The sequence below is a fragment of the Castanea sativa genome, chromosome 5, assembly GCF_040712315.1.
Source record: "Castanea sativa cultivar Marrone di Chiusa Pesio chromosome 5, ASM4071231v1".
Lineage (NCBI taxonomy): Eukaryota > Viridiplantae > Streptophyta > Magnoliopsida > Fagales > Fagaceae > Castanea > Castanea sativa.
This window is the reverse complement of record NC_134017.1, coordinates 57,184,383-57,246,042: the sequence shown is the minus strand read 5'-3', so window position 1 is coordinate 57,246,042 and position 61,660 is coordinate 57,184,383. Positions and strand designations below refer to the sequence as shown.

Sequence of the window (61,660 nt, the reverse complement as noted above, 5' to 3'; positions counted from 1 at the left end):
CAGGGTTTTCCTCGAGGAAGAGGAGGTAGAAATCACAATCAAAGAGGTAGAGGTGCTCGTGGAAATGGAAATAATTCTGGAGGAGTGAATTCCAATTACAGTGGAGGTAGTTATCCTAATTTTGGTTCTGAATTTCAGAATTTCAATCCTCAGTTTCAAAATTTCAATTAAGCTAAGTCTTCCAATAATCAAGGTCAAGGTCAATCGAGTAGACCAATTTGTTAGATCTGTGGCAAAGGTGGACACTTGGCACTTGACTGCTACCATCGTATGGATTTTGCATATCAAGGAAGGCATGCTTTTACTAAGCTTGCTTCCATGGTGGCTAATGCTGCTCAGGTTCAGGCCTCCAATTCTTGGCTCACTGACACAGGTTACTCAGACCATGTTACTCCTAACCTGTCACGGCTTTCTCTTCACCAACAACCAATTCAAGGCAATGAAATTGTTAAGTAGGCAATGGTCAAGAACTGCCAGTCACTCACATTGGTAATGGTGAGTTTTTAACCTTAACTCATAACTTTAGGCTTAATAATATACTAAGAGTTTCTAACCTTGCTTCTAATATTTTGTTTGTTCATAAGCTTTGTCTCCAAAATAATGCATTTTGTTATTTTGATACAAATAAGTTCTTAATTAAGGATCTGCCCTCGAGAAAGATCCTCTGCGCAGGGTTGAGTAAAGATGAGGTGTATCCCATTCCATCACTTTCTAAACTATCTTCATCTCCATCCTTGAGTCATTTCAAGAGTTCTGCCTTTATGTCTATCAAACCACAACAACTCCTCCTTTGGCATCACAGACTTGGGCATCCAAGTTCTAGGCTTTTATTTTCAGCTCTTAAGCGTGTATTTCCTTCACTTTCTTTGTCAATGACTGATGAGGTTTGTTCCTCTTGTGAATCTTGTAGAAGTGCTAAGATGCACAAACATCATTTGAATAAAACTCCAATTATATCCACTTCTGTTCTTGAAATTGTGCATAGTGATGTTTAGGGCCCCTCTCCCATTACTTCTTTACTTAGTTTTAATTACTATGTGCTTTTTGTTGATGACTACATTCGTTTCACTTGGATGTTTCTTCTTAAGCATAAATCTGAAGTTTTATCTGTCTTTAAACACTTTAAGTCTCTAGTTGAAACTCAACACAACTCTAAACTTAAGATTCTAAGAACTGATAATAGATCTGAGTATACTAATGCTGAGTTTCAATCTTTCTGTTCTGCTAATGGTGTTCTTCACCAAACTACATGTCCACATACCCCTGAACAAAATGGTGTTTCTGAAAGGAAACACAGACATGTTGTTGAAACAAGCCTAGCCTTCTTTATCAAGCTCATCTTCCTTATAATTACTGGTCCTATGCCTTTTCTGCTGCCACTTACCTTGTTAATAGGCTTCCCTTTTCTATTCTTGATTTTCATTCTCCTTGGGAAACACTTTACTCTATACCTCCTCCTTTACAAGCTCTTAAGGCTTTTGGGTGTGTCTGCTATCCTTATCTTAGGCCATATAACAAAAATAAGTTGCAGTCTAGGTCCAAACCTTGTGGCTTTCTTGGTTATCCTCCTTTGTCTAAAAGGTATATTTGTTTAGATCCTACCACTAATATGATCTATATTACTTGTTATGCCTTGTTTAATGAATCCCTTTTTTCCTTTTGCTTATGATTCTACTCTTTCCAATCCTTAAATTCCTTTTTCCTCAACCTTGTCTGATTGGTTTACTCAGTCTGTTTCTCCTTCTGCCGCTTCATCATCTATTGCTGCTAATGCTCCTAACTCTTTTTTTCCTCTCCTGATTTAACCTCTTCCATAATTCCTTCCTTTCCTCTTCTTGTCCTATACCTGTTGTTCCTCCTCCCACTGAAACTCCTTTCTCTGTTGCTACCACATCACCTACTCCTTTGTCTGTCACTGCTAATCCTGAGGTTCCTTCTTCTTCTTCTTCTGTAGTCTCTAAGTCCAATGTTCTTATTCCTAATTCTGGTAATACTCATCCTATGATTACAAGGTCTAAGCATGGTATCTATAAGCCAAGAGTTATGTTGGTTCAATGTGATTATTCTATGATAGAACCTCCTTCTTTTGCCATTGCTTTTAAGCATCCTCAATGGGTGGCTGCAATGGATGCTGAGTTTCAATCTTTGCAAAAGCAACATACTTGCTCTTTGGTCCCTCTTCCTCATCATAAGAATATTGTCACTTGTAAGTGGGTTTATAAACTGAAAAGACATAGTGATGGCTCAATTGCAAGGTACAAGGCTAGGTTGGTGGCTAGGGGGTACCTTCAACAATTTGGTTTAGATTATGATGAAACTTTCAGTCTAGTAGTTAAACCTAATACTATGAGGCTTCTTCTTGCTTTAGTTGTTAACAAGGGTTGGGAGTTGAGGCAATTGGATGTTAATAATGTTTTTCTACATGGTATACTCAAGGAAGAGGTCTATATGGCACAACCTCAAGGCTATGTTGATCTTGCCTTTCCAAAGCATGTTTGCCTTCTTCATAAAGCTCTTTATGGTCTCAAACAGGCCCCTAGAGCTTGGTTTGAGAGGTTTACTTCACAATTGCTTCATCTTGGGTTTACTACTTCTGCAACTAATGGTAACCTTTTCATTTTAAGGCATGGATCATTTCTGGTTTATCTATTGCTTTATGTGGATGACATTATTATCACAGGCAATAGTACCTCTTTTGTCTCTTCTATTATTCAGTTTTTGGGCAAAGATTTTGATCTTAAAGATCTTGGCTTGCTTCATTATTTTCTTGGTCTTCAAACTGATTACACTTCCACCGGTCTCTTTGTGCATCAAACCAAATATGCTTCCAATTTGCTTCACAGGTTTGCTATGACTGATTGCAAGCCTTATAAGACTCCTTGTTCTCCTACTCACTATCTTCTTCCCAGTGCTAGCCCTCTTCTACCCTATCTTAAATCCTATAGAAGTTTGGTTGGTGTCTTGCAATACCTCACCTTCACCAAACTTGATCTCTCCTTTGTTGTTCAAGAAGTATGTCAATACATGAGCTGTCCTACTCATAACCATCTTCAGGTAGTCAAGAGGATCCTTAGATATCTCCAGGGCACTCTCCATTTTGGGCTTGCCTTTACTCCAAGTCCCACTTCCCTATCTGCCTATAGTGATGCAAATTAGGTTGGGGACCATATGGATAGGCGCTCCATCACTAGCATTGTGGTCTTCTTTGGGAATTGTCCTGTCACATGGTCTGCTAAGAAATAGGCAATTATTCTTTTTCATCCACTGAGGCTGAGTATCGTGCCTTGGCTTATTGGCTTAGAATGCTCCTTTGTAGTTTTGGTCTTTTCTTCCTCAGCCTCCTCTTCTTTGGTGTGATAATGTCAATGCCTTAGCCATTGCTTCCAATCCTGTGTTTCATGCTAGAACTAAGCACATTGAGGTTGATTACCATTTTATTCATAAGAAAGTGCTTAGGCGTGATCCTTTAATTAAGTTCATCTCTACTCATGATCAACTTGCTGATTTGTTTACCAAGGGTCTTCCTTCTCCCCGATTTCATTGGCTTACTTCCAAACTCATGTGGAAGTTCCCATTTCGTTTGAGGTGGGATGAAAGCAGTGGGAGTAACTCAAGTAACTCAAAACATTCAAATGAAGAGGATGGGAGCATTGTTCCAATGGTCACTCCCAAAACGATGTCGTTAGTACGCGTGGTTAAACATAAAACGTGTCTCAAGTCAAATGTAGTCATTTGTCTCTAATCTATACGGTGTCGTTTCTATATCATATGTTTAGTGATAGTTAGTTATCCCATGAGTGTGTTTCAGTTATAGCACATGTGTGCAATGTTAGTTATAATTGCCTCTTTATTTCCCGCTCTATCTCTCTCCCTCTTCACTGTTACCTATAAATTATGTATTAGAGATTGATTATTGTATTGATTGTATTGAATTCTTTTTAGCAATAATATCAGAGTTTGTTTAGGTTTGTTTCTCTCTGTTTTCTCTCTCTACTTTCTTGCTTTCTTGGTGAGATCAGCTGTAGCTGCGTTTTTTGTAAATGCGGCTATAGCCCGCGTTTTTTGTAGTGACACTATGAAGGATGAAGATCAAATGAATCGCTATATTGTCATTAGGCATGACACTAATGTAAAATTAAACTTGTATTAAGCACAATAAGAACTATTGAATCTGTATAAAAATATAGATATAGATGCCATAAAAGAAACTGATGCTAGTTTTAATTTAATTAGTGAAACATTTTCTATGTTTTTAATTTAATTATTGAAATTTTTTCTATAATTTAGACATGTTTTAATTATTCTCCACTTTACTATATAATGTTTGAACTTAGATAATTTCTTGTGTGAGAAACCGTAGAAAATAAATTTCTAATGTGTGGGAAACCGTAATGCGTAGAAACCAATCATTTAAAATACATGTATATATACTATCACCTCATTATAAACGGCTATAAATTAACAACATACATATGTATTACCATTATCCATTACATGACACCTTTTATAATAAAGAGGATGATAAACATCTAAGTTGCACCTATTGTGGAAGCATGCTTGTGGCCACCGTAACAGCTAAATTCTATTAGTTCTTTCACAATATAAACAACTAGTCGCTAACTCGTGCTATAACCTGTGCTATACATGAGAACCTACTTATTTGTGAATTAGATTAAAATAATTTTATAAAATCTTAAATTGATTAAGAAACTACACCATTACATGATTTACTCTTATATGACTTCAATTTGTGTTACAATTTGATGAAGAAGTCATTGTTTGAACGTATAATGGCTTACAAAAAATTTGTCAGACAATTTCAAATACCGCAAAAAATAACTTAAAAATTCAAATATTAAAACTTTTGAAAAACTAAAAGATATTAAAGAATCAAATGATTCATGGCTTAGAAATTATTGAAAAATATATATATATATATATATATATGACTAAAAAATAGAAAAATATAAGAAAAAGTTTGGGTTATATTCAAAAGAATAATCCATAGTTATAAGTTTGCACTCTATCATAAAATATTACGTTAGTGAAGTAAAGAAATAATAATAATAATAATATCAACGTTTGAGTTTGAGTTTAAGTTAGACTTGTTAGAGAGATAGAGTTTCACTCCTTGTTAATTTTGGACTAAATAAAAATAATTTTTTAAAAATATTGTGCTAACGTAAAAAATTGTGAGAGTTTCAAAGTTTTTGATTTTATATATATAGATTATGATGCTTTTACACATATAGCTCAACTAGTACTTTATAATGTTTTCAACATATCCATTCAAGATTCATATAACACTAATAAGTCACCATGATAAATATCTAAGTGGCGCCAAGTGTAGAAGCATTGTCAACGTTCACAAACTCTTGAGCTGGAACCTCTTCCAGCACCTTCAACTGCTCAACCATTCTCCTGTCCCTATATGCCTTTGCCTTTGCACTGTCATAGGATAAATGTAATCCGAAAAATAAATAGTAAACCATGAGAATTCCAGTCCATATGCCTTAGGTACGATGCTTTATCTATAGACTCAAGTAGAAAAAAATTAATAGCAATGGATACTGAAGGGAGCCATGGAACCAATAGTACACCCCAAAGTCTTGAATTTCTTGCATGTGGAACAAAAAGCCAAAAGCTCCAAATGAAGACCCTAGTATAAGAACAAGATACACTATGAGCTTAATACGATTCACTTGTGTTTTCACCCCACTAACATAGTAGCGCCTCACAATAAGCGCAACAGCTACAAGCATGAAAATGAACAGCGTAGACACTGAGTGAAGGTTTGCAAGAATGGTAAGCGGTGTGAAAATGGCAATGATTGCGGTTGCTACAAGCATGATAGCCCTGGCATCAATGGGTGTTTTAGTCCTTTCATGGACATTAGCTAAACAATGAGGCATCATGTGTGTACGTGCAATATGTGTAAGATACCGAGCTTGACCAACAGCTCCAACAAGCAAAACTGAAGTCATGCCTTTTAATGCTCCAAGTGCAACTATATACTTAGCCCAACTCATACCTACGGCTTGAAATGCTACCGAGTAAGGAGCATCTTTATCAACATTAGCGTACGGTTGCATAAGGAATAGTGTCATAGCCAGTAAAAAATAAGCCAATGTGGTTATAACCATTGAGCCAACAAGTCCAATTGGAATGTCTCTAGCTGGATTTTTAGTTTCCTCAGCCATAGTTGAAACGGCATCAAATCCAACATAGGTGAAGAATAGTACAGCTGAAGCTTGGAACATGCCTCGAGCTCCAAAAGGAGCAAATGGGGTGTAGTTTTTGGGGTTGGCTGTTGTAAGGCCGGCAATGATGATAAAGATGAAGACAATGAGATGAACAATTGAGGCGACATAATTGAAACGTGATGAGGCTTTGGTACTTATGACGGCGAGGATACAGATGATGAAAATGACAACAGCAATGGGGTCTGGTGATTGGTAGTCGCTTGGTAGAGAATGGACTACGACGCGGAATCATCAGGTTGGTGGTTGCAGAGAATGGCAAAATATGATGTCCATGAACGTGCAACAGCAGCTCCACCGATCACATATTCGATGATAAAGTCACACAATCCTTCACCTTGCTCTTATTGTATGCATATTCGGATGTTTTTATTAATTTGTTGATTTGCTTACTTATTAAGAGTGGATAAATGTACATTTTTTTTTAAGTTAAATAATTAGTTGTTCGTGAAGAATGGGATTTATTTATACCAATAAGTTAAATTGTACCTAAACAAATAAGTTAAATAGTAGGAAAGAACTATTCATAGGTGGTAAGTTAAAATCTTAAAACAATATATGGATACCCCTCCCCCAATTATTCATATTTCCAATGTAACCTTCTTAAATTGGATTAGTTTTTATATTTGTTATTATTTTGACCCTCTTATTCTTAAAGATCTATTTTCGCCTGAGTACAAAATTTAGCTTCATTCGAAAAAAAATTTAAATCTCATTGAGAGACGTCATGGACTATGGTACATATAATTTTACAATTGCTATTTTCGTGAATTTTAAAAACTTTATTATTTACCATTGATCCCGAAAATATTAACATAGATATAAGCATGAAATTTGATATGAATAGTGAAGAAGGCTAGCCCTAGACATTTTGGGGCCTTAAGCAAAAACTAAAATGAAGCCTTTTTTAAATTTATGTATTAATTAAATTAATATTTTTTATTATAATTTTTTTTTTTTTGTCTTTTGAGATGCAAATTGACTAATTAAATTTATGTATTTAAGTTCTTCTAACATCTCATTTCAATTGATAATATAGCTAATTCACTTAATCTTTTTTAGAAAAATGTCAATCTTAGATATGATTTATTAATTTTAATTTTGAAAAACTTATTTCTTTAGAAGCAACTGTAACATATATTATTAGTAAAATTCTATAAGCAATGCATGTATTTGGAAATGAATCTAACTTTTTTTATATAATTTAGTATGTAAATTGGAGTATATTCTTTTATTTGTAAAATTTCTTTTAAAACTTTTAACTCTAAAAATAAGTTTAAACCATCAATATCATAATAAATATCATGTTTGTTTTAAGACAGTATTTTTGCAAACTATCATCATTTAGTGATTTCAATTTCATGAAGTTAAATAGAAAAACCAAAAATATCTTTATATATTTGAAATTGTTCAAATCTATTCTCAATTGAACTAATTGTTTATCTACTGTATATAAGAAATAATCAATTCTAAAAGATTCTTTAGCAAATCATGTTGTCTCATTATGAACATTTTCATCAAATTGTTTCTTTCTATAAATTATACATTTCTCACGAAATATAGGTTCTATTTCCATTTGAGATGTAATTTTTTTAGATAAATTCGTAGCAGATATAAATCCATTTTTTCTATATCATTTAAAATAAGAAATGAGGCCTTTTAATTGATCGTACATTTTTACTAATAGAATTGACAGCAATACCAAATAATCAAACCCAATAGGAACTTAAAACTTTCAATTTTAATTTCTACTATTCCTTCTTTTTCAAACTTTTGGAGCTTCTCTTCTATTTGGGGACCTTAGGCAATGACCTAATTGACCTAGTGAAAAAGTCAGCACTAATAGAGAAGATGAAGTGATCGTAGTATACAGACCACTTGATCATACAATGGACATAATAACTAGATTCTTGATCAATTTTAATGGGGGGAAAAATTGTAGGATCAAAAAGCTTTTACCTGCTACAGGGATCTCCACTGCAAACTCAGTGTAACAGAAAACAGAAAGCAAGGCAGAAATAACAGAAATAACAGAAGATAACACAACAGCAGGACCAGCATGTGACTGGGTCTCAAGACCAGTGAGCACAAATATACCAGAACCAATAACAGCGCCCATGCCAAACCAAATAAGATCCCACCAAGTCAGTGTCTTCTTCATCTCATGCTGGCTCTCAGCCTTCACTTCCACCAGCTCCGTTTGGTCAAGTGATCGGCTCATAATCCGGCCCAACAACCGGTGTGGTATTTCCATTAGTGCTTGGAAATAGTTGCCCCAACTCTGGAATGAGTACTTGGGGTAGTCATGAAAACCATTTATTGACGCTTCAGTCCCAGCCATTCTAGTAATATGCACAAAAAATGAAAGTGGGTTAAATTTGAATGAAAATTTTGGATGCAGAATACGGTCCTAATACTGTTTTTATTATTGTCTTATAGTTTGAACAAGTTTCAAGTTAAAAGGAAAACAGTCATATTGGATTCTTATGCGAGTGAAGCAAATGACTGCATATTCTTGCTATTTTTATTGTAGGTTTTGCTTTCTAAGGCAACTAAAAAAATGCAAAAATGATAACAGTTGAACTCTTCTTTTCCTAAAAATGATCAAAAGTTCAAGAACCATAAGAATAAGAGAAAACTAAAACATATCAACCTGATTTGAAGAACCTCTATTTTCAAAGATTTTGGCAGCGAGCATGTTCAGAAGCTTTATAAATACACTGAAATTTCAAAGTGGGAGATAAATCCGAGAATCATAACTTTATAAAACGTTGATTCCTACTGCAAAACATAGACCTGTACTCGTTTTCTTATAGAAAAACATAACTGACCTCTGTCCCTTGTGCCACTAAGGCAGATACCTAACAGCTGGAAGAATTTCGTTGATAATAACAGCCTCACAAAGCAACTACTCTCGATAACTCAAAGAGAGCAAAAAAGAAATAACAAAAGACAATAGACAAAGGATATTCACACAATGACAATCAATTTAACCCCATCAAAGAATGACATTAATTATATATAGAAAAATGTTAAAGTTACCATCAATTTTAGTACAAAAGACTAGTATATTGAATCTGAATGGTATCATCTCCCACAACATAATAAATAAACTCGTTTAAAATCTCATACATATACACAGGTACAACACACACTTATAAATAAATTTTTATTTAATAAATAAGCATTGTTCATAATATTATGTAAAAAGTTGATAAATTTGAATTAATTATAGCTAGACAAACAAATGACATTGAAAAGTATAATCTTTCAAACTCTCTATTTCCCTAATTTTGAGATATATAATTGGATTTTTTATGGTTCATTTATATTGGACTTTTTTTATTTTGCACTTAATTAAGTTATTTGACACAAAAATTAAAAAGTTGAAATGGGATACATGACACCAAATTAGACTCTTATTTAGATTTTAATTGAATTTTCTCTCTTTTGACCACACACACATATGCACTAGCCTCTAAGCACGGGCACGCATGCATGCTTAAAGGCTCTTCTATTTTTTTTTTTTAAAGTTAAAAATTTGCATCTATTATGGTTTAGAAATATATTTCTTTTATCTTACGAACAAATAAAAAAAATAAACTTTAGAGAGAATCAGTAACCGGTAATTTCTTTTTTGAACGTGAAGGAAAAAAATCATAAATTTTAGAAGTTCTCTTTTTGAATTCAAAATAAAATTTGTTATTTGACATTTATAACCCTATTTCTAAATGAAGTTACTATTCATTAATAAGGGTATTTTTGAACCACATAAAAGTCCAGTTGAAAAAATGAAATCATCTTTTATATATATATATATATATATATATATATATATATATATATATATATATTTATTTATTTATTTATTTATTTATGATATATATTTATTTATTTATGGTTTTTTAAATAATTTTTATTTTGTATTTAAAACTTGCCACATCAATCTTGTAAAGGGAGTTAATTCTAAAGTACCTTACACAATCATAACCTACCATCAAGTTGTAAGGAAAAAAAAAAAAAAAAACCCAAGATTTTCAAGTTATAGTTCAATAGTAATAAAAATTTTCGTAGTGTATCATGTCTATAAAAATAAATAAATTCTTTTTAAAAAATAAATAAATAAATAAGAAGGCCTGAGGTAGTTTTGATTGCGGCCGGCTGTATGGAGTGTCCATTTCAGAGATGCGCGAAAGGCCATAGAACCGACGTAACGACAGGGAGTGAAAGCTGTTGGATCTAAATTAGTTATAGCTTTAGTATAATAATATACATGTGCGCGTGTTGTACGTGCGCATGCAAGTTTCAATCAATGGTTGTTGAGTAAAACTTTAAAACGAAAGAAAAATCTCTGAATGACTTATAAGCGTGTATGAGAGAGAGAGAGAGAGAGAGAGAGAGATGCTCCATCAAATTGGTTGCCGCGTAAAGAGAAATCTTAATTATTACTCGAATATATGTTGTAATTCAAAGAAAGATTGTCTCAAGTCTGTGAAATTTGATTCTAAACTTTTTACTAAAATTATAAAGTTCCCCCAAAAGAACCAGTCATTCCAAAATTTCTACATTAGTGAATGAAATAACAACATACCGCTTTTTGCAAGAGAGACAATAAAAAAGAATAAATGTAACATTTAAACTACAAAAATTAGAGAGGGGGGAACAAAAAAAATAATAGTAATAATATGAACAATGCAGTAATTACGGCCAGAATTGCAGTCCACTGACAACTATGTGAACAGAGTTACCACATCTCTACGGTATCCTCTAACCATCAAAAGCCTTTGAACATTCTCTACCAACAAATCCATGTACTCCATGTAGAAATATGCCGGGTGGTTCACTGGAGGCGGCGGTAGGCTCACAAGCACAACCGCAGCCATTCTTGAGTATCTTAGTATCGTTGAATTTAACTTCAGAGTTGTGTAAAGAAACTTCTCCACCTGCTGCTCATTCACAACAACTGGCTTTCCATCAGCCATTAGTGGGGTCCCATTTTTCTCAGCCGCTGCCTTCATCTCAGCTAAGTATGTAGCAACCCGCTGTTGCGCGCCAGTGAATGCCTCCATTGATTCATCCGCCTGAGATCCACCCTCGGCCTGTACATCCCACGATTTCATCGTTATAACAATCACCTCAGCTTGCATCCGAAGATCGTACAGAAACTTCTTCACATCAGCCTTGAGCGCCTCAGCATCAGTATCTTCCTCTGCAATGCAAAAGACTTGAATCTTACAACTCTCAAAGCTCTCTTTAGTGAGAAGGAGCTGAGAGAGAAGAAGCATGAGACCACCATCTCTCACAATCCAATACAGATCTATGGAACCATACTGTCTCTGATACTCATTAGGCCACTCATCAAGACCCTTAACAATAACAACAGCCTTGTTTGCAACAATACAGTCATTTATTATTCCAACAAAGGTAGCAGGGATTTCAGTTAAGTTTTCACGACGCCATATTTCAGGGTAACGCATCACCACAATGTTTGGCTTCAGATTACCAAGGCCCATGGTTTGGACAATGCCACGGAAGCCTTCAGACATACTAGGCGCCACAACTATCTCTGCCACACCTTCACAACGCTTGTAATCGAGGTAGGTAGCGAGCTGCTTGCAGGCAGTCTTAGCATCTTCAGCACATTCATGATAGTCTCCATCTAGTATGGAGAAAAAGATAGACATTCCTCGGCCCTTTTTCTTCATGCAGTTTGCAAAATCAGCAAGTTTTGGATGGCAAGGTACATTTTCTGGCAGTTTTCCCCATGGCCTGCAAAATACCAGGGGGATTGGATACCAATTCTTTGGGTGCACTTGGTTTGCTGCAAAAATAATGATAATTAAATTACAATATTGGAACAGACATATATGCATTCATGATACGTACATACACAGACCAAGGGATTGCAGGCCCCACCCAACTCTTAAAAAATTGGCACAGGGTACCTTTCACAGTTCAATGAGGATGGGAAATCACTAATGAAGAGTAATAAAAGGTCATGGTATAGACTTCTCAGAAGTATACACACCTCCCAGTGACCGGAGACTGCGGAGAGCTAATTGAAAATATGCACTCTTGAAACCATCACCCCAGTCCCCAGCCTTTCCTTTAAGACTCACATAATAATATATAAGGCTTGCAAGGGCTAGGGACACTATAGTGAAAGCCCAAGAGATTAAGAACATAATCACTGCATGCAAAACAAAAGAACCATGTAAGTATGACGGTCAGAGTATATCAAACCAGACTCGCTGCACACACATACATACACGGGCATGACCTGTGCACCCAAACACTAGATAATCAGAAAACAAAATTACAAATAAGATACATGACAATGAAGCATACCTATACAAAGTGATGCTCCAAGAAGAGAGAGGCTCCAGTGGTGAAATTTCCACCGAGGACGCCAGCTGGGAGCATCTAGAAGATCCAGAAGGAAGCAAGATAAGTTCACACCACAATAACACAGAAGGAAAAACATAGTTATAGTCGGTGTGATAAGATCCAGGTTCCCAATTACGACACACCCAATACAGATGAATGCAGTAAAGAGGGTAGCAATGTAAGGCTCATTCCCATCTGCAACCTTGAAGTAGTTAAGAATAGGCAGGATATCGTCATTGGCTATTGCTGCAAGAAGGCGTGGGGCACCTGTCAGGCTCTGAAGAGCAGCCCCTAATGTTGAAAGAATGATTCCAACGTAAACAATGGCCGGGAAGGGCCAAGCAATTGTAGCTGTAAGTAACCTGCATAAAAACTTGATTTCAGTTTTCAAAGTTCAAACAGTTAAAAGAAGTTTATTAATTAACTCAAATTCATGAAAACATTTTCTTTTTAACATACACATTAAAATGGAAGTCTTAAAACCTGAAAAAAAAAAAAAACGAAAATGCACTCTCAAAACTAACACAAGGCGTATGGTGTTTGTTTGTGGAAGTCCATTAGAAGGGGTTGGCTGAATTTTTCCAAGTTCCTTCGGTATGATGTGGGTGATGGTACTCGTGTGAAGTTTTGGGTTGATGTGTGGTGTGGGGATAGTCCTCTTAAGGAGGCGTTTCCAGATTTATACAATATTAGTAGGACAAGGGATGCTTCGGTCTCTGAGGTTATGTGCTATGCAAATGGGAGTATTTTTTGGAACCTACAATTTCGCCATTTTGTGAATGATCAAGAGTCACACTCTTTGGATTCGTGTATGGCTTTAATCTATTCCACAAAGGTGCGGGGTGTAGGTTCTGACAAGCTTTGTTGGAAGCTAGCTAGCAGCCGTGGTTTTGTGGTGAGTGGGTATTATCACTCCCTTTCCCCTCCCTCCACTGCCACTCCCTTCCCTTGGAAAATGATATGGCAATCGAAGGTTCCCCCCCGGGTTGCTTTTTTCTCTTGGACTGCTGCTCTAGGCAAGATTCTTACTATTGATAATCTTCGGAAAAGGCACTTTGTTGTCCTTGAGTGGTGTTATATGTGTAAAAGGTGTGGGGAATCTGTTGATCATCTCCTCCTTCACTGTCCTATAGCTTTTGAGATGTGGAGTATGGTTTTTTGCTTATTTGGTATTTGTTGGGTGATGCTGCAAAGGGTAGTGGATCTATTGGATTGTTGGGCTTGCAATTTCAGGCGTCATCACAATATAGTGATTTGGAGGATGGTGCCGCACTGTTTGATGTGGTGTATCTGGCGGGAACGGAATTCTAGAAGTTTTGAAGGTCGCGATCGGTCCATTCTTGAGATTAAGTCTTTTTTCTTTTTTACTCTTCTGGAATGGTGTTTAGTTTTACCATCTTTTTCTTGTCTTCCCCTTCCTGTTTTGCTTGATCATTGTAATTTGGTTTCTTGATGTTTTTGCCTCTCTAGTACATTTCTTATGTACGGGGCTGTGTTCTTCTCTAATATATTTTTATCGTTACTTATCAACAAAAAAAAACTAACACAATACAGTTACCAAAAGAAGTTTTTCTTTTCTCTACCAGTCCTCAAACCATGGACCTTTTACTTTGTGATCCCCACACAGCCAACAGGTCACATGGAAGGCTTGTAAAGATAATGATAGATAGGACCAAAGACAACTAATAGCTTGTTTGGATGGAGGGAGAGTAGAGGAAGAGAGAGTAAGTTAAATTTCCTTGTTTGGATGTCTTTTAAGGGAGGGGGAGGGATTTGGAGGGGTTCTAACTACTTATAACCCCTCATTTTTAATTCAACCAAATAGGAGAGATTTGGAGGGAGAGTAGAGCATAGAAATATTTGACTAAATGAATTACCAAATTTACCCTTACCATATTAACAAAATTACAAATTATAAAAAGCTAATTATTCCCCTCTCCTTTACTTAATTTTAAAAACATCCAAATAAGGTGGAGAATAATCATTCTCCTCTACTCTCCTCCCCTCTACTCCCCTCTATTCTCCTCTCCCTCCTCTACTCTCCTCCCCTCTACTCCCCTCTATTCTCCTCTCCCTCCAAACTTCCAAACATAGCATAAGCCAGCTGTTTAACCCCCAAATCAATAAACAACTGGGTGCTGCTGGGTGCTACAGACGACAGATTAGTGATAAGAAGACACCATCATAAACTATTCAGCAATCTTTGACTAGATGTAGTTATTTATGATTCATAAAATATTTCAGGTTGAAAGAATGTCAAAGAGAAGGATGTAACCCATGCGCGATATAGGAGCAATTCATTCAAGTATCTCATATTTTTAATCCTCTTGTAAACCCTAGGAATAATTTCTTGGTTGTGCAAACCAAAGAGAATGATGACCTAACTTAGATTGCACCAAGTGTGAAACCAAGTGGATTTATTAATTATCCATCCAGGTATTCTAAGAATAATGTATGTATTTGGATCTTTAATATATTCTTCATGACATTCTTTACAATATCTAACTCCTGCAGACAAAGATTATTCTACAAGGTTGCTAAGATTATTCTATAGAGATAATTATCCATATTCAAAAAATAAAAGTAAAATGTCAGCAAGTTAATGTCTTATATTCTTCATGGATATACCAGGTAATTAATTTTTCTATTTGAAGAATATTTTAAACCTTACAGCTTCTATCAACCCAAAAGGCTTCGCAAGTAAGTAGCATGGACATGGACATGACAACATGATAATTCTTGAAAAAGTAGGATATGACACGGTGCGGATATGCTAATTCATTATTATATCTTTATGTATATAGAAATGTTATGTCCAAAACATTCTCACAACAAATCATAGATAGTAAGTTATTATTAATTCTAATTTGAATCTACTACTTAAATTACTTTTATGTCCACCCATAGCAGCTAATAACAGCCTGTCCCTTAAGATTTATTGTGAAAATGTTAAGAAAATGTTGTGGATATAGCATTTCTCTTATGTATATTTTATTTATTTTTAGGCATATTTTATGTTTATATTAAAAATGTCTAGTGCAAAAAGCTCCTACTTTTGCGGAGTCTAGGAGAGGTTATAGTAGACACCTTATTCCCAAATTTATTTGAAAAGGCTAATTCCCAAACTCAAACCCACAGCTTGCTGCTTTTGATGGAAGACACTTTGACTTGTTGCTTTTAATGGAAGGCACTGGTCATCACACCAAGGCCCAACCTCTCATTTTTTTTATGTTAAAATTAAGTTTTCAAAATAAATAACTATTAAAATCTTTAAAAACATATCTAAAGTCAAAGGAATTTTTAAAATAGAACATCTATTTTTTCCTCCAGGGGACACGCATGTGTTCATGTTCAACACGTGTTTGACATGTACATGATGGGGATTTTGGAGCGTTTGTGCTTCTTAGGCAAGTAATGACGAAGAAAAACTAAAGAAACAACACATTACAGCAGGAAAGATAATAATAAAGAAATAAGAAATATAGCCAACTCTTCCAAAGCCTCCTGGCTAAAATTTCCAATATATGACCGAAAAGAGTTAAAATCTTCTGAGCAATCAATTATCCTATCACTTTCATCCGATTATCTTTGCTTCTTCCCTTGGATGTCAAACTCTAACATGGTAATATGGTAAGTGACCCTCTTGAAACTGCTCAATTTTTTACTCTCTTTTTTTACTTTTTCTGTGCTTTTCATCCATTAATTATTGACAAAAAATTGGATTTAAGCTTTTAAATGCCATGATCTGCCCTTTTGGATTGGTCCCTTTGTTAAATGAAAGAAGTTTATGGAACAGTCAACATGGTTGTCTACTGCACTTTGGTTTATACAAGATTTAACACTTCTTACAAATTACTTTGCACAGACCAGAGTAAGTAGAAACATGATCCTTGGGTGACGTAAAATAAATACAAGCCCTAGGTTATGAAAATCTGATTCTATGCAACAGTTGGTTACATAGTTCTCATGCACATTTGGAGTATGGAGGAATACATACTCCAAATAGCAAAAAAGATGATACTACCTTTGCAACATTTTAAAAAACATACCAATGCAGCAATTCAGAACTACAAATTTTTTTCCCTCACTTTTCTATCGTATCTTAGAGGTTCCTAATTTTGTTGTAATTTCTTTCTACTGATACAAATAAAGTTCATACACCTATACAAGATTGTACCCTTGACCTCACCCTCCACCCATTTTTTTATAGGGAGAGGAGATGTCAACTGGTCCAGGGTCCACTGGCTTCATTGCAGTTTATTTCAATTCTTAATCAGTCAACATATATAAACAGATGGCTTCACAAGGTATATGGCTCATGGATTTGCCTCGTAATTGAATGCAGCTAGGTGCTGAAAATAATTGGAATATATGCAATTTATTAAACTTTTGATATGAATATCATTAGAAATCTGATGTCAAAGGCAAGGGCGAGAGAGAAAGAAAAAAGATTTTTTATTTATTTTTATTGTTAACTAAAGTTACACAAGAAACCAAGAGATTTTTTACACAACCTAACCCTCCACCCATTCTTGTGGAGAAGGAAGTGTCATTTGAATTTGAGATAGCTCATTAGCAGAAAAGAAAAAGGAAATGTGTGCACAACAACTTAAAAGAAATATAAATACCTGTCTGCCAATAGTTTCTTTCTGGTGGCAAGGGCTCCAAACAAAAACACCGAAACTAGATACATTACAGTAGTTGTGAGAGTCGCAGACAACGTTCCAATGGGAATTGAACGCTGAGTATCTTTCAGTGAAGCTGATCGATTTGAACCTGCCATAATTCCTGTTACAGCAGGGAAAAAGAGGCCGACCAATGCACTGAAAAAAGTAAGAAAAGAAAACATGAGGTTAGAAACACCATGAAATAAAATGATTCCATTTAATTTTTAATAAATTTATAGCTATGCTTCAGAGAAAACCTGGATCACAAAAAGTTCACCCACTAAGGAAACAACTTTTGAGACAGTACAACTGAAATTTTACAGCATTCTACATTATACTATGATCCAAGGATCTAGATGCTCGGTTCTCAATAAACTCATTATCTTAAACAAGCATGCAAAGTGCAAACAATTCCAGACTCTTTTTTTTTTTTTTTCTTTTTTTGATAATTAAATACAAAAATTAGACATGGCTTCATTGAAACTCATGACCTCATCTTCCACTTCTCATCTTCTAGACCCTTTTAAAAGAAAGACTTTTTTGTTATTGTTGGTTTTTTTGGGAAGGGGAACCATTTAAAATATAAAGATAAAAATAAAAACCTGATTGTCATGCACACAATTGTTGCAAGTTAAGACAGGGCAGGAGATATATATATATATCGCCCATCTACCCGAATGCACATGGGGGGATGATGGGTTTCATAATTGGCAGCCCCCTTCGAGACTCGCAAGCAACGGGGCAAAGCTGGTTCTAGTGCTCAAGCATTAATTTGGGATATTTCAGATGATGGAAAACTTTCTTGGGACCTTTCTTAGTTAATGTAGGTTGAATTTAATCTTATTTTATTGCTCATTTGCCATTGGATCAGTATTAATTAAGTTTAACTAGAATAAGGGCATCTGTAAGGTCTAAATTTTCTGGTTGTCATTGGCTGTACCAAAGTCTTATTTGTGTTTTAAGTCCTTTTCTCATTTGGTTTAGAAGTTCTTAAGTACTTTTCCATAGTTATTAGTAGTCCTAGTCTTTTTAAAAATAGGATATTTACGAGTCCTAGTACTTTAAGGAAAGGATTTACTAATTTAGCAATAGCCTATATAAAGGTTTTTTTTTTTTAAGGTAAGAATAATAAATGTTGATTGGAGTGAGCCTAAATAAAGGGCTTTATTGTAGTCAATAACATTCATAGTGAGATTGCTTTTAATTCCAGTAGCTAATTTCAAACTTTGAGGGTGGGATTGCCTTCTTGTTCCTAAGTGTAACTGTTTAGAAAACCTAGGTGTGACTGCCTAGAATCTATCTCTTTATTCACTGTGTTAACACCAAACAGCCATCAAACTCCTTCAAAGTCCAGTCTTTTTATTGATTAACCGACAAGAACCCTTAAACATCAAACCCTATTCAAGAACCCTTCAAGATCTCATCAAGAATCCTAACTTAGTGTTGAATTCCTAAAATCCTACATCAGGGGAGGGGGGAGTCATTTCAAAACTCCCATGCCAGGCAATCCAAGAGTCTTGTTTGCCTACAAAATCAGGCTGCACCATCCCAAGAAAAGAATAACACAAGAAATATTTGTTTGAAGCATTATCAACAGGTCACTGGGATTCAAACATATTGCAAAAATGCCTAAGAAAGCATTCCACCTTAGGCATGTTTTCCCAAATATTTTCTAAGACATACCACCTCTTTTTCCACTCCTCTGTTATTACAAAGATCTATTGAAATTGTTAGAATTGTGTGGTTGAATGATTAAATTTACTATATCCCAATAGCTTAAACTTTTGAGAAAATCGGTAATTTAACAGAAATAAAATTCTACAAAAATTCAAGTCATGTAATTGGAACAAACAAATCACTTGGACTAATCTTCCTAGACTAACCTTAATCGCTCTACATAACTACGGGTATGTTTTGAGGTTGGATCAGAGGGGGATGGGGGGAGGGAGGAGAGCAAAGGAGATGGGATTATACTAAAAATCCCATGGAGGTACCATTCACATGCACTGTTCACAAATTGTGAAGATGTATTTCTTCTTACCTCTTTTCAACCCTAAATCAATTCTTTTTCTTTTACCTATCAAAACCCTAAAATCCCACACTTCTATTAAATAGCCATCAAATAACTCATCAAACTACCTTTAATTTATAAGTCCTAATACAATCCCATAACACTTTCTTCAACACAATCTATAACCCTTTCTTCTCAGCTCTTTTCAACTCTAAATCAAATATATTTTCTTTTACCTATCAAAACCCCAAAATCCCACACTCTACTAAATAGCCATCAAACCACCTATAATTCCAAAGTCCTAACACAATCCCATAATCTTTTCTTCAAAAATTCCTAACCCTAGATCCATAAATTCTCCTAACCCTAAAAACAGCAAAAGGACACATAGACAAATTCCCCAATTTATCCTATGTCATTAAGTAAAGGCACAATGCAGCACAAGTCTAGAGTTTTTCATAGCCAACACAAGGCAATTTCACATAAGCACACCTAAAGCGACCCCAGATTACCTACTTACTACAAATGTCGCTGCGCCAAAAAATAGTCATTCTATGTTAAGTTGAAATAATATCGACTGGATCAAGAGAATATGAAGTTAAAAGGCAAAGGATTTAATCAGAACAGAAGGAAAAAAAAAAAAAAAAAACCACTCTCTCTCTCTCTCTGTTCCTTCTTCTTCTCTGTCTGTTCCTTTTTTATTTTGTTTTAATTTCTTTTCCAAGTGTCTCTTTTTTTTGTTTGATAAGTAATAAAGTTGTGTATTCAATAACACTACCTCATGCAGAAAGTCATAAGACAGAGATAAAAAAAAATACAGAAAAAGAAGATAAAAAACAGAAAGAAAAGATACTAATTACAAAGAAGAGATGTATATTCCAAGTGTCACTTCCTCTCTCTTTTTTCAGATTCCTTCATTTCTTTTCAGATTCCTGTTGTTTTTGGCATATAGTAGTCTTTGCTTAGTTCTTTTATAAATTATAAAAATGCTGGACCTTTTTTTTTCTTGATAGATAACGCATCTGGATTTTTCATTTTTCTTATCCTAGTATACCTCTTATTCACTTCCTGACTAAAGTTTCTTAAACAGTCATTTCTTTTTATGAGATTAGCATGTAAGGTGGTGTCTGAAAATTTGAGAACGGATCCTGCTCTAAAATTTGTGCTTAAGCTCTAGGAAGACCCCTACAATCTGCATTTTGATGTGCATAGCACCTTTAATAACTATACATAGTTCCTAAGCAGCAATTGACTAAAAAAATAAACAAATAAATAAAATAAAAAACTGATTTGATATCTTACAACTAGTCGCGTTTTTAATAGAGTTAAATGTAAAACTAGGACCATCAAATGGAAACTCCTAATTCTCTTCTAATGATGGCAAATCACGATATATTTGGCTACAAACTTGGTTATAGCCTTAAGACTACAACTTCCTTCAAAAAAAAATTAACATTACTACATTGTTTGAAAATCTAATAGTTGGATTGCATTTTCTTTATGCTCTTAACACACATGTCAAATTTTGTGCTAATCAAATGTTATTTACTAAATGATCCATAAACTTATTTTTTATGCATAATTTTAGAATAAAAATTTTGCAATTTAAATGATTGATTGATGACGTAGCTATTGACTTTTTATCTTTTGAAAATTTTACAAGCATGAAGGAAATAAGAAGAAAATGTAATCCAATGGTAAATTTGTCAAAATTCACATCCAACAAAAAGATATTAAATGACATGTGGGTGTATAAACCCATCATTGCTTAGGGTTTTTCAAAAATGACTAAAAGTGTCATTAAATCATCAACTTATGTCTAGGGATACATAATCAAAAGGCCAAACAATGCACCAAACACTAAAGCTGAGACAATCCTAAAATAATGTAGTGGAAATAGTATTGGATCCCTAAGTGATATAATAGACAAACCAGGCATTTATCTGATAACATAGGCATGAGAAATTAGGGCCATAGCTTACTTAAAATTCCAGTAAACGCTTCCTTCGGGATCAGGAACTCCAGCTTCGTTAGTATTCTGATAACCTGGACTCCAGTTCTCTTTAAAAGTTTCCAAACTCAAGCCCGTTATTCCAACTGTTCCAAAGATTGCAAGAGAAGATAACTTTATTGATCCCTCCACCAAATAAATTCCAGAATGAGCAGAAAAAGGATAAAAGAATCAGCAGCACAAATATCTAATAAGAATTAAAGGTGAAAGCTACAAATGTAAAATGGCAACACACAAAATAAAGACAATCAAAGTTAACCTGACCTCATATCATAAGGAGACCATCTGCCTATTACATAATTGATATTTGAATCATTAGCCAAAAATGCAACACATAACAATGAATGTAAACGTGTGTATATGAATAAATGCAGGGCCGGCTCTAGAATATAAGACAAGTGAGGCAATTGCCTTAGGCCCCCAAGCATTAATCAATATTTTTTTAAACAAAATATAAAAGAGTACAGATGTAGTGCATCGCTTACAGGGAAAGCCCTAACTAACCCTTGCCCACTTTTCACTGCATCCAAGGTTCAATGCAGCACCTCACTAGTAGGGACACCCCAATGAGTATCTATAATGGATCCATACATAATAAAGAGACTAAGTGTGTGTTTGGATACCGCTTATTTTGCTAAGAACTGAAAACAATAAAATATATATATCTTCCGGTCACTGTTCACATGAACAGTGCACCAGGCGCTGGTCCAAAAAAAAAAAAAAGCTGAAAAACTCCAAAACGTGAAACGCAGATGTGAAACTCACTATACAAACGCACCCTAAGTTTTATGTTCAACAACAACTACCTACTGCAACCCTCCTTTTCTCAGACTTAGGATCGGCTGTGACCAAAATACATGACACTAAAGCACAAACAGAATCAGAGTTACTACAGTAAATCTACAAGCAACATTTTGACTTGCACCAAGGAGGAGGCATGATGACAGATTCTCTTTCAAATTGCATCCACTTTGCTAGGGGTTATCTTGAATACTTCTAGACATTGATTTGGGCGAGGAGTAACCAAATAAGGACATGCAACAAAATTCTCCCAAAGCTACTTCAATGTGTCTATTGATGCTCTCAACTACAAGAGACACAGCATTGCTATCATGTGCACAACAGTGTGATGTTAAATAATACACACACACATGCATAAATATATATATATATATATATATATATATATATATATAGAGAGAGAGAGAGAGAGAGAGAGAGAGAGAGCAAGTCCTAAAGTGAAAAACATAAAATATACACTCACCTGCAGGATTATCCTTCCTTGTCAAAAAGACCCCTATGAATATGCAGAATAGGGAGAATAGAACAGGTATAAGGAAAGCAGGTGCAACCCGATTGATCATTTTTACACCACCAAACACAATAAAGCATAGGACAATAGTCACAACAATCCCATATACTTGCAGGTCATGTGGACTCGGACTTTCTACCCGCTCAAATGTTGTCACATTAACATTTGTGATAGTCTCTGCATTAACAACAAGAAACCTATAAATATTACGAGATACAATTTTAATATCTTTGAACGGTACATTTTACTTATTTCTGCAATAAAAACAACTGCCAACAATTTAACTATAGATTGTGTGACCGGGATTAAGAATACAGAGTGCAACTGCGAACCTCAGACAAAGCAAACATAATGGATAGTCATATAGAATAACCATAAAAGCTTTTGTACATTCACACAGAAAAAAATGTGGTGAGTGCATTCTTTTATAATTAGTTTTTAAAGATGCTACATTTTTATATTGTTTTAGGGAATCAAGGTGAACACGTGCAAAAGAGAAGGAAGAATTACAAAATGCGCCTATTATGAAAGATCCTCCATGTCCTACAGCAAATGTCAATATTCTGTGACATTTCAAATAGCACAACCATTTACATGATAGGAAAATCTTTTCATCTGTCAAGGGTTTTTTTTTTTTTTCAAATGAGAAGATGACGCTGGATTCAAAACTATTGCTATATCATCAACACAACTTTTACTATTTTTATATAAGTAAAGACCTTAAAATAATGACGCCACATCAGCTATTTATTTATATTTTGAGACCGTTAGAAAAAAAGACAATAATATGCTGCTAACCTCGCAGCTCAAACCCCTTCTCTCCTAATCCCCCAAGCACTTTGAGCATGGAGAGGTGCCAATTGAGCTACAAGGCTCTTGGCATCAACACAACTTTTACTATATCTCTGCTATTAGTCCAATGAGCTCGAGCTCAATTGGCACCTCTTCCTCTTGCAAGTGCTAGGTGGAAAGTGAGGTCGTGCACTCAAGACCCATTGGGTCCTGTGTAAGTTACCAATTAAAAATAATAATACTGCTAATAATAAATAAATAATTTTTAAAAAAAAAAAAACGTATATCTCTGCAATTAAAGAAATGCTAGACCGCACACCAATTTACACCAAACTTGGCATCAGGCCAGAAGGTCAGAGTTGCAATGACAGTACCAATACCACACAGCTATTAGAAAACCAAAGTACAAACCATCAACTGTCAACAATTGGTAGGCTAGTGTTATATAAAAAAGGATGCAGTCAACTAGTAAAATCTCATGGTAACCTCTAAAAATCCCAGCAGCTGGCACAGCTTTCAGAAAGGTTTCTACAGCTCCCAACACATACCTAGAACCAGAAGCACATGAAAATGCAAAGTTAACATAAGTAATGTTTTCATATCATAAATCAAGCAAAATATAGAGAACACATTAATGGCATGCCTAAAGACTATCATTGTTAAGGACCTCAACCATATATTATGCCATTATCACATCTAAGTTCATAAAATACACTTACAGGGCTCCAGCAATTGCATTCCCAAGGAAAAAACATAGTCCAATGCTAACTCCAACCTCTGGACCAAGGGCACGACCAATGAGATAGTACGGTCCCCCACCCTAGAAGCAAAGTAAATTTCTTTTATAAGTAATAAAAGTTCTATGGAAAAAGAAAAGAGGGTAAAGCCCTAGTACATGGGAAGTAAACAAGAGCAACACAGATATAAACAAAAATTACGAAGATCTAAAAATTCCAAAAAAGAGGAACAAGCAAAACCCTCCAGGAATATTTTACTATTAGTTTCAACATGTTCTCTTTGGTGAAATCGACAGGAGAAAATTTTAATATGAATAGTCATTCCAGAGGTGAGATTTGCAATAAACAATATAATGCAGCAGAACACTTGAACAATAACATATAGAATTATAAACCCAAATATGTGCAAAAACCCTGTGAATATCTCATGTGTGTGTGTGTGTGTGTGTGTTGCATCAACACTGATCATCTAATCCACAGGTTTTAAATACTTTGTACTAATCTGCACTAATGTATCCCAGTACAAAATAAAACACATTAAAGAATAAATATGTGTTTTCCCTCATAAAAATGTCCCCAATGAATAATGATCTTAGTGCCAAATAGCATCCCCTCTCTCCATAAATAAGCAGTGAATGCTAGTTCAATCCCACATGAGTGTGAGTTATATTTAATGATCAGGGAGAGAGAGAGAGAGAGAGAGAGAGAAGTCCCTCAGTTCCCTCGCAAATTTACACCAAGAAATAATAACCTACCCAATTTCTTCCTGACTCACAAAAAATAACATATTAATAACCACCAGGTAAGATATACAAAAGTACTTGCGGATAATTTGTCAACACTGACATCCCAGAAATAACAACTGCTCCTCTCAAGCATGATCAATTAATAAATTTGGAATAGCTAGTGGTTTTTGCTTTTATTGACATTCATAATCATCACCCCAGAGGCAAAAAGAGGAAAGCAAATCTGGCAAAGTAGCAAGTAGATTGCAAATATTATCTACCTTCATCGCACCATTAGTTGCAATAGCACTCAATGATATTCCTGTCAGAAAAGTACACAAACCACAAAAAGACACCAGCAACAATGACTCGCCTATGCCAGCCATGCCAACAATCCTGCAATGCTCATAATTTGAAAAAAGAAATCACTGACAAAATAGTTGGTCAAACAAGAAAGGCAACACATTGAATTCAATCATGTACCAAAAAAAGAAAGATCGACAGTTTTATTTTTTGTAAGTAACAAACTTTTATTGAATTAGCAAAACTTCCAAGTATACAAGGGGTATACAAAGAAAGATCAACATCAACATCTCAAAGAACAAAACTCTAACAAATCTAAAAAGGAAACACAAGGGAAAGCTTGGAGAGCTCTAGCCCATTCCAGCAAAGAAGAAAAGAAAAAGGATTTACGCTCAATGAGAGACCACTCAACATCCTCAAAATTTCTAGCATTTCTCTCCCTCAAAATGCACCACATTAAGCAATGTAGCACAATCTTCCAAATTGCAACATTGCGGTGTCGACCAAAACTGCCTTTTCTTTCTATAATAGTAAACTTCATCATGGGTTTTTTTTTTTAATTATATTATAGGTGTGCCTCCTTCCTGTTATTTAGTCCATAAAATAGATGGGGAAATTTTGTTTTTCTTAACAAAAAAGTTTACGCCTTACAGTCAACTTGACAAAAACAAATGGCACTCATCTTTGTGGTCTACACAGATAAAGAGCCTCTAGAATTATTTATTTTCCCAGTCTACTTTGTTTTCTCTTCAAAATCTTGAAACTCCCAAATTCTGCATACTATGGGGCCCTCACCTATATCCTGAATTTAATAAGATTACATCCCTTAACAAGGATGTTAAATAGCTTCCACCCTTTCATCCACCTACTTTTCTAGGTTATCCCCCCCCCCCCCCCCCGCCCTTCATAAGCCTTTTTTATTCATACACTAGTCCATCCTTTTTCTATCTTTAATTATAATGAAGATCTTAAGCAGAGACTTCAAGTAGCTTGGTAAAAGATATAAGTATCTTATGTAATTCACGAGATTGATTGTATGGTCCACTATTGTATACAACCTGTATTCTTGGGTAACTCTATTATTTTATATCAATGAAATTTTACATTCCTTGCGCGCGCACGCGCACACACACACACACAAAAAAAAAAAAAGAAGAAGAAGAAGATATATCTTCCCTTTAAGAACTATAATTTATTAGTTTAAGCTCACATGCACCTAGAAAGTAAAAATCAATTATCAAGCAATGATATGTAAGGTTAAATTCTGATTATATATCAAACATGATCTACTTGAATACAAGATCACACAGTAGCCTACTGCATGAAGCATAGAATCACAAAATTCTCCTTACATCTTTCTTCATAAAAAGTCAAACCAATAAGGAAAAATGGCAGTTTTGCCACAATCCGTTGTTTTATATGTTAGAATTATTGTCAAATGATTAAATTTACAATTTCCTAACAGCTTAACGACTTGGGACAATTGGTAACTTAGCATAGTATCGAAGCATGAGGTCCTAAGTTCGATCCATGTCTCCACTCTATCTCCCATTTAAAATTGTTAAAAATCTCACATGTTGGGCCTCAATTATCAAGGGGGAGTTTGGGCCCAAACATTAGGGGATTGTTAGAATTATGATTAACTAATTACATTCACAATTTCAGTCCCACATTTTAACTGGCTAATTTCCAACTTTGGCTAAATGGAAAGAACCTAGCATGCCAATCATGATTGATTATGGTGGTGCTGGTGGCAGGCATTTGATTTGGGGGGGTGGCTGAAGAGTGGTCGTGGTTGAGTCTAATCTAGATTTCATGATTTTGCTTATGTTGATATAAGTATGTATGAACTTTTTCTATAAATATGCCCCCATCTAGTGTGTGTGTGTAGATAACTATGCACACACAGACACACACAACATGAGGACATACACAATGTGTCTCTTTTTTAACTATTTAGAAATAATTGAAAATTACTACAGTTACAAACATAAAAGATAAAAGAAGTTAAATGAATAAATTTGGTAAATTATTTAGTTGCAGGAGAGAAATTGAAACTGAAGAAAGGAGCACAGGGAAATTAAAGAAAAAAATGGCAGGGAACATGGGTTGGAAGTTGATTGACGGTGGTTTAGTTTTTTTTTTCTTTGATGAGTAATAAGATATTTACTGAGAGAACTGGACAAAAAATGGTATTCTTGATTTTTCTGACTAAATAAGCCTTAGATGTTTATCTCTGCTCTTCTACTAGTAATTTTTTTATGGTTAATTTGGAAATTCATAAGATGACACAAAAGGAGAGAATACCCTTTCTATTTGTGCGTGTATGTGCATGGACGCACACACAGTATGACCATCTGAATGTGTGTGTGAGTGTATGTATTTTATATAAATAAAGACGCTATGAAGATCTCTTTTCTTCTCAGTCAGATTCTATGCAGGTACTCTAAACCCTAAAGTGTTATTTATTGCTTCTTTAAAGCCGTTGCCCGTACTACTCTCTCTCTCTCTCTAAATATATACATATACACACACACACACGCGCGCGCGCGAGAAACTATGATAGAACAGTGCTTCATCAGAGTTGATGGGGTCTCATTCATTTTTGTGTATAATGGTGAAATTTTTGCAATTCAAACCATTCAATAGGTTCAGCATCTCTTAGACGCTAGATAACTGAGTGACAATTATAAATTCGACGTTACTAAAAGCTAAACAGGATTTGTTTTTCTCATATATGCAATATATTCACCTAAGTGCTCCAAAAGTGGGAAGCAGTATCACATTATCTTATTATAGAAGCACACCCACACAATATAAATGAACATATAGGTCACTTCATTGATCTAAACCAAATTTGACAACTATCTACTGTCATGCTTATAGATTTGGCACCACCTCCTGGTATTTCCAATAGAGACATCTAAGGTTCAAATACCTTCACCCCCAACTATCGAATTAACAAGAAACAAGATTTTTTTGAACGGTTTAGATCTATAAATAATATGATTATTATACGTAAAATAGGGTGAGACCCCATCAATTAATATATACATATGTAACCAATGAACTCTTCTCCAATGGCACCTCTTCCCCTTATAAGAGCAATATGGAGGTGGGGATGCATAACCCTCCAGTTGTGTGTTAATATGTGTGTATCGAGTGTTATGAAACTAACTAGTCTTAGCAGGAACTCCAGCAACATTGCTTACCATGAAAATCGGATGTAGTAGATAATTCCCAATATGTTTTGCAAGCATGGGACAAATACACCCATCAGAGTACCAAATTTGAGATCAGCAGGCTGCATATGATAGCACATCAAAAGACCAAATAAAAAGCATCAGAAATATAGTACAGCGAGTGCCCAAGGTCAATGAACCAGAGATAAAATTGATACAATAGTCAGTCACAAACAGTTTTCAAGCAAAGTAATAGGTTACATCTAGCATAGAAGGAAACAAGTCAAAAGAAACATATGAAGAGGCAAATACGCACCTGATTCACACCTCTAAATTCAATCTTTAAAAACAATTTGGCATAGTTTCCCTCAGTAAATAAGGCTCTACTGAACATAAAATCCAGGAAAGAAAGACCAGTTCTTAAGATTTTAACAAACAATATCACACTTTCTTCAGAGATTATAACAAACAATATCACACTTTCTTCAGAGATTATAACAAACAATATTACACTTTCTTCAATTAAAACCACAAATAAGAACCTAGATTCTTAAATCTCCATTTCGTTAACATACAAAGAAAGAATGTTTTCTGCATTGTTATTTCATCAATTCTTATGCTGTGATTTCAAATTATGATTTTCTATCAAAACAAAGCATACCACAACAAACAGCGCAGGGGGGGGAATTATGCAAGGAAACAGCATAAATGCTCAAGAAACTAGCATATACCTTTGGCCGCCCAAGAGTAATGGAGACATCGTCACCATCTCTAGGACTAGAAGGTGCAGGAACCTGCTCCCCTGTCATACTGGAATATATAAACTGAATTTTGAGAAAAAGAAGATGGATTAAATTCAAAAAAACAATAAGAAAAAAAAAAGCAAAGCAACCTACCTCTTGAGACCAAGAATGTTAACAAGAGAATCAAAACCGAACAATTCCAATTTGGATTCTCCCGAGGGACCATTGGCTTGTTCATGTACTGGCAAGGATCCTCCATTACTATCAGCACCCATATTAGCCTGTTTGCCTACTTTGATTTTTCTGAAACAAACAATATAAAATGTGCTCTCTTATCTGAAATGTAGATAAAAAATCATACTTCACTACTTAAAATGCTCATCCAGTGAAGAAAATGTGCAAAAACTCAATTAAGAACTTGATTACTCTAACATGCACTATGAACACACAAAAAAGTAAACAAAGTTTAGACTCATAAAAAGTTCAAAAAATCATCCAAACAAATATCATTTTGTTCTAAAAACTTCTTATTAATCCACTCCTAACACAATGCTTTCTTCTTCTTTTTTTAAATTAAGCACAACCCAACCAAATTCACGTCACGTAGCCTGATTTCTATGTATCCAAAAAATATCAAAGAGATTGTATATTATGCTCTTTGTGCTCTCTTATCTCAAAATGTAGATCAAAAATCTAACTTTCACTACTTGATAGGCTAGTCCAGTAAAGAAAATTTGCAAAAACTCAATTAAGAACATGATTACTCTAACACACACTATGAACAGTCAATTAAGTAATCAGAGTTTAGATTTATAAAAAGTTCAAAACTCATCCAAAAAAATAACACTTCTTTCTAAAAACTTCTTAATCCATTCCTAAACACGAAGCTTTCTTTCTTTTTTTTTATCTAAAGCAAAACCTAAACGCTCAACTGTGGCACAATTAGTTCAAATTCTTTCAGAAGCAAATGCTTTGAGATATTCCATTCTTGTAGCCGCCACCGCTTCAGATCCTGCTCCTCTGCAATTTTTGGCCCCATATGCTGGGTGTGCCACGGGGGAATATTTCCGCAATAATGGAATGCACACATTGATAATCTATGATGATCTTAGTAAACAGGCGGTGGCATATCAACAAATGCCATTATTGTTATGCCAACTTTCCCAGGCGATGTTTTCTATTTGCCAAATTCACATCACCAAGCCTGATTTGTATGTATACAAAATATGTCAAGGAGATCGGATATTAAGTTCTTTGTGCTCACTTATCTCAAAATTCAGACAAAAAATCTAACTTCACTACTCAATAGACTCGTTCAGTAAAGAACATGATCACTCTAAGACGCGCTAGGAACAGCCAAACGAATAATCACAGAGTTAAGATTTGTTAAAAAGTTCAAAAAAAAAATCTATCTCAAAATGTATATCGAAAAAATTCCGACTTTCACTACTTTAACATGCTCCTCCAGTAAAGAACATGTGCAAGAACTCAATTAAGAGCATCATTATTCTAACATACACTATGAACAGCCAAAAAAAAAGTAATCAGATTTTAGATTTGAAAAGTCCAAAAACTCATCCTAACAAAATAACATTTTTCTTGTTCATTAATCCAATCCTCCTATTCTTGATCAAATTCAGCCTGATTTGCTTGCATCCATCCAAAACAGATTGTAAAGCACTGAAAAAAAGAGATTGTAAAGTTGCTTCGAACTCCATCACACATTCACAGTTCCACAAACCATTCAAATCAACAACAACAACAAAAAATCCAATTCTAGAGAGAGAGAGAGTACTGGAGAGAAGCTCGGTGATCGTCGACGGAGGAGGAAGAAGATCCAGGATCGATTGAAGACATTTGGAGCACAGCGCGATCATTGGCAACGACAGGTCGGTACTTGCGAGCGCCAATACGGCCGGGGAATTCTTCCTCCGCGCTCTCTATATCGCCATTGTCCATTTCCTTCGGATCTAAAAATAATAAATCCAAATTCTATTGCAATAATACTAGTCAAAATTACTGAATTTAGATCCAATATTATGAATCAGAGAGAGAGAGATCTAAACTAAGACCACCAATTTGAAAGAGATAACAAGAGAAAGAGAGACGTAATGGAATTGAAATTGAATTGGATTAATAGTCAGATGCGGAAAAGAGAAACGTTTTTTTTTTTTTAGATTTGGAATGTTACCTCTTTCATTTGTTTATTTATATTTATATATTAATAAATAAAAAATAAAAAGAAGGAAGAAGGAAGAAAGAAGAAGGTTTTTTTTTTTTTTTTTGGCTGATATTTCGGTTCTAGTAGTGTTGGTTACTTGTTACTTTAGTTGTTACTTGTTAGTGCACTCTTTTAACATTTCTCTTCTTTTTTTTCTTTTTTTTGAGAATCTTTTTTCATTTCTCATTTTGTTAACCACTCTTTTTTTTAAATTCCTTTTATTAGTAAGTAATTTAATTAGCGGATAAAATTTGGCTAATAATTTAGTCTTGCTCAAAAAATTAGTATGGTTATGTATTTTTAAAATCTAATAGTTAAATTATATGTTCTTAATACACATATTAAATTTTATGTCAATCGGATGTTATTTATTATTCGATTTACAAACTTATTTTTTATGCATAATTTTAGATGACAAAAACTTGAAATTTAAACATTTGATTGATGACATGGTTATTGATTTTCTGTAAATTTTACAAGCATAGAAAATATAAGAAGAAAATATAATTTAACGGTGGATTTGTCAAAATTTATATCCAATAAAAATATATTGAGTAAAATTGTAACCTTACATATTAACCAAGTTTGTTACCAAACTTTAACCTTTATTAACTACTTTTTTTTTTTATTGACTACCTAATTAAATGAATATTTAGTTTCAGTTTTTGATAGATACAATATAATTTTAACCTAAATGAACATTTAGTTTTACTACGATGGTCTACGGTTCGATAACAACAAATAATCTTTTTTTGGTAAACAAAGGATATATGATTTATTAGCTATTAATAAGTTTGTTACATGAGTGCTCAATCATATCAAGGGCTAGCCAACATTCCACCACATCCAATGATTTAACAAAAGGTATGTGCTTAGATAACAAAGTAATTCCTAGATTAGTAAGTGCATCAACATACTTATTAGCTTTCTAGCCGACATACCTAATTTGCTTGTTAACTACTGTATATAGTTTGTTTTGCCAAAATTTAAATTTTAGGTCAATTTTGTTTAAATAATCAAGAAATCTTTTTTTTAAAATGTAAAACTAAAGACCAAAAAATTCTTAAGAAAATTAGGGATATTATAACCCATTGTATTCATTTTACAAAGTTTTGGGTTTTTAGTGGCACTTTAATTTTTTTTTAATTATTAATTAAAAGCATTTAGCTGTTTTTATACATTTTTAAGTTAGGAAGGAAAATTCTAACTATAGCGATCCAAGTTTTTGATAGCCAACTATAGACATTTACGTTGAAAATACTTAATTATGTCATTTAGTATTTATGTTTATATGTTTTAGTGCAATGATCACTTACTAATTTGATGAAATTAATAATTGACAACTTTCTCAACTTTAAAAAGGAGGTATGCAAACATTGATTATAAAAGAGGCATGCCAACTTCTTTGACATTGAATATGGTGGTTGCAAGGTAGAGTTACTTTAATGCATAAATTTGTGAGGTTTATTTAATGTTTATCATTTTAAGAAAATAATATTTACAAAAATATGTTAATAACACAGGAGAGAATATGTAAAATTGATTGCAAACATTGATTGTAAGTCTTGTCTTTCCACTCCCTTTTTTCTCATCCCTTGTCTTCTATTTATATCATTTATAAAATTTAAAAAAAAATTAAAAAAAAAACAGGAGAGAATATATAAGACTATTCTACAAAATTATTTAGTTCTAAAATTCAAGGGGTATTGATTAAAAAAATAAAATTCAAAGGGTATTTGCATGTTGAATAAGTCTGTTATGCTTCCAATAATAGCATGCAATTCTTCTTCTTTTTCTTTCTACTCTCTCTTTTTTCTTTGTCTTTTTTGGGTTTTTTTTTTCTTCCCATCACAATAAAGGCAACTTTGTGGTTTAATAAGCAATAGATGAATTTCTGTTTTGATTTTGTTATTATATCATTGTATCTTCACATGTTGGGGTACTAGTTGTGCATGTAAAATACAAAACCCCCAAAAAAAACATTTTAATAGTATTTTTAATTGATTTTGGGCCACCATTAACTTGTATTAAATGGTCCGATTTTGGACAAAGCCTTTACTTCAGGCCCAAAAAGAGGAAATGGCATACCCGTTGCTTATTCATTAAGTCAAGATGCTAACGCAGTGTTTGGGTTGTCTGATAAAAAATAAAAAATAAAAAATAAAAAATAAAAAATAAAAAATCTTTCTTATTATTACAATAAATTAGGTTGGGAAATTTGAATCCAAATTCTCAAACCAGAAAATAGTATTTGAGTTATTAGCTCTGGTGCAAAGAATTAATGAGGAATTATTAATGAAAAGATATCAACATGAAGACCAACAACTTGATTAATTATTATAGCTTTGAAATTTTTTTAGTTTTTAACCTGTTATTATGAATCTTATCGTATAATATTGAGGGTTTAATCCCCGCTTACACTAAAAACTAATTGGTTTCTTGCTCTAATGATAGAGAGCTATCATTAGGAGTAAATGCCATAAGTTGAAACTTTCTAAAAAAAAAAATCATATAATATTGGACATTTATGTATTAAGCATTGCTTTCTCTTTTCTTTTTTCTTTTTTTTCCTTTGTATAAATAGATAGCAAGGAAGGGGAAGAGGATTAACCGCAAATACGAGGCACCATAGATAATACCATTGTTTTAAAAATTGAACTGGACCGACTGGTCCGACCGATTCAACCGAAAATTGGGAGCCAATCAATCTGGTAAAAACTCCTAAAACCGGTGAAAACTGGTCAAAAACCGAATTGAATCGAAAATTTTGAAAAAAAATGGTTTAGCTCTTAATTCAGTTTTTAAAACCATGGATAATACCATTACAATTAGGCTACCACTTAAACAGTTAAAACCCAAGTTGGATTTTAAAATTTGTGATTTTAACATGTTGATTAAAAAATATATTAAAACAAAAACGTATAGCAAGTCTACTTTAAAACCCACCTCCTATAGGAGGTGCCACCATATCATTGCCAAAATTTGCAAAAAAAATAAAAATAAAAAAATAACATAAGTGTTTACTATATATAAGAAAAAAAAAAAAAAAAAAGTTAACCAGATAACTTGTAAATAAGTAAGGTTTTTTTTTTTTTCAACTTTTCCAACAACATAATGAACCAAACTTCAACATGCCACATTGAACTAATCCTAAACATCTAATACTTAACTTGTTTACAACCGCAAATCTAATGACTAACACGACAGACATATGTAGTTGCTCAATGACAAAGTGTGAAATTGACGTCAAAATCCCTACAAAAAAGAAAAAGTTGTTGTACCGAGCAAAAGATATAAAACTAGTTCAAAATATGAAGAAAAAACACAAGTGCGCAATAATTGTAAGAATTACATATTACAATTTCTTCCATTCGTCTACATTACACTGGGTTTAACAATGGAAAAACTAAAAGAAAACATATAGGAGGGAGATGAATTCTATGTTCTAACTTGAAAAATAAAAAATAAATAAAAATAAAAATAAAAAGACCTAACCCTTTTGGACCAAGTTTGGAGTTGTTTTCATTTTGGTCCTTCAAGGTTGAGATTTATCATTTTGATCTATCAAGTTTGATTCTGTTTTCAATATGGTCATCTATCCATGTCCGTGACTAATCTAGCCATCAAGAGAGAAAAATAAAGAAACGACCTAGTTTTATTGGCACTTGATGGCCTGATCATGAAGATGGACGAAAGGACCATTTTGAAAACATAATCAAACTTGGTGGACTAAAATAAAAAATTTCAAACTTGAGGGACCAAAATGACCCAAACTTTAAGGGTCAAAAGCGTAAACTACAAATGAAATAAAGGAAATACTGCAAAATAATGAACAATTAGAAAAGTTTTATTCAATATGAGATGACTTTTTCTTGTGCTTTCCATGCATGTCCTTCAACTTCTCAACCTTCCCAACCCCATTACCATTATTCTGGTTGCTGACAGATTCAGCTCGAGCACTGCACATCTGAGACTTTAACTTAAACCCAAATTTCTTCGACACATTTCCCCATGTGCTAGAACCCTTTACACGACCCAACTTCTCAATCTCTTGCCTCATGCTTGAGCATTCCTTCTCGAGCTCAGATACTCGCATCCTCATGTTATCCATCCCAACCTTCAAAACCTGATTCTCCCTCACAGCTGTGGCCCATCCTCCTCCCTCATTCGATCCAGCAATCCCACTTCTTAACTGTCTTGATCCATCAAGATTATCGGAAACAAGAAAGCAGCCAGCAATGGAAGTCCTAAGCTGAAGCTGCTCAAAGAAGAGAACTTGAACTACTATTCTAAGAGGAAGCCTCTCATTCTGTGCAGCATGGGTGCAAGCTTCTAAAGAAAGCTTCTGACAGTCCATCAGCCTGCAGAGTTGTTCTCTTTCGGACTCTGCCAACCACGGGTGTGACTGCAGTTTTAAAAACCACAGAGAAACCAAATAAGTACAAACTTAAAATGAAAATGTACCCAGTCTAGTATGCCTTGTCTTCTTTCTTTTTTCCCATGTTTTTAGGGGTCTATAATATGATTTCAGGTTTTGGTAAAACCAGAGCCCAACAGCAACAAACTTGAAGCTAATTGCTGTCAATAAGTGTTGAAAATTAAAAAAGGCATAAAGGTTGAAATCAAGAACCAACTACATAAACACAGGCACACATTCTAATATAAGAAAGAAAGAAGACAGAAGGGAAGGGAAAAAGAAATTAGATCTCCAAAATCTTTTTCAAAGAAACCAATTCCTGTCAAAATTGTAACCTGACCCACCAAATTTGAATTAGGTGGTGATTCAGGTTGGATAAGGTAAACAGAAAAACAGGATCAGGATTAAGAGTAGTAATTTTGGGCTAGCTGTGATATTATCTAACATGATTTCCAGTCTAACTATGTTGGATGCATGTCAAGGAATAACAAATTATCCGTGCTCAAGCTTTCCATGTGACAATGAAATAATTAGTACCTTCAGATAAATGTCTATTGCACGATAAAGACCATCGTCCAATGGCCTGGCATAGTCTGGAACTGCAGCAGCAAGAGCCTGAAATTTGGGCAGCTTCAAATTAACATCAGGGGCAACCTCTGCGAGGTACCCATCGATTAGCTTGGCTACCGTAGTGATGGGTGTCAATGAAGGTGACCCAATCAATTGGCCATCATCAATTGAGCAAGGAGAGGCTCCGCCTGAAACCTGATCCATTGCAAGGAAGTGTTCAAGAATTCGTTGCACACAGTCAACATTGTAAAGTGTTTCCATGGAATAAGAGAAGTTGGGCATCAACAGATCTTCCAGGGTAGCTTGATCAAGCTGCATCCCAATCCTTTTCTCGAAATTGGATATGGAAGAGGGGCTCACTCGGAGAATCAGGGCTGTTCGAAGCAAACCAAATAGGAACTTAGTTGGAACTAGGCCCTTCTGCATTGGAAGTAGCCTATCAATCTCTTCTAGGAAAAGCTTCTGATCTTCTTCTGATGGTGGAGCCCCCAAAGCCACTGGTGCCATACGGTTACTGGACTCACTGGCTCCCTGACGCCGAATCAATCCCGGTAGGTACTTTTTTGCATAGCAAGTGAGGGACCCAGCAATAATCTCCTGTTTGATGCCACGAGTTTCCATGACAGATATCAACCTCTTATAGAGTGACAAACTTAAAGCTGATACATCATCATGCCACCAATCAGAACTTGTATTTTTTGGCCTAGCCCCTGTGCTTATCCCATTCCACAACACACTCCCCCCAGGGCTCTGCATGGGCCCACTATGCTCCATAACAGGCCACCCAAATAGATTTGGATCAGTACATGCCTTGGAAGCTAGTGACTCAATGCACCTTTTCGTAATGTTAAGTTCTTCAGCATAGGGGAGAACGTCATCACAGCTTTGCAGCGCCTTTACTGAGTCTTTCCAGCTTCGAAGAACTACTTGATTCAGGAAGACCTCTGTCTGAGTAATCAAATTGCCTTCGCCATACTCCTCTGTCATTTCAAGATGCTCAGCAGCACACCGGAGGTACACAACATTTGAGGATGTGAGTTCAAGTTTCACTCCATAGCAGAACTTGGCCACAAGTTCAAATGTTTTGGCCCCTCCAGGAATTTCAGGAAGATTTATGGTGCATCCTTCTTCTACATCTTCAGATGCTTCTGCAATCAATTTTTCCATAATCCCACTTCTAGAGAGCAAAGGGAACTGCATTTTTAATTACTAACAAGCGTAAGAAATCATAAATGGGAGTCTGTTCCACTCACCTAAACACACAAGAATTATACCTTACAGGTGATATGAAGCCAATACAAAATTTTCTGCAATTAATTATTACATAATTTACTGGACATGGTAAGCTGACTGTGAAGATAAAAATAAATAGAGAAAAAATAAACCATAATTTAAGAAAGTGCAATTTGTCAGAAGCTTTATATATGCTCATATGCTGATCTCTAGTTAGGTTGGCATGTGCAGAAGTATCAACAGCCACCTTGAGCAAGAAATCAACAGAAAATTTCTGATAATGTAGCAGAAATGCAACTTACACGCAGAGAACAAGATGTGAGGTATTCATAAGATGGAGGAGGAGGATGAGGAATTACTAACATCTAAACCTAATTTACACCAAAAGACTATTGGAAGGGTAATTGAAACTTGTTCAATGTTAATAGTCCTGGCCAGAAGAATCTGGCTATACAAGAAATCTAAACAATCATTTACCCAATGAACTGCCTCCATTGCATATAACAAATTATTACATAAAATTCTTGAAAAGGAACAAATTACTTCAAACAATTGTATATTTATTCATTGTAATTCTTTAGATGTACTTAATTACACACTTTGTGTATATGAAGTGTATCCATTTCATCAATAAACAAAAAGAAGTTGCATATACTCAAGTAAACTTCCACAAGAATATAAATCTTGAAAATAAGCACATATAAATATGGTAAACACAAGGTACCTTGTGAAGATGAAAGGACATTTCCCCAACTTCAACAACAATATCACTAGGAAGCCCAGTTGTGCAGAACCTATAACATTACAATTTATGATAGGTCAAAACAAACGTCAGGGAAAAAAAAATTACTAACATACTGCACACATGCACACATGTAAGGGAAGCAGCAATTTGTGATCAATAAGAGTACTTAAGAGTATATCTTCAATTGAAAAAATGGAAAAACAAAAAGACCTTGTTCACGAAGCAATCATCCCAGGTTGGTACTAGTGCACGTGGTAATATAGTCCTTAAAAGTATCTTTCAGCAAACAATAAAAAATTATAAATTGGTCTCAATAATACGTTTGAAAATTCAATAGTTACAATTGGAGAGGGGGGATTTGAACCCTTGGCGTCTCTATTAGAAGCACCAGAAAGTGCTAGTTAAGCTACAAGGCTCTTGGCTGATTTTGATAATACTATTTGCACAATGCGATGAATGGTCCTTAATTGAAGAGGCTATTATAAAATAGATGTTTCTCTCATAAAAGTTTAATGTTTGTAGATGCTAGAATCATATATACTACTACTTCTATATTCTGGTTAATTCCACCATCAATAGAACATTAAAATGGGTAGAAAGCCATCTCAGATTCTTTCTTCCTCCACCTAGCAGACCACATGGGTTAAAGTCATGTCTTTGTCATTGCCACAAGAAAATATGCAAAAATGACGCAAGTGCTGATTATTCATGAAGCCATCTCGGATTATTTTTTCTGACCACTAGACCTCTACAAGAGCCACATAAGCTCTGGCATGTAATGCACCAAATGTGAGCCAATAGATGCTTCTACAAGAGAGCCATATCCACATCATATACTTATCAGATACCAATACTTTTTAGGTGCTCCCTAATACATATCTAACATGCCTTGACTATACCAAAAAATCCGAGACTATAAGTTGTATAGCTGCAAACATATCCAAGAACTTTAGCAACACATGCATGATTAATTTACCATAATATACAACTAATAGCCTTTTAGATATTCAAAATCTTGTTATCTATATCCTTCTTGTCCATACATCACACATATCCCACATGCATATCCATCCTTCCTAGCCAGTTGGTCTTGCATATGAGATGTACTAAGTCATATACTTAATGCAAGGAATTTCGTTGCTCTATTTATTTACATTCTTTGGCCAGATGTTTGGAAGAACTTAGAGTTTTTAACATCCTTTAAGAACTAACTTATTACCTAACTACCCTCTTCCCTTAATCATAATAACTATGCTTAAGCTAAACAGTTCTTCTACAACCACAACTTTTGCCATAACTTGAAGTGGTTGATTGTGAGTGGTGAACAATCACTTTCACATTGACCTACCACTCACAATTGACAACGTCAGAGTTATGACAAAATTTATGGCACAAAAGTTGCATCCCTAGATTTTCTCTAAGATAAATTATGTTTACCACAAATGACTGTGGTCTTACTGCTATCAGTTCATAAAACTTAAAGAGTTAAACAAAACTTCACTTATGTGCTGGGTTTGAATGTATTTTTTACAAAAAACAAAAAAGTACAGTAAATTTGTTTAACATGAAAAGTTCCCCGATCCCAAGCCTCAACCATATGACATCCAATGGATGATGTGCATATTAATAAAATGACAACCCATTTGATGAATGAGCTTAGTTTGAAGAGTTGGATCAAACAGCCCATAAGGATATCGGTGATGAACAAACAATGATAAGCAGTTGAAACTGTCCATCAGCTTTAGTAAGTGGTACAAACTGTTCACTCAGTTAGGAAGGACCATCTACATCAATTGGTTGAACCATTCCTCAACGGTCAACCCATGCTAATTCTACCAAACCAAGCAAAATTGTAAACCAATCACCTATAGTCACTTTATCGAAGTACAATTTAGTCAACACAATATCTGCAATGCATGCACATCTTCCCAAGCAACCTTTTAACAAACAAAAATTTCAACTCAAAACCTTCAGTTTTCCTTACTGTACAAATGTGCGAGCTCAAAACTAAGACCTACAAGATTGCGAGTCATAAGGCCAAACAGGACGAGCAAGTTTCCTTTGTCAAGAAAATACCACTTGTCGGTTCAGATCACAAAGTTCTATTACTGGAACTAAAAACAGCCAGATTTTGTAGTGGGTGAAACATCTCTAACAAGATAAAGTAAGCTAATTGTCTAGCGATAGAAGAGAGTAGACTTTTTGTCCAACAATATTAAGTTCAAACTCACCCAAAAAAAGAAAAGAAAAAAAAAAAAGATGATAAAAATAGAAATAAGTCACTTCCAACAACCAATAGATTTCATATATGCATCATAGAAAGTGTAACATCACACTCACACACACAGACTGAATTACATACCAGGCCTGCCCTTGCCGTTGAAATGCATCAGTTTTGGATCCCAGTTTCATGCAAGCCATTTTCTCACTATACAAGCACTTTAAAACTTCAACAACAGCGCTGAGCTTATGTGAAACCCAAAGATATCCTCCTCAGTAACCTCTATCTCAAACTGAAAAAACCGCTTTCACACCCAGCAAATCCTTTGCTCCAAAATAAGAGCAATCTTGACAGCAGAAACAAAAACCCAGTTGAGTTTTAACCTTAAAAAATCAAAATCAAACCAGAAAAAACCATGAACAACCAAACCCGAAATTCCCAAGCCAAGTCTCTCAGAAGTCAGAACCTAAAAAAAAAAAAAAAAAAAAAAAAAAAGCAGAACTACAATGCGGTTTCTTCTCTCACTTACCTGCTAAAAACAGAACTGAAAAATTGCAGAGTCCCACTAAATTTTCCAACAAAATTGCCTCAAATCCACCACTAGATTCAAAGAGTACAAACCATTTCTCTTCAGAAACCCATCAAAAAGGCCTAGAACAACTCCATTTACATTACCCACTTCCAAAAAAACAAAATAGCCTAAGAATCAAACCCCACAACTCCAAAATAAATCCCTCAACCAGACACCAAAATTAGGTCAACCCCTCCCTCCTGACCCCAATAAACCACCAAGCTCCAAGCCAAGCTGTTCCTGGACAAAAAAAAAAAAAAATGAAACCTCAATATTACTATTCTTTTCTACCCTTAATTCTTAAAACCCCACCAACAAGATTCCAAATTTCAAACACATAAGCAACACAAGGGACCAAAACCACTCAAACCCATTAAAGACAAAAGTACAAGTGAGCAACTGTGTGTCAGTGTGCTGAAAATACAATAATGTCCTAAAGGGGGCCATCATCATTCATGCAAAGACCACAACATGGGTCTCTTCATTGATGGTGGCTCTGAAACCAATCCTCTCTCACTCCACACACACACACACGTGGGGTCCCTGGTTACTTCTTTTGCCTTAAAACACACTCATTGCTTTTCTAGAATCTTTAAACAAACAAAGAAAACATTAGAAACAAAAACAGTAGTAATTAAGCAGGTTTGACCAAAATGGAATTTTGTATTCATTAGGGAGAATTTCATAGATTAATGACAAGCTTTCATGTAACAGCTATGTCTCTTCTCTTGTCCAACTAGGCCATGTGAGAAGGCGTTACTTATGGTTTACTTAAAATAATTAATCATTAAAAAAATTCAAGTCTAACTACTCTTTTTCTGTTGGCAAATATATTAGTATATTAATCAATTAGTTAGACATTATCTCAATTACTGTAGAGGTGTCGAAGTACTACGTTCACAATATTTTCTCGTAACATTTTACGATAAATCATAAATAGTATATTATTATTAATTCTAATTTGAACTCATTATCGAAATTATTTTTTATTTTTCTTAATAACAATTAACTACTTAAAATTTATTATAAAAATATTGTCAAAATGTTACGGGAAATAGTATTACTCCCACTATTATTAACTTTTTGGTCGTGGGGAGATTGGTTTTGTATTAAAGTGTTTAATTTTGTGTTAAAATATTGAGTAATCAATGTTCCCATGTAATGTGTGGGGCCCATTCCCTGTATTGATGGAGTACTGTAGGGACCAAGGGTCGGTTACTAGCGTTTAAAGGCTAGGGAAGGGTATTTTCGGAATGTTGTGTCTGAAACTGCCTTGCATGCAGACAATCCAAGGGTATTTTAGGAATAGTACGTCGGAACACAGAAACGACCTTTTATGGTATCAAATCAAGTATCAAATTATTCTCGCATCCAAAAAAAAAACTATCAATTATCCAAGTGAAAGTATTTAAATTTGTTTGTGTTTGGTGGTCTAATAATGTGTGACCTCTGTTCTAGGTTTTTTTATTATTATTTATTTTTGTTTTTATGAACAAAAATTTATTAGACAAAGATCTAAATTGGCGTCTTCTATTTGGGCTTGATCGTAGTACGTAGTACCCTATTCGTTGAACCTATAATTATGCATCTAGCCCCAACAAGAAAACCAATAAATATGAGTTGAGAGTAGGAGGATTTTTCCTATGTGTTTTCTATGGTAGGATTCGAATTTAGGACCTCTTCCTTTTTTCTAAGTTATGAAAGAAAAATTTTGGTGTCAAGGGAATTAATGAGTCATGCTATAAATATTATAAAAAAAAAATTTATGTTCACTTAACAAAAAATATTATTACCGCTCATTCTTGATGTGATAACTAGAATAATATCATTTTTACGCTGAATCAATACTGATACTATTTGAATTAATATCAATTATAACGCATCATCTCAACCACTGGGATCAAAATATCTTTAAATATTAATGTTGAATTGACAGCCAACGTTCAACTTGTAGAAATGAAAGAACAGGAGTCGGCATATACATGGAAATGTTAGTAATTAATTTTTATTTCAAATAGTATGGTTTTTAAATCCATAAAACCCTTATATATATATATATATTGCTAGCTGCTGAATTTATAAATTTTCTTTATGCTTTTTTACAATCTAGCACGGATTCTACCAAAAAAAAAAAAAGAACAATCTAGCACGGATTACATATTGTTGATGATGTTGACTTTGATTTAGAAATTTACATAATGTCATGACTCATGACACGTGATTACGAGAAGTGAGAATACCCCAAGGTAAGGGCAACGAGGCTTGCAACTTTGAGCTTGGGTCTCGTTCTAGAGATACATGTACAAGATAGAACAATGTACAATCTCAAGGACTGAAGAGTTTTTAGTGTGCAAAGTGCTTAATATATTGCTTATTCTCAATTTGCTTCTGCTTAATTTGGCTGGTTCTTCGAATATGAATTATAATACTACGAACTTATAGAGAATTATTTAGTCTTTTTGGTGGTTCCAACTTCTGAATAAATTCAAGGTTTTTCTATGGAGGGCTTTGATTGATTCTTTAATTGCCAACTATGCAGAATTTGTATATGTATGTCCTGTGTGTCACTGTCAACGAGGTGAAGAGAGTACTTCCCATGCTTTGTGGTGCTGTCCAATGGAAAATGATGCTTGGTCTGTATGGTCAATTGCTTTACAGAAGAGTGGTCGTGATTAGGATGAGTTTAAAGATGTCTTCTCACAGTTGCTGCAATGGTTGGATAAAAAAGATCTTGCTAGTTTTGCAATTGTGGCTTGGAACACATATGGTATCATATGAAATATTTTGCCCATGGTCGTGTGGATGATGGAAGACAACATTTGCTAGATATGTAACTTGAATCTTTTGAATATATATATATATATATATATATATATATATATATATATATATATATATATATATATATATATATAACCTTTTTTGATGATTGTATGATTTGATTTTACTTTTTGAAATAAAATAAAAAAATAAAACATTTTAGTGGGAATTACATCTTAACTTATATGTCTTTAAAGCCAATTACTAAGGCGAAAATGGGCAAATGCCCATTTTGCGCAAGAAAAATGGGCAAATGCCCATTTTTTCAAATTAATTAGGAAAATGCCCCTCTTTTGAAACTCAATTTTCTCAAAATTGAGTTTAAAAAAAAAAATTCTAAAGCCCTATAGCGACGTTTTAAGGACCTATAGCGGCATTTTGTAACTCGAGTTATAGCTCGATTTCATGAAGCTCAAATTCCAAAACGCCGTTATAAGTTCCTTAAAACGTCGCTATAGGGCTTAACTCGATTTTGAAAAAATCGAGTTTCAAAATAGGAGCATTTCTCTAATTAGTTTAGGAAATGGGGCATAATGCTATTTTTTTTTGCGCGAAAAGGACATTTGCCCATTTTGGCCCAATTACTAATGATATGTTGTTTAAGCACACAATATCTCTCCAAACTAACTAACGGAAAATATATTTTTTAAGGAGAAGGTTTGAATTTTAAAAACTTAATTGTTGGATTATATGCTCTTTACATTTTTAATATGCATATCAAATATAATTTAAATCAAATGTTATTTACTATATGATCAATAAATTTGTATTTTATGCATAATTTAATACCACAAAAACTTGAAATTTAAATATTTGATTGACAACATAGTTATTGATATTTGATCTTTTTGGAATTTTGCAAGCATAAATGATATAATAAGAACATGCAATCTAACGATAATATTTTTAAAATTTACATCCAAAAAAAATGATATAAGAAGAGTTTGGATGGTTTCTCCAAACTAGTATGGAGAGAGATATTTCCCTTTAATAAGGGATTCAAATTTACTTTTGGCTAACATCACAAATGACACCCTCTAACTTTGACCAAAATTCAATTCAACCATCAAACTTCACTTTCATTCAGTTGAGTACTCGAAGTTTCAAATTTAGTCAATTAAGACATCTATGTCTTTCTCACACTCAGATCTCTAACTTTAACCACATAAGCATATTTTGTAACTTTAGCATGAGCATGAGAAAGTTTGACCATATAAGTATATTTTATAGCTAATATTTTGGTTTTGGCATAAAAGTTCTAAATATTCCATTTTATGTGTATAGCATCATTGCAAATATAATTTCATTCCATATAGCACATATGGAATGAATTTTAAAAGTTATCTAATTTTTTTTTCATATGTTTAAAATTCAAGTTTATGTTTAAGTACAAATTTATGTTATCAAATTTTTGTCAAATTCACTAGGAAAAACACTTCCCACCTCTATGTTTGGGGGTAATTCACATTTTCCTCCTTATTTTTTAAACCAATCAATTTCTCATTCTATATTTCCAAAATGAGCGAATACCAAATTCTGTTACTCCTTCAGTTAAGTCCAATGAAATATTTTGATTCTTGAAATATTCTTTGTGAAAAGTATTGAAATACTCTCAACTAAAAATTAAAATGCCGAATTACCCCAAATAACCTAATTTGGTATATTAAACCCAAGTAAACTTAATCCAACCTATAAATCAAACGTAAATATGGGAATATAACGTTGGTAAAAAAGAAAATTGAAATTTTCCTCCCCATTTTATCGTTGGTCCACTCTACCCCTTAAAAATGAGGCTAAAGTCAAAATTATTGTTAAAAAAAAAAAACTAAAGTCTTTAAAAGTTTAAGATAGGTATGCCACAGTGAAGTTGATCAAGCCTAAAATACAATAAAAAAATTGTAATTAGTCAAAATACAATGAAAAATTATAATGTAAGTTTATAAGTAATTAAGTTATCACAACAACAGACGTAAGAAAAAATTATTTCCATATAAGTAGCAACGTAATCATTCTGGACTTGTTTTGCTTTCAAAGACACAGTTGGCTATCGGTTGCCAAAAATTTCTATTACTTTTGAGAATATTTTAAAAATAAATTTTTAAAGAAACAAGATGTAGTAATAAATTGTACGTATGTTTAATTTATGAGTTGGGTTAAGTTTACCCAAGTTAAGTTATTTGGGATAATTTTGGGATTTTAATTTTAGTTAAGGGTATTTTAGATTTTTCACAAAAGAATATTTCAGGAATCAAAGGATTCTATTGGATTTAAACGAAGAAGTAAGGGAATGTGAGTATTTCATTATTTTGGAAGCATATAGTGAGAAATTGGTTGGTTTCAAAGATAAAGTATAGAATTGTAAACTAACTCAAACTTAAAGTAGGAAAAATGCTTTATCTCCTAATAAAATTTTAAAAAAAAATTTAACATAAATTTGTACATAAGCATAAACTTGAATTTTAAACATATGAAAGAAATTATATAGCTTTAAAATTCATTCCATATGTGCTTGTGTTTTTTATGATGCTATACACATAAAAGAGAACTGAGAGAACTCTTATGTCAAAACCATAATTTTAGCTACAAAATATGCTAATGTGGTCAAACTTAGAGGACTCGATTGAATTTTGTCGTCCTCTAACTTGAGCATGAGAAAGGAAAAAAAGTTGTGGCCCTAAATTTTTGTTTTCAATTTTTTTTTAAATTAATAAAAATCCAATTAATTATTAAAAATATTTTCTGGATTTTTTTATTCAAAAAAATACCGCCCTAGTGTCACTCTTCATCAACTCCCTCTTAACAAAAGACATCAACCTAAGATTGTTATTTGTGTTTGCCCTAGATTTTTCAGCAGAGAACAGCTTCGCCTTAGGGTACCATATGCCAATTGTCGCGGATGAGGAAGTCCAAAATCTCTAGATTGGTAATTTGCACTACTCGGTGAGAATTTGTCATCACACCCATACTATCAAACTCTAAATGTTATTCATCATTGATTGTTGTTGGGTTCAATTTAATTTCTTATTTGTATTTTCCACAACCCTTTCACTCTCTCAATACCATTCTTCCCTTAAAATTTTTAATTTATTTCAATAACTAATTTAATTATATTCATTCATAAAGGTTTTCTCTCTCTAGTTCATAATTGGGTTTTTTTTTCTTCTCACTTTACCTATTTTGACTATGAAGGTGTTGTAGTAGGACCTGTTTTTATAGCCAAGGCAACACAATGAAAATGACAAGCATTAAAATTGGTTGTTGAATGTTGAGTTTCATTGAGAATATATATATTCTAGAAATTATTTTTTAATAATTAATTAGGTTTTTTCAAAACTTAAAAAATTCAAAAAAAATAAAATAAAATAAAATTGGGACACTTAATGGCACATCTAATGAAAATTGATGGGAAGACTTTAATTGAATAATTTTCAAACTTAGAAAACTCAATTGAACGAAAGTGGAGCTAAATAATTGAATTGAATTTTAGTCAAAGTTTTAGCCTTTACTTTTAGTGGGCTACTTAGCCTTTTAGAGCACTAGCATTAGGGGGTGTAAAATCTCCCAGAGTTCTAGTTGCTATCTTACCAACCAAGACAATAAAAGGGAGCTTTACCGAGTATGGGTACTTGTTTCAATTGGGTGGTTGGTCTAGTTGGGTGGTTTAGTGGTTTTTTATTTTTTATTTTTTGGTTTGGTGGTGCTTCAATGGTGGTGGTGATGGCTGACTTTGGATGAATTGACTGAGTTTCGGTGGTCGGTGATTGCTAGCGGTAGTGGGATTGCTAGATTTATTGGTGATTGCTGGCTATGTGGGTTTGATGGAGTGAGAGAGGAAGAGAGGAAAAAAGGAAGAGAGAGATGTGAGAGAAGAGAGAGAATTGATTCTTTTTTTATATATTATTTGTCAATATAGTTTGTATTATTTTAATGAATTGTATGTGAAAATAGAAACACGGATGTTGAGTGAGTTTTAAAATTGGATGGTAAAATAGATAAAGTAGGTTTTGAGGATATATAATAGACAATTTTTTGCATATTTGGAGATGCTAATGCTCTCAGAGTTTTGACCATTGGGCAGTGAGTATCTAAAAGAAAAAAAAAATTCACATGCTGATCTGACAAATTGTTAGTGGAAGGTCAAATGGTAATGTTAGTGGTGGGCCAAAATGAAAACTAGTAAAAGCTTGTTAACTCAATTATTGTGAAAAAATGTTGTGAAATACTATTAGTTGGTCGTTCCACCATTATATATATAGTGATGGAATGATATAAGAGCAATACTATATACATAAAGAATTTTATAAAGATGTTTGACTATTAGTTGACTTTCAAATATTTTGCCACATAAATTTTGGTAGTCCCGCAACTTTACACAATATTTTTTATTAATTAAGTTATTATATCAAAATGAGAGTTTTAAATTGAATTGAAGACATTTGACCATTAATTGACTTTCTAATATTTTGCCACATAAACTTTGGTAGTCCCACAATTCCACACACAATTGTTTCTTATAGTTTGCTTGGATGGAGGGGAAGTGGAGGAGAGTAGAGTAGAGGGAGGGAGAGTAAATTAAATGACCTTATTTGGATATTTTTTAAGGGAGAAGGGGGAAAGATTTGGAGGGGTTCTAACTACTTCTAACCTCTCATTTTTAATTCTTCCAAATTGGAGAGATTTTGAGGGAGAGTAGAGCTTAGAAATGCTTGACTAAATGAATTACCAAATATACTCTTACCATATTAACAAAATTACAAACTATGAAAAGACTAATTATTCCTCTTCCCCTTACTTAATTTTAAAAACATTCAAACAAGGTGAAGGATAATAATTCCCCTTTACTCTCCTCCCCTCTACTCTCCTTTACTCTCCTCTTCCTCCAAACTTCCAAACATAGCATTAATTTATTAATTTTTGTCACATAAACTTTGATAGTCCCATAATTTTGCACATCATTTTTTTATTAATTTATTTATTATGTTAAAATGAGAGTTGTAAACCGACTAATACTTAGCAAACTGAAAAGTTTTAGCCCAACTAATACTCAACAGCATGGAGAGTTTTAAGGAAAAAGTTTCTCTCGAAACTAGTTTGGAGAGAAACCCTTCAAACTTATCAAATATTTTTATATTGAGTGTGAAATTTGAAAATCTAACCGTTGAATTGCATGTTCTTATTATATTATTCATGCTTGCAAAATTTCAAGAAAATCAAAAATCAATTGCTATGTCATCAAACAAATGTTAAAATTTCAAGTTTTTGTAATCTAAAATTGTGTATAAAAAATAAGTTTATTGATCAAATAGTAAATAAAATCCGATTTGAACTAAATTTGATATGCATGTTAAGAACATAAGGAGCATGAAATTCAACGGTTAGATTTTCAAAATTCACACCTAAAAAAAAGATATATGATAAGTTTGAAGAGTTTCTCTCCAAACTAGTTTGGAGAGAAACTTTGTTCGAGTTTTAAACCAAACCAAAGATATTTGACTATTAGCTGATCTTCTAATATTTTGCCACATAAACTTTGGTAGTTCCACAATTTTACACATCAATTTTTTTATTATGTTAAAATGATAGTTTTAAATCGACTACTACTCAGCAAACTGGAGAGTTTTAAACCAACTGCTACACAACAACATTGAGAGTTTTAAATCAAACCAACCTACTACTATATATATACATACAATATCTTTATGTGGTTTGCCGTTTCTACTCTTATGTTTCTATAAACTCTTCATCCTCATGGCTCAATGTATCTTTTATATGAATTTCTCTTCAAAAATTTTTTTTTTCTATAATATTCTATGTTTGTGCATCTTTTTTTTTCTTTTGTATTTTTACTTCCATTGACCGTGTGTTTGCGTAATATATTATTAAGAACAAACTTCTAGACATCATGTTTGATACTTTTAGACACCATGTTTGATTCTAGAATTTTTATAGATGGAGTAAATGCTAAAAGAAAGTAGAGGTAATGGATGCCACCAAAGTATCTTGATTTTATAATTCTCAATTTTGACATCTTAGTTTTGTATGATGAATACTTTTTGTCATATAATGCTATTTTTGTATCACTTTATTTTCTTTTTCTCCCTTAAAAGCCTTGGTGAAACATAGAAAATTTTATTTTATCATTAAGTTATTGTATTTTGTTGTTCCATGTTTCATAAAATTGATTAAATCTATTGTACAACCGAGTCCTACTTTTGTTACGAGTTGTTTCAAGCTTCCATTAGAATTATGTAAGGATTTAACAGGAATGATGAATTCATTTTGGTGTGGTTAGAAGGCAAATGAAAGAAGAATTCATTGGGTTGGATGGTCTAAAATTTGCTATCATATAAGAAGCAAGGTGGAATGTGATTTCAAGATATGCTTGTACACATCATTTTCGTAAATGATAAATCACATGATCATGAAATAGTGTAACAAATAATCAACTTGTATTTGATTTGTATATATATGCGAGTACAATCCTCTATATGAATCTTTACAATGAAAGAGTACAATAAACTCCTCTGATTCGATCTCCAAGAATCTTTATGTCCAATGGGGCTATGAGACTTGATCTTGAATTGTGCTTTGATGTCTCCAAGTTGAATGAATATTTGAACGTGTTTGATTTGATGTGAGGGCCATTGGCATAATCTCGAACTATTAAAGGAGAATCCCCACTTTGATTTGAAGTAGGAATAAACCTTGATAAACAATGGAATGCTTGTGAACTTAGAGATGACTCTCTATTTTAATAGTGTCAGTAGGGTTTTCTCTCTAAGTGTCTGTCCTCTTTTTTTCATATGAGAAGCCTCTATTTATAGGCAACTCAATAGTATTTAATTTGGAATCTCTTCTTAGCATTTATTGAGAGTTGAATTATGAATTTAATTTGGTATTTTATTTAATAAGAACTTTCTATATAGGTCTTTTCTTCTGACACTGCTATATGGTTTTCTTCATTCGATGATTGTCCACATCATTAATTGAAGATTAATTGAATCACAAATATTTTATCATGAACAATCGGATGGTTGTGAATACATCATAAAATTTTGATGTCTACAATGCTATCATATAAGAATCAAGACTAGTGCATTCTTAACACTCATGAGTCACGACTCTCTTCTAGCTCAAGTTTGAAAGGCTAAATATTTTGCCAAATGATAGTTTCATGGATGCAAAGTTGGGTCATCGTCCTTCATATACTTGGGCGTAGTATCCTGGCAGCAAGTCAATTGCTTGAATAGGGTACATGTTGGCGAGTTGTGAATGATAATAAGGTTTGTGTTTGAATTATATGGGTCTATACTATACTCCTATGGATGTAGAAGTGATCAAGAGAATTCCACTTTATGATCTATATTTCTGAAGATAAAGCTTATTTGGATTCCCTTAAGGACTGGAGAGTTTAGTGTTCAAAGTGCTTTCTATCTTGCTTGTTCCAATTTGCTTATGCTATGGTAAGTTCTTCGAATCGGAATTCTAATAGTACGAACTTTCTTTGGTGGTTCAAACTTCATAATAAATTCAAGAATTTTGTAATTTCCCATGCTTAAGGATTTGTAATTGTATGAATTTGACTTTACGTTTTTAAATAAGATATTGCAGTGAGAATTACATTTTAAATTATATGTTTGGAAGCCACTTACTAACAATGTATTTTTTAATAAGTGATTCAATTTTACTTTTGGCTAAATTACGAATTACGCAATCTAACTTTGACCAAATTAATTCAATTCAGTACTTTAATTTTGCTTTAATTCAATCGGGTCCTCTATTTTTAGTTTATTTAATTAAGGCGTCCTCGTCTTTCTCATGCTCAGTCCTATAACTTTGACCTCATAAATATATTTTGTAGCTTGAGCACGAGCATGAGAAAGTGAGAAAGAATTGACCAGATAAATATATTTTATAGCTAATATCTTGGTTTTATCTCTTATATGTGTATAGCATCACACAAAAACACGAGCACATATAGAATGAATTTTAAAAGTTATTTAATTTATTTTATATGTTTAGAATTCATGTTTATATTTAAGTATAAATATATGTTGGAATAAATGTTTATTAAATTCATTAGGGGTAAAAACACTTCCCCCATTGTCTTTAAATCGAATACAAATCCTCTGTAATTATACAAATTTTTGTTTTCCACTTTATGTTCCACTAATTACAACTTGTTATGTGTTTATTTTTTTTCCATTTTAAACTTTGGCTATTATATAAGGAAAAATAAATAAATACATGACAAGTTGTGATTGGTGAAACATAAAGTAAAATATAAAAAGTGGTACAGATGATTTGTATTCCTTTTTAACCAATCAATTTCTTGTTCATATTTCCAAAATGAGCTAATGCCTATATTTTGTTTCTATCTCGGTTAAATCCAATGAAATACTGGATTCCTAGAATATTTTTTTGTGAAAAGTCTAAATTACCCTTAACTAAAAATAAAATGTTGTACCCCAAATAATCTTACTCAAGTAAACTTAACCCAACCTAAAAATTAAACATAACACATTCAAATTAATGTTTTTTTTTTCCGATGAAACATTCAAATTAATGTTATATCTTGTTTTCCCCCTCCAAAAAAAAAAAAAAAAACTCCTTAGAAGTATCCAACAATTAATTCTAAATTAACCACTTAAGGATATTAGTACATTAGCAGATATAGTAGTAGTACTACGATCAATACATTGTACAAACATGTATTTACAAACATGTAATTCACCACGTTGTTTGATATCAAGTAAAAGTAAATTATTTTAAACCCAACAATTAATGCAAAACAACTTCATAATTTCATTTTATTGTCATAAACACATCCTTCAATTAATTTTCTATCTCCAATACTTTTGAGGGATTTTTTTTTTTTTTTGGGAGAAACACGATGTGATAGTTTTTTGTATGTGTTATGTTAAATTTACGGGTTGGGTTAAATTTACCTGGGTTAGATTATTTGGGCAATTGCAGCTTTTTATTCTTATTTAATGGTATTTTATACTTTTCACAAAAGAATATTTCAAGATTGAAAAGGATTCGATTGGATTTCACTGAGAAAGTAACAAAATGTGAATATTTGCGCATTTTGGAACATAGAATGGGAAATTAGTTAGTTTAAATATAAGGAGGAAAATTTCGAACTAAACATAGAAGGGGAAGTAATTTTTCCCCTAATGAATCTAACAAACATTTTGAAACATAAAGTTGTACTTGAACATAAAATTGAAGTTTATACATATGAATGAAATTAGATAACTTTTAAAATTCATTACATATGTGCTCGTGTTTTTTACAATGCTATACACATAAAAGAGAATATTGAGAACTATTATGCCAAAACCAAAATTTTAGCTACAAAATATACTTACGTGGTCAAACTTAGAGGACTCAATTGAATATTGTGGTTTTCTAACTTGAGCATGACATGAGTGTGAGAAAGTTGTGGTCCTAGTTTTTTTTTTTTTAATTTCAATTAATTACTAAAAATTATTTTTCCAAATTTTTAAAAAAGAAAAAAAAAACCCACCTTATTGTCACTCTTCATTTGCTAGATGTTAACTTGTGATTGTTATTAGTGTTCACCCTATATTTTTCAGTGGAGAACGAGTTTGCCCTAGGGGTACTATCAGCCAATCGTAGTGGATGAGGAAACCCAAAATCTCCAGATAGATAATTTGCAGTAATTGGTGAGAATTTCTGATCACACCCATAATATTAAATTCTAAATTTTATTGGTCATGGACAGTTGTTGGGTTCAATTTAGTTTCTTATTTGTATTTTCACAGCCCTTTCTCTTTCTCCACACCTTTTGCTCCTCATATTTTTAATTTATTTCAATTCTTATTTAATTTTCTCCTTTTACAAAGGCTTTCTCCCTCTAGTTCAAAATTGGGTATTTTTTTTCTCTCTTTACTTTACCTATTTTGACCATAAGGGTGTTGTTGCAGGGCCTTTGCGTATACCAAAAACAACCCAACGAACATGACAAGCATCACAACTAGTTTTTGAATGTTGAGTTTCATTGAGAATATATATAAATTTATTTTCCATAAATTATTTTTAATAATTAATTTGATTTTTTCTAAACTTAAAAGTTTTAAAAATAGCAAAATTAGGACACTTCACGTCAACATCTAACAGAAATTGACAGGAATGTTTTAATGGAACAAACTTGAAACTTAGAGAACTTGGTTGAATGAAAGTGAAGTTAGAGTATTGAATTAAATTTTGATCAAAGTTATAAGTCTTTACTTTTAGTTGGCTACTTAGTTCTTACCCTTTTAGAGTTCTGACCATTGGGGGCCCATTTGGTGGAAGAGTTTGAGTTTGGTGGAAGAGTTTGAGTAATGTTGTTTGTAATTTTTTGAAATACGTGTGGGTGAAAAAGTGTGTGAAAAGTTTGTAAGGTTGTTTAAAAACTGAAAATGTGAGTTTGAACTACTCCACCAATCAGACCCTAGGTAGGGGGTATCCAGAAGACAAAAAATTCCACATTTGTTGACGTGACAGATTGTTAGTGGTTGGTGAAAAAGTGATGTCAGTGGTGAGCCCAAACGGAAATCAATAAAAGTTTGTCAACTTAACGGTTGTAAAAAATATTGTGAAATTCTTTGTGTTACTGTGAAGTTAAATAGATTTTTTCTTTTAAATAAGAAATTCTATGGACAGAACAAAATCTCACAAACTCCAAATTTTTAATTGTGATATGTCCTAGGCACATATTTTATTATTTTATTTTGACCTATGTGGGATTGACACCTTAGCTGTTGTAAATATGACGTAACAATTTGTTGTGTCTCTAGCGTAACTCTTTTTTTTTTTTAATTAAGTGAGAAGTTAAATAGATAGCCACAAATCAATGTTTCGTAATAATTATTTAGAATGTCTATTTTGTTCATATAAAGGCATTTCCAGCCATGTTTTAGTTGGGACCTTAAATCTCTTGCTGGGACGGGACATTGTCTTGCATAAATGGTCCTAAAGAGCATTGAAATTATACTAAAAAGATTACATTAATTAAATATTGCAAATGATTGATGTTAGAGGAAGTCCCAGTAGTGGGGTGCCTCGGATGCTCGGTTGCGCATTTCGTTATAACATTCTTTAATGATTAGTTGATTATTAAATGCTGGAATTATTTCTCTAGCTCATCATTAACTGGATAAGCCCTATGTTTGGATAATATGTATATGAATGTATTTGGGAAAAATAAAAATAAAAATAAATAAAGGGATCAATACTTCCACTTAAATTGTTGTGGCATCCACTTAAAATATATTAAGTTGTTAAAAACAAAACAAAACAAAAGGGGACAATCCTGCCTAGTGTCTGCTGTTTATAATCATAGTCTACAACTACAAATGTTAGCTTTTATTATTGTATTCTAATTATATAATGTATTATAAATCTGGTTTAAAACACTAGTATTACTATTTTCGTGTGTGTTCTAATAAGTATTGTTGTTTACTAAAAAAAAAGGACAAAGATTAGAATCAAGATCATAAGGCAACCCTACCTAACAAATTAGCAATGGCTATGTTTGGTTGTGAATTTGTGATCCTAAAAATGAGACAAAAAGCAATTTTTGTTTCTTCTCGCATAAAAAATATTGGGTACATTATCATTTTTGTCCTTAATTTTTATTATATGTGTCAATTTAGTTCTTAACATTTTAAATGTGTTAGATTGGTTTTTAACCTTTGGTATTGTGTCAAAATAATCTACACCTTAAAGTGAAGGATGAAAAATGTCCACCATAATAAAAATTTATTTTTATGCCACCTAAAATGCCACATGTATACGGTATATACCCGCATGGAATGTATGACAAAAAATAAAAAAAGGTAATAGGGACACACGATCTTAAAGATACTGAAATTCATTCAAGAGTTGACACACAAGCAGAGTGTGGAGTTGGGTATGAGAAAAGGTGTGTCCATAGCATTACTAAAACAAAAAGAAAAGAAGAGGAAAAAAAAAAGAAAAAAAAGAAGAAGAAGAAGAAGCTTTGGCTGAATAAATTATCTCTATGCCATAACTTTTAACAGGGAAAAATACAATAGAGAAAAGAAATATTCTTTTAGGCTGAATTAAGAAACAAGTAATAACTTATTATAGTAATCTATATCAATTACTCAAAGAAAGAAAGAAAATACCGAGGCTAGTTGGAAGAGACAATAGTTGCTTGCCTTTTAGGAAACGGTTTTGGGGGCTTGTTGAAGTGCCTTGGCATTTGAGGCGGAGCGTAAAATGGCAGCGTTTTCAGCTCAAGTTCTCAAATGCCACAAGTGCCTATGCACTTTTGCAGTATGCAACACGCATTCACTTTGAGTTTACCAACTCAACACATGGACGGTTCGCTAATACTATTTTGTAATCTCAGTTTCCACTGTAATAAGTGAATGCAAATAATTGTTTATCATAAAAGAAAAAAAGTATATGCAAATAATCTTGAGCAAATAAATTACTACTAAAGAGCCTAATATAAAAGGTAAAGATTATCTCACACTCATTATTTCACATCTACTTTTTAAATTTTAAATGTGAATATTAAATTTTTTGCCTTTTAAAATATGTATATTAACTCATGCAATTGATTTTTTGTTTAATGAGATGCAATTGAAAATACTAAGTAAAAGAGCGTGCATAAAATAAGTATACGAGAATATTTAGAGATAGATACAATTTCATTCATGTTTATTTTTTCTTTAAAAAAAATTGTCTTAAAATATTGATATATTTTTGGCTATGTTGTGATTATTAATATGTTGAAGGTTGGCTTGAGCGAACCTACACCTATGATAGCAAGACCTTGTGTCAAACTATAAAATGTCTTAATAACCTCATGTTAGATAAATAGATAAATTATAAAACTTCTTGTTTTTTTTAAATTAATTAATTAAATATAATGTCAGTGTGGACAGGTGTATGTTCAAGTTTCAAACCTCCAAAAGCACATGATAAATTACATGTGAAGAAGAGTAATTAGTTCTCTGAGTTTTTACTCAACAGGATTTTAAACATCATATGCTTGTATTATTTTAAAACAAAAATCTATACCAAAATGGCAAAATTTCATGCATAACTGTCAGTTAACAAAGAAAGGGTGTGCAACCTAGAGGCTAAACAGGATAGAAAAAGGAAAATGGAGAGAGGTGAATGAGAGTCTACACCAATTAGAAGAAAGAAATCCAATTTTATAGTCATTCTTCTTCGTAATTCTTTGTTTGATTGATTATGCCATTGAAGTTATATGGTAACGTGGAGGGTTAAAATGAAGCCAAGAACAATGAGAGACCAATTCGTAAAGTTGCAAAGGGACACCAACCTTATGAATCTTGAATCTTGTTAACCAATCACAACATCATGTCGATAAACTTAACCTAAAAAGAAGCATCAGTTGTTTCGATTTGCCTCAAAGAAAGGCTAACTATTTAGGTGCGGCCCTCTCAACATTTATTGCGCCACAACTACCTCACATTGTATTTAATATGATACGATCAGCCTTCTCATTGAGTAGGTCAAAATTGCCTATTTATTGCCACATACTAATGTGCGAGTGATATAAGATATGTTTTCAAAGCTTGAGATTGCTGAGACATATCCAAGTTGAAAAAGGGAATAATTGCTTTCATAAAAGGTATGACCATAAAATCTCATAAAAGTAAGGTTATCAATATGTTGAACTAGACTTAGTTTGACTTAATCATTAGAGTGTCATTTGTGAACTTCGCAGAAACAATTATTTTCACAAAAATTTGTGTTAGTACTTGTGCAAATTAGAATTGATGAAACACCCTGATTTCCACAATCTTTCCTTCCCGAAGCATCCCACCTCCCACAAGTAGATATTGAATTATTAGTGGGGATAATAAGGTATGTTTATACCAAAGTCAATTACAGCTTTTTATTTTCAAGTTTGCTTATGGCTTGACTCTCAAAGAAAAAAAAAAAGTTTGTTTATGGCGAAGAATACTAAATGAATGCTGACCCACATCAACATGCCAGGTCGAATGATTGCCTAACAAATTTCCTAACTCTTGATCCAATATGTCTCGGAAGTAGATCTTTGCATATGGGAATCATCTAGTCGGTTTTGGGATTGTAAAACCAAAAATGGTGATCAATTTCAATACTTTTCGTCTTGGGCAGAAGGCTCGATATGTATTTCTAAGCCCATGTTTAGAATACGCCTACGCCTTAGATGTCCAAAAGAGAGCCCATAGCCCACTCACGTGGGCCATGACATTTCAATGTCCAAGAAACAAAAGAAGGGGCGCTTTTACACTGGGCTCTTTTTTCTTACGAGTGGGGCCCGATGGCATTGAAAGAATCAATTCACGTTAATGGTTATAATCATAATTAACTCAATCTAGAAGCATAGAAATTAGGGAAATGTTCAAGTATGGGCAGGTGACTAAAAATGATTTGCAGCTAAAGATCCTCTAGCCTTTAGGCTCTTAACAGCATAATGGGATATAATAGGTTTGGGCTTTAAAACAAAAGTAAGGTGCATCTACATGCTTAGGCCTAGAAGGTTTTATTTAAGTGAATTATGATGCTGCTGTTGAAATAATTATGAATATTTTTTTGTGGCTGTATAATTATGAATTTTGTTGATATTTCCATTGTTGGGTGATTAAAATAATGGGGTTTAAAGTATAGTCCTTAAACATCTTGGCACAGCCTCAGATTAATAAAAACAATTTGGCTTATGTTTGTCTATTTTGCAAACGAGTAAAACTAGACTCAACTTTTTAAATGAGCCAAACTAAAAAATAATGATATGTTCTTGAATATGTGACTCAACTTAGGTGCTGTTCTTAAGATATTATACCTAAGTTTTGGCTAAATTTTAAGAATGATATCTAAGAAATAATATCTAAGATATTGTATCTAAGTTTTGTCTAAGAATACTAAATGAATGTTAATGGCATTAAATATCGGGTCTAGCTAGGAATAATTCTTTTAAGGTATTAGAGAAATCGATTCTTTCATAGAGTAGAAAAAGTAACTTTTAAGAAAATCCAGGATAGTTTTCAATTAAAAATTTTTAGTAGTTGCGGTTTGGGAGGAAAACATGGAGTTCGCAGATGCGTGTTATTGGGATGAAAGTGAAACAGAGGAATTAGTACGTGGATTAGTGAGAGGTTTAAAACTTTGGGTTTTGTTTTTACGAATTTCTCCTTGTTAGTTGAAAATTTGTATAAGAGAGCAAGATGGAGAAATTTTGGGCATCTAAAAGTAGGAATCCAAATAGGGGAGGTCCCTTAAATAGTAGTATAGACATGTACATATATTGTTTTAAGTATGTACACTTTTCATGATAATTGTATGATTTTACTTTATTTTTTGAAATAAAATAAAATAAAAAATATTTTAGTAGGAATTATATCTTTAACTCATATCTTTAAGCCACTTGCTAACAATGTTTTTTAATAAATGATTCAATTTTTCTTTGGCTAAATTATAAATAATGCTCTCTAACTTTGACCAAAATTCAATTAAGTCTTCTAAATTTCAAGTTTATTTAATTAAAGCTTTCATTTCTTTCTCACGCTCAGTCCTCTAACTCTGACCACATACGTATAATTTGTAATTTAAGCATGAGCGTCAGAAAGTTTGACCACATAAGTATATTTTGTAGCTAATTTTTTGGTTTTGGCATAAAAGTTCTCAGTATTCTCTTTTATGTGCATAGCATTGTACAAAAACACGAGCATATACAAAGCAAATTTTAAAAGTTTTTTAATTTATTTCATTTAAAATTCAAGTTTATGTTTAAGTACAAATTTATGTTTAAAAAGTTTATTAAATTCACTAGAGGAAAAATTACTCCCCCTCCCCCCCCCCCCCTTTGTCCTATGTTTGGGATAGTTCATACTTCCCCTCCTTATCTTTGAAACTAACAAGCTTCCCATTCTTTGTTTCCAAAATGAGGAAATACCCAATTTTGTTACTCCCTCAGTTAAGCCCAACGAAATCTTTTGTATCAAAGAATATTAGTCTAAAATACTCACTAAAAAATAAAATGTCAAAATTACCCAAAATAAACTAACCCATGTAAATTAAATCCCAGTAAACGTAACCCAACTTGTAAATTTAACCTGAATATGAAAATATAACGTTGTTAAGTACAATTGAAATTCTCTTCCCCTTTCAATTCTTGGTCTAGCTTATGACTCCATCCCAGATGAGAAAATATGTCACAACTAATCAAGCTTAAAGTGATTTTACATTGTGCTATAGTGTTGCTAGATGTTGTCTAGCAAACACATGACTATGGGGGAAGAATATTCATCGCGTTTGCCATTATTATGTTTCTCAAATTGTAATACTCTAGTCTGGGATAAGTTGTTTTCCCTTTCTTTTTGTACATTGTATACGGAAATACTATGAAGAAAAGTCTTTCTATTTGTTATTTAAAAAAACAAATCATGTGATTAGTTGAAGTATCTTGATAAAAAATTCTAATGTAATATTATAAGGAATTGAACTCTTATTAAGATTGAAACCCAACAATTAGTGCTACCTTAACGACTTTAGGAATTCTTTTTGGTGTCAAGGACACATCTTGGAATTGATTCCCAACAATCTCCACAACCTTTGAGGGTTTTTTTTAGAGAAACAAGATGTAGTAAATTGGATGTGTTATGTTTAATTTATGGGCTGGGTTTAAATTTTCTAGTTTTAATTTACTCAGAATGTGAGTATTTGCTCATTTTGGAAACACATAATAGAAAATTGGTTTGTTTCAAAGATGAGGGAGACAATTGTGAACTACCATATATAGAGAGAGGGGGGGGGGGGATGTTGTTTCCCTTGATAAATTCAACAAACATTTTTTAACATAAATTTGTACTTAAACATAAACATGAAGTTTAACATACGAAAGAAATTAGATAACTTTTAAAATTCATTCCATATGTGCTCATGTTTTTGTACGATGCTATACATATAAAGAGAATAGTGAGAATTTTTATGTCAAAACCAAAATTTTAGCTACAAAATATGCTCATGTAGTCAAACATGGAGGACTTGATTGAATGTTGGGGTCCTCTAAATTGGGTGTGAGCGTGCTAAAGAGATAAAGTTGTGGTCCAAGATTTTTTCAAATTTTTTAAAATTAAAATAAAATCCAATTAACAATTAAAAAACAGTTTCCTTTTTTATTTTTTTTATAAAAACATACCACCTTAGCATCACTCTTCATTTGCTCCCTTATAGCAAAATGCATCAACCCTACCATTGGGCTCTTTGGAGGTTGAAGCCAAAGCTATGGACGAAGAGTGATGCTAAGGTGGTATTGCAAATCAATTACCGGATATATTCATCTACAATAAGAAAATTGTGAAATCTCACATTCCAACTACTAATACTCTAGTAAGGATTGAAATCCCTAAGGAACGAAATATTAATATAGCAGTGAATGAATCAAAACCACGCCTCAAGCATGGGAGGCTTGTCAGTGGTAAAGATAAAATTCTTCGAAGGAGAAAATTACAAGAAAATCAAATTGCAGTCCTTGAAGAGACTATACCCACTAAACAGGCAATGGAAAGAATTGATCTCTCTCAAATTCATGAACAAAAATCTCCTGAAAGTGAACCTTTAAGAGGGACCCTTTTGAGGTGGAGTCTCCTGAAGGATTATCCTTTGAAGAGGATCAGCTACCGGAAAGTAATGAGATCTCAAGACATTATGTGTATACATGAGATATATGAGAT

The 61,660-nt window shown here is 33.2% G+C and overlaps 2 protein-coding genes and 1 pseudogene across 3 annotated transcripts; all 3 read right to left on the bottom strand.

Annotated features, from left to right (window-relative positions):
* Positions 1-5,330: 5,330 nt before the first annotated feature.
* LOC142635466 (cationic amino acid transporter 1-like) lies at positions 5,331-8,601 on the bottom strand (annotated as a pseudogene).
* A 2,076-nt stretch (positions 8,602-10,677) lies between these two features.
* LOC142635973 (cation-chloride cotransporter 1) lies at positions 10,678-31,316 on the bottom strand. The gene is made up of 13 exons (XM_075810021.1): positions 30,926-31,316; positions 29,284-29,433; positions 29,119-29,197; positions 28,418-28,509; positions 25,184-25,298; positions 24,160-24,260; positions 23,927-23,988; positions 22,601-22,825; positions 21,308-21,422; positions 17,276-17,470; positions 12,609-13,009; positions 12,289-12,450; positions 10,678-12,081 (listed from the first exon to the last, which is right to left on the bottom strand). The coding sequence occupies exons 1-13, from the start codon at positions 31,087-31,089 to the stop codon at positions 10,991-10,993; spliced, it is 2,952 nt and encodes a 983-aa protein (XP_075666136.1). The 5' UTR covers positions 31,090-31,316; the 3' UTR covers positions 10,678-10,990.
* Positions 31,317-34,680: 3,364 nt separating this feature from the next.
* On the bottom strand, positions 34,681-41,439 carry LOC142636349 (BTB/POZ domain-containing protein At1g30440). 2 transcript variants are annotated; one of them, XM_075810540.1, is made up of 5 exons: positions 41,067-41,369; positions 40,679-40,883; positions 38,296-38,365; positions 36,306-37,532; positions 34,681-35,756 (listed from the first exon to the last, which is right to left on the bottom strand). In XM_075810540.1, the coding sequence occupies exons 2-5, from the start codon at positions 40,735-40,737 to the stop codon at positions 35,199-35,201; spliced, it is 1,914 nt and encodes a 637-aa protein (XP_075666655.1). In that variant the 5' UTR covers positions 40,738-40,883; positions 41,067-41,369; the 3' UTR covers positions 34,681-35,198. The 2 variants fall into 2 exon arrangements, with proteins under 2 accessions (XP_075666655.1, XP_075666654.1); XM_075810539.1 differs by having other exon boundaries at positions 40,679-41,439.
* Positions 41,440-61,660: the final 20,221 nt, after the last annotated feature.

Coding starts and splice junctions, on each gene's coding strand:
- LOC142635973 (XM_075810021.1), bottom strand. CDS start 31,089: ATGGACAATGGCGATATAGAGAGCGCGGAGGAAGAATTCCCCGGCCGT. Junction 13,010..17,275: donor AAGAAACTATTGGCAGACAG/GTATTTATATTT, acceptor GTTTTTATGCAG/GTTACTTACAGCTACAATTG. Junction 12,451..12,608: donor TGGAGCATCACTTTGTATAG/GTATGCTTCATT, acceptor TTTTGCATGCAG/TGATTATGTTCTTAATCTCT.
- LOC142636349 (XM_075810539.1), bottom strand. CDS start 40,737: ATGGCTTGCATGAAACTGGGATCCAAAACTGATGCATTTCAACGGCAA. Junction 38,366..40,678: donor CAACGGCAAGGGCAGGCCTG/GTATGTAATTCA, acceptor GTAATGTTATAG/GTTCTGCACAACTGGGCTTC. Junction 37,533..38,295: donor TGTCCTTTCATCTTCACAAG/GTACCTTGTGTT, acceptor TTAAAAATGCAG/TTCCCTTTGCTCTCTAGAAG.